Below are 72089 nucleotides of genomic sequence, written 5' to 3' on the forward strand. Positions count from 1 at the left end.
TTTTAGAAATTAGTTATTTATTTAGTGTGAAGTTATATGCAGGAAATGAAGTGTGCACACTGGTTTTAATTTTCTATCATTTGTTATTGTTAATTTCAATTGTTTAATCAATAAGTTTTTGCATGTTCTCTCTCTCTCTCCTTTTTAACATTTTAATTTCATTACTCACACATATCTTGACCTCATTAAGATTTCAGTAAATTGAATAATACTATAGAGCTAGGGGGTGAGCGGTCTGGAAAGCCTTTGTCTCCAAAACAGGCCCTGACCGCATGCTTAGCTAGCAAGGCAGAGCTAACTCTTTGTTCTGAAAAGGGGACATGTGGTAGCCCTTCCCCCCTCCTTTGTTCTTTACCAAGAGGTCCTTATCTCAACTTTAGATAATATCCTAAGTCCTGATTCAATTAAACCTTTATAGCAAATTCTCCTGTGCCTACATTTAAAGCCATATATATATATATATATATATATATATATATATATATATATATATATATATATATATATGCCACGGATGACCGTTTGAATGTATTTTAATTGTTAACTTTAATTTTATCACACACACACTAGGCCTGGAAAAGCACATGCTAGCCTAGCATTCCCTTTGTCCAGTTAGCCTACAAAGCTAAATCTGCTTACACACACACACACACACACACACACACACACACACATTCTGTTCATAGAAGATTTCATTCTGCTGCCATTCAATTATTTAAATTTCTTTTTTTTCTTTTTCTTTTTACTTTTTATCTTTGTTATAATAAACTCCATTATTATTGGAATTTTGTGTGGTGTCTGTCTGCTGTTTCGATACTTTTGAAGTTGCCCACATCGCAAAAGAACTATTAAGGTGTATATGAATATTGGATGCTGCTTGGTAAGTGATCAAAATTCTGAGTTATATCAAATACTGGAATGATTCACTAAATGATTCACTAGATGATTCACTGAATGATTCATTTGAATGATTCATTTGAATTATTCACTTCAAACGATTCAATGAGACTGATTCCATGGTATGATTCAGTTCAGATGAGTCAAATTAAACGATTAAATGGGATTGATTCAATTTAATTATTAAAGATTGATCACTTAACACCAACCTACATACACATAAGCATAATTACACCTACAAGTGCTACACATGTGCACCTTGGTGGGTGCATCAGAGAGACTCTCAGGCATGCTCCAGACAGTGCATGCGCTAAGCTGATTCTCATGCACGTGCCATAAGTGACTCACACCTGCACAGGATTAAGGCACAATCAGCTCACCTATATAAAAACTGTGAAAACACATTTACTTTGCGAAGTATTGAGTTGTGCTGCTGACACATTACCAAGCCTTATTTCCCTGTTGGGTTTCCTGATCCCCGATATCCTGTTTCTTGTCTTTGATTCTGCCTAGTCTACAATAGCCTGTTTGTGCCTCGCTTGACCTATTGCCTGTTTCACTGTTTTATGATTTTGACTGCCATTCTGGATTGTTTACCTGTCTTCACTTGTATTAATAAACACACCTTCTGCACTTACATCCATCTCCCAACCATCTCTGGCAGAATACTTCACCTATCTGACAAAGAGAATGCACATTCACCTGTTCATATGTCATGTTCAGGAATCAACTAATGTTAATGGTGCTAAAACAGCCACCGTCAAATGGTGCGGTTGGAGTCTTGTTCTCGGACTCAACTTAAGAAGAATGAAGAAACCTTTATTCGTCACATGCACACTTCAAGCACAGTGAAATTCATCCTCTGTATTTAACCCATCTGAAGCAGTGAACACACGCATACACTCAGAGCAGTGGGCAGCCACACCAGAGCGCCCAGGGAGCAGTCAGGGGTCAGGTACCTTGCTCAAGGGCATCTCAGCCCAAGGCCGCCCCACGTCAACCTAACTGCATGTCTTTGGATTGTGGGGGAAACCGGAGCACACGGAGGAGACCCACGCAGACAACATGCAAACTCCACACAGAAAGGCCCTCACCGGCCACTGGGTTTGAACCCGGAACCTTCTTGCTGTGAGGCGACTGTGCTAACCACTACACCATTGTGCCGCCAACTTGGATCAATAGTGGACTCAATTTGTACTTGACTCGAAATTTTTTTTTATGTCTTGGAGTTGACTCGGACTTGAACACTGGGGACTCAAGACTGGACTTGGACTCGAGGTTTAGTAACTCGACTACAATACTGGTTCATATCATGGTGTTGCTGATTTGCACCATCAACAATGAAAACTATTCCTGACTGGCTTTAACTCTAAGCAGAAGTTTACATTCAACAAAAAGGACACTAATAATGTTGCTTGCTGTTTGGATGTACCTGTACCTGAGCTTCGCGCTGACAGCCCCTGGAGCTGATCACTCGGTTCATATTGAAGCAGTTGGACTGGATTTTACTTTCCTTTGGATTACTTCCCGATGCTTAACCATGCAGACCTCAGAGTATGTACTATTTTCGCAATGGTTTACCGCCGGGCATCTTCTTGGGTTGCATGGGTGTGACGGCCTGTCTCATTCACCAACGCAGATATGGATGGAGGTGTTGTGCTCATCTCGTTTTGCTTCGCCAGCTGACAGCAACCGGCGGAGAATGGTGAAGGCCAGCTGCCAGCTGCCAGCAATCGGCGGAGAATGGTAAAGGGGTTGTGGATTACTCTCCTGCTACTGCTCTCAGGTAATGTCCACCCCAACCCAGGCCCCGAACTTCTCCAACTTGAAAATCCAGCCAATCTAAAAGGCAGCAGTGGATTGCGTTTTCTCCATCTAAATGTGCGCAGTCTTCTCAACAAAATAGACTTCGTCCGCCTCTGGGCAAAAAATACCGACTGCGATGTCCTCGCTATATCAGAGACGTGGCTTAAGCCATCAATTTCAAATGCTTTTATAAAAATTGATGGATATAATGTCTTCAGGACTGATCGCAAAACCAAAGGAGGGGGGGTTGCGGTCTATATAAAAACAACACTGAACTGTTCCTGCGTCGAATCGATTACTAAACCAAAATGCTTTGAACTATCTGCAATTAAATTGGATTTCCCTAATGGCGCTCATCTTACAGTTGTGGGATGTTATCGGCCGCCCTCTGCAATTCACGAAGCAGCCACTCAACTCACAGACATTTTGCGCAGACATTGAGACAGTGAACTTGTTTTGCTGGGGGATCTAATCTGGGACTGGTTATTGTCAACTTCTTCAAATGTACTTAAGGATATTTGAGACAGTCTACATTTATCACAACTGATAAACTCTCCAACTCGTTTAAACTCCAAGCTTATGGACAAGTCCACTTTGATTGACGTCGTTCTTACAAACAGTCCACATAAGTTTTCTGCGATTGGAGTTTTCTGCGATGATATAAGCGATCACTGCGCAATTGCCTGTGTCAGAACCTGTAAACCACCCAAGGCTCAACCTCGTTTTATTTTTAAAAGGAACTATAAATGTTTTTTTTTAACTTCTTTTATTATTATTTGCAGCCATACAGTGCATCCAGATTTTAACAAAAAAAAAAAACAATAAAAAGATGAATGTCAGATATGTCACTCTTAGCAGGTACAAACAAGTAAGTCTTAGTCCACAGTTTAAATACACACAACAGTCCTTAGGGTTGTATCCTTCCAACATCAATTTACATCGTTTCGGTACATACATTTAATTATCTTAATATATGGTATTATTCCTTAACCTCAGTCTTCATGTTTCAACAAGTAGTATACATACACATAAATAAAGCAAAATCAAGGAAAGAAAAGAGAAAAGGGAAAGAAAAAAAGAAAAGGAGGGAGATAAAATTGTTATAGTTAAATCAAGTGGAGATGCATAACAATATGTGTCCAGTTGTAAAGAAATTATTCTAATTTGAGCTGTAAGACTGCAGTGATCTGTTCTATGTGATACATGTCCTGAACTCTATCCCTCCATTGGGCTATTGTGGGGGGTTGTGGTTTTAGCCAGGAGGCCGTAATGACTTTGTTTGCAATTAACAGGAGTGTCCTTAACATTTTTGTCTGATTATTCTCCAGGAAATCTTCTGGTACTATGCCCAACAAAAAGTATATTGGTTCCAACGGTAGATCTATAGAAAAGCATTTATTTATTTATTTGTGTATATTTTTCCAATATTCTGTTAGTTTTGGACAATCCCAAAATATATGTGTGTGGTCCCCTATTGAGCCACACCCCCTCCAGCACTCAGGTGACATGTTATTCCACCTTGATGTTACAAGTGGTGTTCTAAAGTATCGCATCCTTAACTTCCAACCATATTCCCTCCAGCTTTGACTACTTGTTACCTTATGTCCCTTTTCACAAGAAATTTCCCATTGCTTATCTGTAATGATTGTATTCATCTCCAATTCCCATTTTTCTTTAATATCCAAGTTATTTTCACCCATATCTTCTTGTATAGCCTTATATAAGTATGATATTAAGTGTTGTGTCACTGTTCTCTTTATAAATGAAATGAAGATATGTTCTATTTTAGATGGCAGGGAACAGAGCTTATCCCATTCTTTATGTTTCTTTAGATAATCTCTTAATTGTAGGAATCTGAAAAAGTCTTCATTTCTTAAATCATACTTTTTCTTAAGTTGCTCAAATGACATTAATACTGTTCCATCAAATAACTGATCCAATACCTCTAAACCTTTATCCTTCCACCTTTCAAATCCTCTATCAAGTCTTGCTGGGGTAAATTCTACATTTTTAGCAATACTTATGGCTCTGGAAATTGTTGTAGGTAACTGTATTTTTTTCCTTACACTTAACCATACTCTTAAAGTATTTTTAACCCATATATTTGTGAGTTTTTTTTATTTTATCAGTTTGTAAGTTAAGGAATGTGAGTGAATTCAATGGAATTTTTAGGCATTCTGACTGTTCCATTCCTACCCAAATAGTATCTTCTTCGTGAGTTATCCAGCAGACTATGGGACGCAGTTGGGCTGCCCAGTAATACTGCCTTAAATTGGGTAGGTTAAGGCCTCCATTCTTTTTTGTACATAATAATCTTCTAAATTTAAGCCTAGGGGGTTTGCTTTGCCAAATGAATTTAGAGAACCATCTTTCTATAGTGATGAAAGTACTTGAGGGGACAAGAATAGGTAGAGATTGGAAGAGAAAAAGTAGTCTAGGAAGTATATTCATCCAGATAGTCTCCACTCTCCCCATCAAAGAGAGTGGCAAGATCTCCCATCTTATAAGATCTGCTTTAATGCTTTTTATTAACTTCCCATAATTAGCATTAAACAATTTTGATAAATCTGTAGTAAGAATTATTCCCAAGTATCTGAAAGTTTGTGACCATCGAAACTTTAGTTTTCCTGTTAGTTGCAGAGGCCAAAACCCTTTCAACATCATAGCTTCGGACTTTGATTCGTTAATCTGATATCCAGATAATTCGCCATATTCTTCCAAGGTGTTCATTAATGCTGGTATGGAGACAATAGGGTCACTTATATAAGTCAATATATCGTCAGCATATAGTGATATTTTATGTTCTTTATTACCCATATCCATTATCCCCTTTATTTTCTCATTTTGTCTTATAGATGCTGCCAGGGGTTCAATGTTAATGGCAAAGAGCAGGGGGCTAAGACAGTCCCCCTGCCTCACCCCTCGCTGCAACCCAAAGAACTCAGAACAACATCCATTTACTCTAACTCTTGCTTTGGGTTGCTCATATATAGTTGTTACCCATCTAATAAATTCTGAGTGGAAGCCCATTGCAGATAATGTCTGAAATAAAAACATCCAATTAACAGTATCAAATGCCTTCTGCGCATCAAAGCTGATAAGCATTGATGTTTGTTTATGTCTCTTTGCACAGGTAATCACATTTAAAGTTCTCCTAATGTTGTTAGCACCTTGTCTGTTTGGAATAAACCCTGTTTGGTCTGGCTTAATAATTGCCCCAATGTGTCTTTGAACTCTTTGCGCTAGGATGCTTGTGAGTAGTTTCTGGTCATTGCATAACAGACTAATGGGTCTATATGCTTCACATTGTGTTGGATCCTTCCCCTCCTTATGTATCACAGATATAATAGCCTGTGACCATGTCTCCGGGGGGTTACTCTTTGAGAGAACATATCTAAATACTTCTGTCAACCTTGGTACTAGGTCATTAATGAAGCACTTATAAAATTCTCCAGGGAGACCATCCACTCCTGGAGATTTACTGTTTTTTAATCTCATTATTGCATCTCTAATTTCTATATCTGTAATAGGGGATATCATGTGGGATGATATGTCCTCTGATAATGTGGGAAGTTGTAAATTTTTAAGGAAAGCATTAATGTTATCAGTTGTCATTTGTGATTTGGGTTCTTTGTATAAATTATGATAGAATGTAGCAAATGCCTCAGCCACCTCTTTAGGATGAGATATGGTTTTACCATTTGTCGGATGAACTACTCTAGCAACAGTGCGGTTAGCTTGAGCTTTACAAAGCTGAAATGCCAAGAGACGGGAAGCTCTATTTCCACTCTCATAATAACGCTGTTTAGTAAATCTTAAAGCACCTTCTGCATGTACAGATAGCAGTTTATCCAGAACCTTTCTTGCTTCTTTAAGTTCAGTAAAAATGGGGCCTGAGCCTCCCTTATGTTGCTGCTCTAACACCTTTATTCTATTTTCTAACCTTATCTGCTCCTCCAGTCGTTTTCTCTTTAGTTTAGATGAAATCTGTATGATTTTCCCTCTCATAACTGCTTTTGCCCCTTCCCAAAGTATTGTAGGGTTGACTTCTCCATTATCATTCGTTTCAAAATATTCCTTTAAGTGTTGCCTCAACTCCTCTACCACTTCCTTGTTATTCAGTATTGATACATTCATCCTCCAGTACTTGAAAGATGAATGCATTCCTAAGTTCAGTTTTAACATAACTGGAGCGTGGTCACTTAAGGTAATTGATTCAATATAACAATCAATGACTTTATACATATATTGTGGGGGAAGGCAAAAAAAGTCTATTCTAGAGTAGCTGTTATGTGCATTAGAAAAGAAGCTGAAGTCTTTTGCCTTGGGGTTTTTCACCCTCCATGGATCTACAAGACCCAATTCAGAGATAAAGTTGTTCAGCATATGAGTTTTAGGACTTGGAGGCCCCCTTACCATTGGCGTTCTATCCATCTTTCCATCTTGTACTGCATTAAAATCTCCTGCTATGATCAACATTCCTTTTGAATTATCTGTTATTGTATTTGCCAGTTCTTTGAAAAAATGTGGGTCATGTTCATTTGGGGCGTATACATTTAAAATTGATATTAGATGTTCACCAATACTTCCCACCACCATCACAAATCTTCCTAATTTGTCCTGTACTACCTTTTCAGTGCTGAAAGCCAAAGTTCTATTTATTAAGATGGCTACTCCTCTTTTCTTCCCATGTGAAGCACCATATACTAGGCTAACCCACTCCCTTCTGAGTTTTAAGTGTTCATTATTACTTAAATGAGTCTCCTGCAGCAGAGCAATAGAACAGTGTGTTTTTTTTTTAACTGACTTAGTATTTTTTTCCGTTTTATAGGATGGTTTAAACCATGGACATTATAACTAACTATGTTCAACTTATTCATTTACATATCTGTGTCTTTTCATAATTTTTAAAATAAACATTCTGGTTTCTTTGTAAACATGATGCACCTTATATGACTGCACGGGTATACTACTTATGTGTAGGGTACAACAATATAAAAGACAAGAACACACAAGTAACAAAAAGAACAAACCGACTTCCAATAACCCGACTGATGTAACCGCCATCAGTCTCAACAAGGACAGAGAGGTGTGACGGGCCTCTCCGGGGGTATGCACGACGTGCATGAGGTTACAAGCAAATCCAACTTCTTTGCTTTGACCTATGGGCTGCAAAGTTGCAGGGAAATAGTAAAAAGATCGAGAAGAGAAAAAGAAAAACAAACACAAAACAGAAACTCCTTCAGTGAGGAGAGTCTAATTTTCTGTTACATTAATAGCGTTCCAATACACTAGCCAAAACTTCTGCGCTTGACAGCTATGATGTCTATATGTTCTAATCATAAGCACTTACTGTATCGAGTGGTGATGATAGACGTTAGTCTTTGTAAAGTAAGCTCCTCAGATCAGCGTTGGTCATTACATTGTTCTGACTGCGTGTGGTGTCTGTCCAGTCTATCTGTAAAACTTCAGTGAGGAGAGTTTCCCGTTCATCACATTCTACATGGATTCCCAGGTCCTTGAGAGTGTCCTTTGCATCCGCGAGAGTTGCGAAGGTCTTCGTGCCAGTGTTCAAGTGGATTTTTAGCTTAGCTGGGAACGGTGATTGTGCTTTGATATTTTTCTCTTTCAGCTCCTTGATGACGTCTCTGACTTGTTTACGTTTCTTCTGTACATCAGCAGTGTAGTCTTGATTGAAGAAGATTTTTTGCTCTTTATAAGGCACTCCTCCACGACGCTTCCAAGCCTCTTGAATCACCATCTCCTTGACCCTGTAGTCCCAGAATCTAACGATGATGGACCGCGGTGGTTTCTTGGGGTTTGTTGGTTTTGCAATGAGAGAGCGGTGTGCTCTCTCTATGTTTAAATTTAAGTCCTCGGGCAAGTCCAATGACGTCCGTATAAGATGTCCTATGAAGTCTATCATGTTGCTGTTATTTTCTTCATCTTCTTTCACGCCATATATGCGTAGATTGTTCCTCCTCGCTCTTGACTCGAGATCCTCACACTTGGCAGTCAAACTAGCCTCTCGATGGAGCAGATAATGCAGTGTCCTGTCATTTCGTTGCATCTTTTCCTCCGTGTTCACCAGTCTCTCTTCAAACTCTTCCGTTCGTTGTTCCAGTTGTGTTGTCCTGTCAGTAACCTCTCTGAGAGTATTTTCTACCCTCAATAAGGATTCTTTGGTTTCCTTGGATGATTCAGCATGCTCTTTCCTTAGCGTGCGCAGCTCGGCTAGCACCGTGCTGTCCTTGCTTAACTCAGAATCCGTTTGCGGGTCTTTAGGTATCTTCGGCAGCTTACTTCGGAGGTTTGACATGGTGGCCACTCGGTATCAAAATTTTTCAAGTGAAATGAAAAAGTAATTATATTGGCATAATGTTTTGGCTAGTTTTTAAAAGACTCTCCTCGGGAGCTTCGGAATCAGGCTGTTTCCTTGGCCATGACGTCACCGGAAGTCTCGTGACCTACACTCGGAACTATAAATGTTTTAATGAACAGGCTTTCTTGCATGATGTGTACTATAGTGATTTAAACCGGGTTGATGAGATGGTTGATGTTGATCTTGTATGGAACTTTTTTAAATCAACTTTCATGGCTTTAATCAACAAGCATGCCCCTATAAGGTGACTTAGAGTCAAAGGTAGAGATAATCCTTGGTTTGATGAATCAATTGCAATCCTTATCAGACAAAGGCACAATGCATGGGCCAAGGCAAAGAGGGATAAAAATAAAAATCCTAGACTCTGGGATGTGTATAGGGCTTTAAGAAATAAGTGCACCAGGTTAATAAAAAATGCCAAAAGTGAATATTACCTCAACTTGTTAAACCAAAACCTAAACGATCCTAACAAATTCTGGAAGTTGGTTAAATCCACGTCAGGGTCTGTGTCACCTATCACATTTCCAGATTTGTTGAAGATTGATTATAAAGAAGTCACAGGCAAGCAAAGCATTGCTGATGCTTTCAATTTACACTTTATTAACGCTGGTCTGAATGCCAAAGTAGATCTCCAAGATGGTACAGACAGGACAGTTACTTCTACACCTCAAATTGCAAATAGGTTTAATTTCTCTACCATCACACCTCAAAAAGTCCATAAAGAACTGTCTACCCTGGTTTGTAAAAAATCTGCTGGTTCAGATGGAATCGAACCTTTTTTTCTTAAGGCTGCAGCATGTTTGATAGCTGGACCCATTGCCTCAATTTTTAATCTCAGTCTTAGCAGTGGGACTATACCTAGCTCATGGAAGACAGCACTGGTCCTTCCACTGTTAAAAGGTGGTGATCCCTCTATTTTAGACAACTACCGTCCCATTTTGAGGCTGTCTGTCACAGCTAAAGTTTTTGAATCTCTTGTAAATGAACAACTGAAGTGTTTTTTAACAGAAAATAATATTTTAAGTTCCTCACAATCAGGTTTTAGACAAGGCCACAGCACAATAACTGCAGTTACATCTGTTACAAATGATATCATCACTGCCTTGGATAACAAAAAATCATGTGCAGCACTTTTTGTTGACCTAACCAAAGCTTTTGACTCTGTAGATCATGGGCTTCTTTTACAGAGCCTGAAATGTATAGGTGGCAGTGATGGTGTATTGAACTGGTTCACTAATTATTTAACTGGGAGAACTCAGTGTGTTTCGGTCGAAAATTATAATTCTAAATATCTACAGGTGAAGATGGGTGTTCCTCAAGGATCCATTTTGGGGCCCATTTTGTTTTCTATTTTTATTAATAATCTCGGTGCAGGTTTAGAACCGGCTAAAGTTCACCTCTATGCAGAGGATACAATTATCTACACCACAGCATCATCTGTTCAAAGGGCAATAGATTCTTTACAGTCTTCTTTTAACACTCTGCAGGTCTCCCTTCTTAGGTTGAAATTGGTTTTGAATGCCAAAAAGACTAAATTTATGGTTTTAACACGCTCTCGATCAACTAACTCAAATTATGTTGTTTCAACACTAGATGGCAGCCATCTAGAGAGGGTTACCTGCTACAAATACCTAGGTATATGGCTTGACCATAAACTGTCCTTTGGCACCCACATAGATAGTCTCCTAAAAAAGAAGGCCAAAGTTAGGTTTTTATTTTCGTTTGAAAAATTTTTTTCCTTTTGCTACCAGAAAGAAACTAGTTCAAAGTACTTTCATGGCAGTTATAGACTATGGTGATATATATGCATGCGGGCACATCCCTTCTGAAAAAGTTGGATGTGGTGTACCATTCTGCCCTGTGCTTCATAACAGGGGCAAACGCAAGGACGCATCACTGTAACCTTTATCATATGGTTCAGTGGACATCTCTGTCTATAAGAAGGAAAAGTCATATTTTAATATTTGTTGCAAAAGCTATCTTAGGTAAGTTACTGTTCTATATATCTAGTCTGCTTGTATGGTGTACTTCCACTTACAGCACTCGTGCATCAGAGAAAATACTTCTTCAAACTCCAATGTCACGAACAGAACTTGGTAAAACAGCCTTCTGTGCATATGCACCGTGTGCTTGGAATGAGCTACAAAATACACTAAATCTTGTGACAATACCCTCTATTGCATTTTTAAAAAATTGTTTAAAGTCAGTACTCACAGAAGAGTGTCATTGTTTTTAATTAAGGCTACTGCGCCTTCATTTTATACTACTTATGTCTCATTTCTTTTTCACTCTGTGTTCTATGTGTGATTGTTGACTGTTTTGTCCTAGTGTTTTGGTTTATGTTAGTCTGTATTTCTTGTATGAAACTTTTAAGCCGCTATCTTGTCCAGGACTCCCTGGAAGACGAGATATTGTATCTCAATGGGACCTTCCTGGTAAAACATGAGATAAATAAAAAAAAAATGGTTATGGTCACGTTTCATGGACTTGATGTTAGTTAGCCTCACCTCTGGATACCACCCACACGGCCAAGCAGAATGAGCAAATCAAGAAGTGGGCTGGTTCCTCCACATATACTGCATGCAGAACCAGAAGGATTGGACACAATTCCTTCCATGGACAGAGTACGCACAGAATTCTCTCAGACATTCAGCCACTCAGCTAACCCCATTCCAGTGCGTACTCAGACACCAACCCCCATTTTTTTCATGGGATGATACTCCTCCTCAGATTCCAGCCATAGACTCCTAGTTCCAGAGGAGTCAGCAGATATGGGAGAAGGTACATCAAAGAATGGAAAATGTTAATATCAAGTACAAACACTATGCCAACAAGCACAGAAGCACCACTCCAGAGTATGCCCCAGGTGACAGAGTATGGGTTTCCACGAAGAACCTCAGAACTTCCAACTCCTGCAAGAAATTACAAACCAGATTCATCGGTCCATTCAAAGTTTTATGCAAAATCAAAGAAGTCTCTTACAGGCTCGAGCTTCCCCCTCAGAGCAAGATGGCTCCAACATTCCACATCTCATGCCTCAAACTTGCTATCCAAGGTCCTCTAGCCTCAGACACACCTACCCAAGAAACATCGAAAGTGAGTCCATCTATCAGGTCAAGAAGATCCTCAATTCCTGCCACAGACAGGGACAACTCGAGTACTTGGTTGGGTTACAGCCCAGAAGAATGTAGTTGGATCAGTTCCAGGAACATCTTAGACCCCCTCCTCACTCAAGGATTTTGCAACCAGCACCCTGAAAAATCTGCACCAAGAAAGAGACGTCAACCAAGGAAAGAGGTTGCTCCCAGAGGGAGTGTTTCTGTCAGTAACAGCACTGAAAACCTGAATTCAGAGCAGCCTCCAAACATGGCCGCTCCAGACTACACTTCCCATGATACACAGCACCCCCTGTCACCAGAGTTTTAACTACATCACCTGTCTTCAATTATCCCACAATCACCTTCCCTATATAAGCTCAGCAGTCATAAACACACCTCGCGAAGTATTGTTCTGTATCCTGTACCTGACTTGACTGAGCCGTTTGTTTTCTGACTGACTTTTTTTTAAAGACCACTGTTTATGTTTACTTCCTACTTAATTTTCTCATCTGCCCTTCACTGCTCTGTTTGCCAATCAGTAGACCTCCACCCATTTCCTGACTACAATTCCTGATTCACGATTTGGCTTTATGTGCAGTTTGCACCATACCCACTTGCCCCTTCATCTGCATCCATAAGTGCCTGCAATCTGACAATGTGTCTGAAACAAGAAGTCTCAAATATGTGAGAAATGTAGCTCAGGAGTGGTGCAGCTGAGAAGCATTTGTACTGTTGTCCAGAGATTGAAAGTATGAATCTGGTGATGCCACAGTGATTTGTGGCCAGGAATCCAACAGAGCAAAATTAGCTGTGTAAAAAAAAAAGTGGAAAAATTACCTTATGAATTAGAATCATATGAGAAAATCACATCAAAATGAATGAGTTAAGTGGAAAAATATAAAACATTTTAAACTATGTTTAAAAACCACATGTAAATTTCAAATGTGAACCATATGATTATTCACATGTAAAGCTCATGTGCCTTGTCTCTAAAATATTTGTTCCTATTTATGCAGGCCCATTTCAAGCTATTTGGGGGCCCTAGGCAAAGGGGGATCTGGGGCCCATAATTATCCCCCCCCCTCGACGAAAGGCCTTATGGCCGCCTACCCACTGAAGACTTAATAAATAAACATCACACATATTGTAATCATTCTTATGATTTTTACTTAATAAATGAACTCTTTACATTATTATAAATAATTATCAAACCCAATTAAACACAAGAATAGACAAAATATACACACACACACACACACACACGTGTGTGTGTGTGTGTGTGTGTATTTTTTGTATATATATATATATATATATATATATATATATATATATATATATAAATCAAATATGAAAATAAGACAAAGTAATATAAAATGTGCAAATAACACAACACTAAATATTTACAGTATATACACAAGTAGAAATAACTTCAAATGGTGATTAAATGATTACAAACATGAATAAGAATCTTAATAAGAACCAGCACACACAGAAAAGTTTAGGCATGATTTCTCATCCCTTTTCACTGAAAACATGATGATATACATAAAAGTAATGGACTGCAAATAATATTTGGCTCTACTACCTTACATTCTGGGGTAACAAAGACTGTGCAGATCCGGACAAAACTGAGTTTAAGTCCCATTGAAAGAAGTACCGTTTTCTCGCTTATCATGTCCAAAATCTGACTTGAACTGTGGCGATATTATACCAATATGCCCCATTCCCAACGTTATAGTCCCAAACTAACTCTGACTATGACATTTTGATAAACACAATAAGTTAATCTGGGAGAAGTTGACAGTCTTTCACCTATTTGTGTGGCACATATTAGAATTTTTAGCCAGTCCTTGCTAGTTTGTAAGCCTGTTGTGCATGACAATGTTTACATCACTGTTATAAACACTGTCTACAAGATAACTACCATTAACGTAAGCTAGCTACCAAATTTGCTTGTCGACCCGCTTGGTATTAATGAGTGTGTACATTCTCACTTACCAGTGTCTTGTTTTTTTCTGTCTTCCTCTTCCCTTTTCTTCTTTCTCTTCTGGCTCCCTGAGGGGTAATTTCGCTTCATATTTGATTTTGTTTTTTTGTTTTTTTTTGCCAGGGAGCTCTGCAACCACTTGACTGGACGGAGATGGGCATTGAGGGGTTGACAACAGACTGTCATTGCACTTTTCGGCCAAAGCATGTAGGGAGGCGCTGTTGTGCATTAGGGGGCCCCCCCTTAGAACTAGGGTATTTCAACAAGTGTCATTAGGCGCTGCGCTGCTGCGCTCAAAAAGTTGTCATTGCTATTGAATACATAACCAGTCGTTCGGCAGCGGGGGCCCTTCGAGGGCTGGGGCCCTAGGCAATTGCCAAGTCTGCCTACCTTGTTGCAACAGGTCTGTATTTATGATTATTGTATCCAATAGCTCTACAAATCTTGTGTTTCCTGTGTAACAGAAAGACCACCACCAGTACTGAGTGTATCTCCACAGAGCTGGCTGACTGAAGGAGACTCAGTGACTCTAAGCTGTGAGGTTACAGGCTCTTCTACAGACTGGACATTCAGCTGGTATACAACTGTTCCCTACAGATCTGGATTAACTCAAATAAAAAACAGTTATGGCTATATCACATATGTGAAGCCTCTCTCAGACAGCAGCAGAGGATCTGGAGGCAAATACACTCTCAGTCCTGCTGGTTTTAATCACACAGGAGTTTATATGTGCAGAGGAGAGCGAGGAGAACCAGCCATTCACACACAGTACAGCAATCCACAGCCTCTATGGATCACTGGTGAGGACCAGATTAATTTTATTACTTACATTTGCATTTTACTAAGATAGAGCTGTATTCAGTTATGTGCACACAATGAGAACTTAGACATGATGCACCTTTGGATTTAATTTGCCAATTGTGAATATGGGTCAAGGACAATTATTACTGTATGAGGAATGTTTAAAGCAGTTGAATAGCCCTGAGCACCGTAGAGGATTTTTCTCCTTTAAACAGCACTGTTTAATTAAAGGAGGTGTAAATGTGGTCAGTGTCAGTTATGACATGAAAACACAATCATAATAATACACCTAAATGAATTTTTCAGAAAACAATGTTCTCTGTTTAAGGTAAATCTCCTCCAGTCTTTCTGATCATCAATCCCAGTAGAACTCAACACTTTACGAAAGACTCTCTCTCATTGAGCTGTGAGGGCCAGAATAACTCTACTGGATGGACAGTGAAACGATACACACACAATAAGAGAGTGTCAGATTGTTCACAGTGGGGCTCAGTTACAGGATCTACATGTAAAATCAGTTCAATCTATACATTTTACACTGGAGTTTATTGGTGTGACTCTGAATCTGGAGGTAGCAGTAATCCTGTCAACATCACAGTGCATGGTGAGTCTCTGATTATTTATCTCAGTATCTGTACTGTACCTGTATTTTCTCTAATTCTGTAATTCCTCATGCTGGATTGTTGGAGCATTTATGAGTGTAAGTATCAAGTTGGAGCATTTCTGAATGCAAGTATGATCAAATGTGTATTGGACAGTGTAACAGTTCTAACGAAGGGGTGGAGCACAGAGGATGGCAGGACAGAGATGAGGTTTGTAAATATGGCCTTTATTGCTACACTTTTCAGTGAACAACTTCCAACTCAGACACACACCCACACACAACCGGCGTCTGGTCTGGAGATGAGCTCCCTCCGCTCTCACTCTCCCTCCTCATATAGGGCGCGGTCACTGGGAAGACACACAAACACAGGTTAATTGCTTTCAGGTGAAGTGATTCTGCCACTTACCTTCCCTGACTCCGCCCTCCTGTCACAGACCGGCGCTTGACCACGCCCCCGCTGCCCAGACAGATACCAAATACCAGATAAAATCCATCCATTATCTATATCGCTTAACTGTCAGGGTCATGGGGGCAGCTGGAGACAATTCCAGCCACCTTCAGGTGAAAGGCATAGCACATCCCCAGCAGATGACCAACCCACTGCAGTACCATATACCAATATCAGTATTGATGCATTTCAAATTCTAAAACTGCAGCAGTACTGCACAGTTCACAGTTCTCAGTGTATTATTCCATAGGTTTCGTTCTGCAGATTCCACAGGATTAGTGTGTACTAATCTATACACAGATAAATTGGAGAACTATCATTTATATTATATAAACATTTCATCATGTGTGGATTTCCCTATTGGAATTATGCTAAGCTGTGAATGTAATTTCTCTGTTCTAGACAGCGATGTGATCCTGGAGAGTCCTGTTCATCCTGTGACTGAGGGACGGCCACTGACTCTGCGCTGTTTATATCAATACACAAAACCATCAACCCTCCGAGCTGATTTCTATAAAGATGGATCAGTCCTCCAGACACAGACTACAGGAAAGATGATCATTCATAAGGTCTCAAAGTCAGATGAAGGTTTCTACCACTGTAAATATCCAGAGAGAGGAGAGTCACTGAAAAGCTGGGTCTCAGTCAGATGTGAGAAATGCATTCATTTTTATTTGGTTCTCTCTCTAACAATATAGGGTTTCAATGCAAATTATTTCCTTCCTTCCTTCCTTCCTTCCTTCCTTCCTTCCTTCCTTCCTTCCTTCCTTCCTTCCAGGTTCAAGATCCAGTGGTGGAACAACACGACGGGCTGTGGGACAGAGTTTGGCCTTTTTATTCTTCTCTTTATTGATCTTATTTATCCTACTGTGGTCCTACAAAAGAAAAAAAGGTTTGAAAACAGCTTTAGCTTAATTATGTACAAAATAATCAGGTCTTCTATAGAATAGACATAAGACTATTCCTGAAGGAAATACTAGTGCTTGGAAAGTAAACACTTCAAGATGGATGGATGGATGGATGGATGAACTGAAGCCATTGAGAAGAAAAGCTAGGTATGAAAAGAGGTGGAGTGTTTTATAATATTGTCCAGAACATGTCTCATAAAGTTGAAGGTATTATTTTGAAAAATATGAAAAACATTTGAAGAAGAAGAAAGAAGAAACCTTTATTTGTCATGTGCACACTTCAAGCACAGTGAGATTCATCCTGTGTTTAACCCATCTGAAACAGTGAACACATGCGTGCATGCACACACCCGGAGCAGTTTAAAAAAATTATTTCACAATAAGGGAGCAGTTTAAAAAAATTCCCATTCAAAAAGTCTAAGGGAAAAATAGACAGATAAAAAAGATAGATGCAGGGGAATATCAAAAAGAAAAATGCAGGCTAACTTCTCTTCAATGGTTTGAACATTTTACAGTTGGAATGAAGTTTCAAGCACAAAATCTCTAGGAGCAGTTAGGCCTCAAAAAGTGAATTGAAGCCAATGGGAGGAAATGTGTGGGATGAAACAAAGAAAATATGATCGAGGTATTAAAATAGGTATAGCACTTTTGTAGTATTACTCAGAACATATCTTTGGGTTGAATTTGGATAAAAGGTCAGGCACATCCTGGGCAGGTCGGCAATCCACCACAGTACCATAAACTAGATGTAAGTATCCGTATCAATTAATCTCAAATTCTAAGTCTTCTTCTTCTTTAGCGTTCTGTCTGATGGCAGGTCCAGCTTTGATGTCCAGAAGACGTGTGTGTGGTGGTTCTTGATGCACTAACACCAGCCTCAGTCCACTCTGTGTGAAGCTCTCCCAAGTTCTTGAATCAACTTTTTTTGACAGTTGTTTCAAAGCTGTGGCCATCCCTGTTGCTTGCACACCTTTTCCAGTCAGCATTTTCAGCAATGACCATTTGTTGCTTACCCTCCTTGTGGAGGGTGTGGATGGTCATCTTCTGTACAACTGTCAAGTCAGCAGTCTTCCCCATGATTGTGGTTGCATATACTGAATTACGCTACCATGTCAGGTTGGTTAGTTGTTACCAGTTTGTCCATCTGTATCTGGAAGTACCACAGGATCTTAGCTTGGTCATTCTCAACCACCTTCAGAGGTGTGTCCCACTTTGACTTTGGGACTTCCAGTCCATACTTGGCACAGATGTTTCTGTACACTATGCCAGCTACTTGGTTATGGTGTTTCATGTATGCTTTTCCTGCTAACATCTTACACCCTGCTGTTATGTGCTGGATTGTCTTGGGGGCATCTTTGCACTGTCTCCACCTGGGGTCCTACCTCGTGTGGTAGACCCTGGGCTCTATCGAGCTTGTGCTTAGGGCCTGTTTCTGTGCAGCTATGATAAGTGCCTCTCTGGCATCTTCCAGTCCAGCTTTATCCAGCCATTGGTAGGATTTTTCAATATCAGCCACTTCTATCTAAGGGTGGTACATCCCGTGCAGTAGTTTGTCTTTCCATGATGGTTCCTCTTGCACTTCCTTCTCAGGTTTCTGCTGCCTGAGGTATTCAATGAGCATTTCAACATTCAGGGCCATCTACGTACCTGATGTATTCATGGATCTTTGTTGTTTCATCCTGGATAGTGGCTCTGACACTCACTAGTCCTCAGCCTCCTTCATTCCTCTTATTGTACAGCCTCAGGATGCTGGACTTGGGGTGAAACCCTCCGTGCATTGTCAGGAGTTTTCCTGTCCTGATGTCAGTGGCATCTATCTCCTTCGGCCAGCTTCTTATGTCAGCAGGGTATCTGATAATTGGCAGGGCATAGGTGTTGATGGCCTGGACCTTGTTCTTCCCATTCAGCTGACTTCTCAGGACTTGCCTTACCCTCTGTAAGTATTTGGCTATTGCTGCTTTCCTAGCAACCTCTCCATGGTAGCCATTTGCCTGCAGGATTCCAAGATACTTGTAGCTGTCTTCCACACCTCCTGTTATGCTGTCTGGTAGCACCACCCCCTCCCTCAGTTCTAACTGCCTTATATATATATATATATATATATATATATATATATATATATATATATATATATATATGTTGTATATAAATTACACTGATCAGCCATAACATTAAAACCACTGACAGGTGAAGTGAATAACATTGATTATCTCTGTAACTATTCCCTGAAGTGGGACATTGAGGAACTGGGAACAGGCACGACAATTCATGGTGTGCTTTATTTTAATGCTCACTTTTCAGTGGGACTAACACTTTCACCATACTTCCACCCATCCAACTGCACACTTCTTCAGGTTTGCCTTGAGCTCAGTGTGCCTCAGTGACCTCAGGACAGCACTTACTGTAGATATTGTAAATGCACTGCCAGTCATTACTATAAATAATAAAGCCATCTAAATAGGCAGTGGCATATGCACTGTGGGGATGGATGATTCAGTCCATGGGATGCTGAAACGTCACCAGGGCCCCAAATAACCCAAAGGGAAGATGTGGAAAAGGCCATTTTTTCACATGATAATGGGGTCAAGGGGATCTGTGAATACCCCATTGTTAAATCCAGTGTCAAATAAAAGCGAGTCATGCCTAACTGATTGAGCAGTTCATCAATGCAAGGCATTGGATTTGCATCAAATTTAGACACTGCATTGACTTTTCTATAGTCCACACAGAACTGGATCAGTTCTTGAAAACCAACTTGGGCTGCTCCAGTTGTTGTATAACTCCTCCATTACTCCCATGTCAAGCATTGCCTTGAGTTCATCCCAAACCACATTTTTCTTATGGTTGGGGAGCCAATATGGGTAGCTGTACACCAGCACCCCTGGGGGAGTCTATATGTGGTGCTCTATGAGGTTCGTGCAACCAGGGAGGGGTGAAAACACATCACAGAATTCCTCCTATAACCTGATAACCTGTGCTTTCTGGGATGGTGGGAGGTGGTCTCCACAGGGAACCAGGGTGAATTGGGCCACACCTTTTGGACTTACCTCCAGTCCAAGCTCTGCCCTCTCAGGAACTACCATTGCCAGAGCCACAGGAACCTCCTCTGCCCATGGTTTCAGGAGACTGAGGTGGTAAATTTGACATGCATCGCCCCTATCTGTGCACCTGACCTCATAGTCAATTTCCCCAATTTGCCGTGTGACCTCAGTGGGCTCTTGCCAATTGGCGAGTAATTTTGAACTCAGTGTGGGCAGTAAAATGAGCACTTTATCTCCCAGTGCAAATTCCCTTAACCATGTTCCTCTGTTGTACAGGCAAGATTGACGTTCTTGGGCCTGTAGCAAATCCTCCTGGGTTACATGATTCAGTGTGTAGAGTTTTGCTCTCAGGTCAAGAATGTACTGAATTTCATTTTTGCTTTGAGAAGGTCCCTCTTCACAATTTTCTTTAATGACTTCTAAGACGCCACGAAGCTTGCGCTCATACAACAATTCAAATGTGGAAAACCCAGTAGAGGCTTGTGGGACCAGGTGCAGTGCAAACAACAGAGTGTCTAGCCACTTATCCCAGTTTTTAGCATTCCCGTGAGCAAACTTAGGAACCATGTTTTTAAGTGGTTGATTAAATTGTTCAACCAACCCATCCTTTTACGGATGGTAAACAGTGGTACGATTCAATTTAATCCTCAATAATTCATATAGTTCAGATAGTATATGTGACATAAAAGTAGTGCCTTGAACAGTCAGGATTTTTTTTGAAGTCCCGATTCAGGAGATAATGTGGAAGAATGCCTCTGAAACACTACATGCAGAGATATTGTGAAGAGGCATTGCTTCCAAGTATCATGTTGCATAATCCACGATGACGAACATAAAGTGATACCCATGTACAAATCAATCTAATGGTCCAACAAGATCCATGCCAATTCTTTCGACCTGAATTCATGGTAATGGGCACAATGACACTTTTGGGATGTCTGCTGGGTTTACTGTTGTGGAAGTCTGTACCTTAAAAGTAGTCAAAAAATCTACTTACATGAAAGAAGTTGCCTTAACTGCTTTTATCACACAGAAACAATGCAAGCGTGAGTGGATCTCAGGAGGACACTGAAGTCTGAACTCTTGTTAAGTTTTTAAGTCAGGTCCCTTTTTGGGAGACCCACCCTAGGGCTGCCCCCGGATCTCCCCAAAACAAAATGGCAGCTTCTATTAGAATCATTGTAAAAGGATTTTCTTTGTTTGTAACACAGACTTCTGATTGGCTAAAACATTTCCCGTTATTTTTCAAAAGAAAACACATTCTAGCATTTACCATATGGCATTCTAAGGGTGTTACTACTTAATGATGAGTCTGTGTTTGTCATGCAAAATGCCTTTACAATGATAAGTGGTGGAGAACACAAGATGATCACATAAACATGAGGTCCTCTCAACATTTAAACTGTGTACTTCAGCTCAGCTGAAAGAAGCTTGATGTTAAAATACCTCCCAAGTATATCAATCATAAATTTATGCTAAAGAATACAATTTCACCATGCTCTCAAGAAAAAAAAAATTGTCGCAAGCTAAAACAGTTTGTGTGTGTCTGTGTATATATGTGGGCTGGGGGGGTTTCCTGTGTGTGTGTCCCCAGTGTGTGACTGGAGATGTGAGGCCCATAAAATTTTGAAATGGGAGAGCAGTCTTTCTAACCTAGTCAGCAATGGATCAAAATGATAACTACAGAGAGATCTTCACACATTTTGGTGCCTCCAGAGACAGAACGTCTATGGGAATCCCAACACATTCTGAAGCTTAAAACCCAAGGCTAAAGACAAAATTCTCTCACATTACCAGCTGGCATTCGCGACAAGCCGCACACCACCTGCTCACATTGGCATGAATCCCTTGCCAGTAGAAATGGGTCATGAGACTATTTGGTGTTTTGTCCTGACCTAAATGCCCAGCCATAGGATTATGATGAGCCACATGGAATAAAGTTCCCTATGGCTCTTCAGGATCAACAACTGTCATCTCTTCCTTAGTTTGAGTGTCCTGCATCACTTTGATACAGCCTATCCTAAACAATGGAAAAATGCAGAAAGGAAAGTGCAAGGCTAGACTGGAGAGTTTGACCATCTATTACTCTCACTTGGTCAAAAGCATGCCTCAGAATATTGTCTCATGTCTGCTTTAGCTGGAAATCCACAAGATTCCCCAGAGATTAAAGAGGGGTAATGCCCTCCACCCTCAACACGTCATCATGATGCTGAGCTGATGCAGATGGCCCTGGGACCACCTCACCAGCCAACATTGTGGTGGAATTCCCCTGTGACTTGCTAAGGCAGGACCCATCCACGACTAACTGTTTTATCCACAGGCCAATCTGTCCCCAGGATAAGCAGATGGGTGAGTCTCAGGCTAACTGAGACTCATTTGGGGCTTCTTCCAACATGGTGCTGGTTGAAGCGACATGCAGCAGCAGAGAGAGCATGTGTGTGTGTGGGGTGGTGGTGTTTTATTTGTTTTTATCATCGTCTATCATTGTTTTAACTTATGCTGCAATGTTTTCATGGATCTGATCTCATAAAAATGACTTACCGAAGGCTGATAGCTCTCATCTTCTCCATGACACTTTGTTTTGGCCTTTTGAGTGGAAATGGTGTGTTCCCTGAGTCACGCCAGTATGGATGGGAGTTTCTCCTGTTACTCCAAGATGCTGTGGACACCGCGTCCTTCCCTGCGGAGATCATCTGTCACCATGATTACTCTCTGGAGAGCAGGAGCCCGGCTTTCCAGCCCACATACGGAGGGAGGAACAGGGGCAGATGTGGAGGAGTTTGGCAGCGGCTTAAAAGACAGGGCCACCGGAGGATCCCCCTTCCCTCAATTATCCTTGCTAATGCACAGTCTCTTCAAAACAAGGTGGATGACTTGCAAGCAAATGTCAAGTTCCTCTTGGAATATAAAAGTGCTTGTCTCATTGCCCTGACTGAGACATGGCTCAAGCAGCAGGATCTGCAATCCGATCTGGCAATAGACGGCTTCAGGGAACCGTTGCATCTTGACAGAGACCCTTCAGTGAAGGGGAAATCACTGGGAGGTGGACTCTGTTTATATATTAATAAAAAATGGTGCAACAGTTCTGTAGTCAGGGAAACATTGTGCACCCCTGATATAGAACTTCTTTCTGTCTCTTTGCATCCGTTTGACCTCCCGAGGTAGTTTCCACAAATATTTATAACTCTGGTGTATATTCACCTGAAGGCAAATGCTGTTAATGCTACACAGGTCATTGTGGATACAGTCCACAGGCTTCAGAGCATCGCACTGGACGCTCCCAGTTTCATTATGGGGGATTTTAATCATTGTAAACTTGGGAAGTCACTTACAAATTTTCAACAATATGTCACTTGCCCTACGAGGAATATGAGGTGTCTGGATCTTTGTTATGGCTCCATAAAAGGTGCTTATAAATCCTTCCAGAGAGCGCCTCTGGGCACGTCTGACCATAGTGTGGTTTATTTGTGTCCGATGTACAAACCTGTCCTGAAGGAAACAAAACCTGAGTGGCGTTTGGTTCTGGTCTGGTCAGCGGAATCTATTCAGCGCCTCCAGGACTGTTTCTTCTGCATGGACTGGGATTTATTTATGGATGCATGTTCAGATCTGGATGAACTGACTGAGACTGTCACCTCATATATTAATTTCTGCGAGGACCTAATAATTCCAAGGAAATTAATTTCCATCTTTCCCAATAACAAGCCATGGGTGTCTAAATATGTTAAAAACATCAATCAGAGGAACATCAGTTTTAATAAGGGATATCACCTGCAGTAGGGAGTTACAAAAGCAAGTTAAGCGTGAACTTAAACTTGCAAAAATTATATATAAAAACAAGGAACAAACCCTGTTAATTTCTGGTAATTCTCGGCCTGCATGGGAGAGTGTTAAATCCATTATGGGCATGCAATCTAGTAAGAGCCCTATTTCCCTTGCTGGTATGTCAGATTCTGAGCTTGCTGATGATCTAAACAGTTTTTACAATCCGTTTAACTCTTGTGATTTTTAGTAAGGAGCTGTCAGTATACAGAGATGCTGCCCCGGCACAGATTGACACACCGGTAGTTATCAACTGTGATATTTTTGTAAACTTTTTAAGGGTGTGAAGGAGAAGAAAAGTCCCGGACCAGACAACATTGGGGGTAGACTTCTGAAGAACTGTGCAGAGCAGTTGGCTGGCATCTTCACTTTTATTTTCAGAAAATCTCTCCAGGTCTGCAGGGTCCCTCATCTTTGGAAAGACTCCATTATTGTGCCGGTGCCCAAGATTAAAATCCCAAAATCCCAAAATGACTTTCAGCCTGTCGCACTCATTTCTCTTGTTATGAAGATTCTTAAGCGGATTATAAAGGGGGAGATCTTGGGCACAACTCAGAACAGTTTTGACCCACTGCAATTTGTCTACAGAGCGGGGAGGGGTGTTGATGATGCTGTTAACACCCTACTCAACCTGGTACTGGGCCATCTTGAGGGGGTACATACTTTTGCTTGTTTGCTTTTTATTGACTTTTCTTCTGCTTTTAACTGGATAAAATCACACATTTTAGCTGATCGTCTTAACAACACACACAATTTTGACCAGGGTATAGTAAGCTGGTTAGTTGACTTTTTAACTGACTGACCACAGAGGGTGAAAGTTAATGGCATTTTATCCAACGTATTTTTATCCTCCACCAGCTCCCCTCAGGACTGTGTCCTTTCACCACTTTTTTTATTTATTTTATATACAAATGAGTGTAAAAGTGAGGCGGCACGGTGGTGTAGTGGTTAGCGCTGTCGCCTCACAGCAAGAAGGTCCTGGGTTCGAACCCCGGGTCCGGCGAGGGCCTTTCTGTGTGGAGTTTGCATGTTCTCCCCGTGTCCGCGTGGGTTTCCTCCGGGTGCTCCGGTTTCCCCCACAGTCCAAAGACATGCAGGTTAGGTTAACTGGTGACTCTAAATTGACCGTAGGTGTGAATGTGAGTGTGAATGGTTGTCTGTGTCTATGTGTCAGCCCTGTGATGACCTGGCGACTTGTCCAGGGTGTACCCCGCCTTTCGCCCGTAGTCAGCTGGGATAGGCTCCAGCTTGCCTGCGACCCTGTAGAAGGATAAAGCGGCTAGAGATAATGTGATGTGTGTGATGTGAGTGTAAAAGTCAGCATTCTGATAGACACAGCATTAAATTTGCTGATGACTCTGTGATTGTGTTGCTTCTCAGCAATCAAGACACCAATCACGGTCCAGTGGTGAGTGATTTTATTGATTGGTGTGAGTGCTCATCTCTGAGCATCAATGTCTCAAAAACTAAGGAGATGATTATTGATTTTAGGAAGAAGCCTCCATCTAATTCCCCTGTTTTCATTCATGGCCAGGCAGTCGAAATTGTACAGCAGTACAAATACCTGGGTACCATCATCGACAGTAACTTCACATTTGAGGCAAACACTGATGCAGTTTGTGCAAAGGCCCACCAGCGCATGTACTTTTTATCAAAAGTTGAGAAGTTTTAGTGTGGATACCTCTTTTATGAAGATGTTTTATTGTTGTTTTATTGAGTCTGTTTTAACCTTTTATTTAATTTGCTGGTTTGGGTCCCTCACATTGAAAGACAGGGACAGGCTGAACAGCATTGTTAAAATGTGTAGTAAGATTGCTGGGATCAACTTTGAGGAGCTCTCTGTCTTGTACAGAGTTAGAGCCACCAGGAAAGCAGAAGCTATCCTGGCTGACCCCAGTCACCCAGTATTCTCTGAATATAGGCTGCTGCCTTCTGGTCGCCGGTACTTGGTACCAAAATGTAGGATGAACAGATTTAAAAGTTTGTCACTGTAGCTACTGGCCTCATAAACAACAGTCTGTCATGATCGGTCTCCCTGTAATATCTGTGCACCTTGTTTTCATTGTGATTGTATGCTGTATGTTTTGTGTTTTATTCTCTGCTGGCTGTACAACAAATTGCACTTCATGGGGATAATAAAGTTTACTATTATTAACTGGTGCCTTTCTCCTTGGAAATGCTTTTCTCCCAGAAATGAATAGCAATGGGCATTAGCGGATATTTGTGAACATCCCTGTGTACACACACCACCTTCCCAGTGATCCCGGTATGCAGTGGTTAGTACCTACCAAAAATAGTCTTTTGCAAAGCGCTTTTAATAACAGACATTTAAATAACAACAGACAGAGCTACTGTAGTACAAACTGCTAAAAAAGTTAATGGTGGCTGTGGCAGCGGGGGCGTGGTCAAGTGCCGGTCTGTGACAGGAGGGTGGAGCTGGGGAAGGTGAGTGGCAGAATCGCGACACCTGAGGATAATTAACCTGTTTGTGTGTGTGTTTTCCCAGTAACCGCTCCCTATTTAAGGAGGCAGAGAGAGAGGAGAGGGAGCGCAACCCGGGACCAGACAAGTGTGTGTGTGTATGGAAGGAAATATTTAGACTGAAAAGTTGTTAAAATAAATAATTTATCTGCCTCCAAGCTTTGTCCTGCCATCCTCTGTGCTCCACACACACTCGAAACTCGCTACAGTGGTGCCGAAACCCGGGAAAAAGGTGGAGCACCAACACAGCAGCCCCATGGAATCCTTCCCGTTCGCGGACTTGGTCCACGCCCTCGCCACGGCTCAGCAGAGCCAGCACCAGGCACTTGTCACGCTCCGAAAGGAGCAGGAGCGCCGCTTCGAAGCCCTGGTGCTGGCCCAGCAGGAAGATCGAGAGGCGTTCCGGTGTCTCCTCGCGGCGGCGGGGTCCACCAGCGCCCCGGCCGCGGGCCCATCTCCCCTCACCATGACCAAGATGGGCCCGCAGGACGACCCCGAGGCTTTCATCACATTGTTTGAGCAGGTCGCCGAAGCCTCGGGGTAGCCGATGGAGCAGCGCGCGGCGTGCCTCCTCCCCCTCCTGACGGGAGAGGCGCAGCTGGCCGCACTACAGCTCCCCGCCGACTGCAGGCTGGCCTACGCTGATCTTCGCTGGGCTGTCCTCCAGCGTGTGGGGCGCACGCTGGAGCAGCAGCGCCAGCGCTTCCACGTGCTGCGGATGGAGGAAGTCGGCAGCCCGTTCGCGTTCGGCCAGCAGCTCCGGGACGCCTACTGGCGGTGGCTGAGGGCCGAAGATCACGACGCTGAGGGAATCATCGACCAGGTGGCGCTGGAACAGTTCATCGCCCGCTTACCAGCCGGAACCGCGGAGTGGGTCCAGTGCCACCGCCCGGCGTCGCTGGATCAGGCCGTGGGACTGGCAGAGGATCATCTGGCGGCTGTTCCGGCGGCAGGACAGCTTATCTCAGCACGCAGTATTGCGGAGGCCCTCTTCCACGTCATCTCCCGGGTTGGAATCCCGAAAGAGATTCTGACTGACCAAGGCACCTCGTTTATGTCACGGACACTGAGCGAACTGTATGGGCTACTGGGTATTAAGCCGATCTGCACCAGTGTTTATCACCCACAGACGGACGGTTTAGTTGAACGGTTCAATCGCACCCTCAAGAACATTATCAAAAAATTCGTAAGTGAGGACGCACGTAACTGGGATAAGTGGCTCGAACCCTTGTTGTTCGCAGTGCGAGAGGTCCCCCAAGCCTCCACGGGGTTCTCCCCGTTTGAATTATTATATGGGCATAAGCCGCGCGGCATCTTAGATGTCCTGCGGGAAAATTGGGAGGAGGGACCTTCACAGAGCAAAAACGAAATTCAGTACGTTATGGATCTGCACGCAAAACTCCACACGCTCACCCACCTAACTCAGGAGAATTTGCGGCAGGCCCAGGAACGGCAAGCCCGCCTGTACAACAAGGGCACGCGCCTTAGAGAGTTCACTCCGGAAGATAAGGTACTCGTCCTGTTGCCCACGTCGAGCTCCAAATTAATCGCCAAGTGGCAAGGACCCTTTGAGGTCACACGGCGAGTCGGGGACGTCGACTATGAGGTTAGGCGAATGGACAGGGAGGGGGCGCTACAGATCTACCACCTCAATCTGCTGAAACTCTGGAACGAGGAGGTCCCCGTGGCGTTGGTGTCGGTAGTTCCGGAGAAGGCGGAGCTGGGGCCGGAGGTCCAAAAAGGGTCATTGGCAACACGTACCTCTCCGGTCCCCTGTGGAGACCACCTCTCCCCGACCCAACTCACGGAGGTCGCCTAGTTGCAGGCCGAGTTTTAGGATGTGTTCTCGCCCCTGCCCGGTCGCACTAACCTCATAGAACACCACATAGAGACGCCCCCAGGGGTGGTAGTGCGGAGCCGTCCTTATAGATTACCCGAACACAAAAAAAAGGTGGTTCGGGAAGAACTTCAGGCCATGCTCGAAATGGGCATCGTCGAGGAGTCCCACAGTGACTGGAGCAGCCCGGTGGTCTTGGTTCCCAAGGCCGACGGCTCGGTCCGGTTCTGTGTGGACTATAGAAAAGTCAATGCGGTGTCTAAATTCGACGCGTACCCAATGCCTCGTATTGATGAGCTGCTCGATCGACTAGGCACGGCTCGCTTTTACTCGACACTGGATTTAACGAAGGGATATTGGCAGATCCCCTTGATTCCATTATCCCGAGAGAAAACGGCCTTTTCCACACCGTTCGGCTTACACCAGTTCATCACACTTCCTTTTGGGCTGTTTGGGGCGCCTGCTACGTTTCAGCGGCTGATGGACGGGGTCCTCCGGCCGCATGCCACCTATGCGGCCGCTTACCTAGATGATATCATCATTTATAGTAATGATTGGCAGCGGCACCTACAACACCTGAGGGCCGTCCTTGGGTCGCTGAGGCGGGCGGGACTCACTGCCAACCCGAAGAAGTGTGCGATTGGGCGGGTGGAAGTACGGTATCTGGGCTTCCACTTGGGCAATGGGCAGGTGCGTCCCCAAATTAATAAGACGGCAGCGATTGCGGCCTGCCCGAGGCCCAAGACCAAAAAGGGGGTGAGGCAGTTCCTGGGGCTGGCTGGCTACTATCGTAGGTTTATACCTAATTATTCAGACGTCACCAGCCCGCTGACTGACCTCACTAAAAAGGGGGCGCCAGATCCGGTCCAGTGGACGGAGCAGTGCCAGCGGGCTTTCTCTGAGGTAAAGGCTGCACTGTGTGGGGGGCCACTTTTACACTCCCCTGACTTCTCTCTCCCTTTTGTGTTGCAGACCGATGCGTCGGACAGAGGGCTGGGGGCCGTTTTGTCCCAGCAGGTGGAGGGGGAGGACCGCCCGGTCCTGTACATCAGCCGGAAGCTGTCAGTGCGTGAGGGGCGCTACAGAACAATTGAAAAAGAGTGCCTGGCGATTAAGTGGGTGGTCCTCGCCCTCCGTTACTACCTGCTGGGGCACTCTTTCACTCTCTGTTCGGACCACGCGCCCCTCCAGTGGCTCCACCGCATGAAGGATGCCAACGCGTGGATCACCCGTTGGTATCTGGCACTCCAACCCTTCAACTTCAAGGTGGTCCACAGGCCGGGGGCGCAGATGGTCGTGGCGGACTTCCTCTCCCGTCAAGGGGGGGGGGGGGAGTCGGCTGCGGGCCGGACGGGCGCCCGGCCTGAGTCGGGCGGTGGGGGTATGTGGCAGCGGGGGCGTGGTCAAGCGCCGGTCTGTGACAGGAGGGTGGAGCCGGGGAAGGTGAGTGGCAGAATCGCGACACCTGAGGATAATTAACCTGTTTGTGTGTGTGTTTTCCCAGTAACCGCTCCCTATTTAAGGAGGCAGAGAGAGAGGAGAGGGAGCGCAACCCGGGACCAGACAAGTGTGCATGTGTGTGTGTATGGAAGGAAATATTTAGACTGAAAAGTTGTTAAAATAAATAATTTATCTGCCTCCAAGCTTTGTCCTGCCGTCCTCTGTGCTCCACCCACACTCGAAACTCGCTACAGTGGCAAAAACAGAAAAGTGTCAGCATTAACTTTTTCAGCAGTTTGTGCTACAGTACAGTGGTGCTTGAAAGTTTGTGAACCCTTTAGAATTTTCTATATTTCTGCATAAATATGACCTAAAACATCAGATTTTCACGCAAGTCCAAAAAGTAGATAAAGAGAACCCAGTTCAACAAATGAGACAAAAATATTATACCTGGTCATTTATTTATTGAGGAAAATGATCCAATATTACATATCTGTGAGTGGCAAAAGTTTGTGAACCTCTAGGATTACATTTAATTTGAAGGTGAAATTAGAGTCAGGTGTTTTCAATCAATGGGATGACAATCAGGTGTGAGTGGGCACTCTGTTTTATTTAAAGAACAGGGACCTATCAAAGTCTGATCTTCACAACACATGTTTGTGGAAGTGTATCATGGCACGAACAAAGGAGATTTCTGAGGACCTCAGAAAAAGCCCCACAAAGCTGCCTGATATGATTGAAGTGGTGGGCAAAGCTGTTGGCACTCAGACTGTGGCTATAGAACTTGAACCACAACATGGTTGTCATCTGGAGACGCTTTCGGCTTTGCAAGGAATAAGTATTTTGGAGACCAAATGGAATTGAATTGAACAGAAATGGACAGATATGGACGAAATGGACAGATATGGACGAGTGGTGTGGACGTGTAAAGACTGCGTCTGTTCAAAAGACCAAACAATCTCTATCTGATCGACATTCGGATCCCTGAACAGCACCGGCCTCGATCAAGGCCGTTGCTGGGAAAACATTTCCCCCAGAAGGTCACTGCTGGGAGACACTCTCGCATTCTTCACATTCCTTCCCCAATTTTCCACGGTCGCCGTTTTTCACCCCCAGTGTGACAAGCGGGTGCGTGACCAGCGCCGCTTGCATGGCTGCAGGAGCGGACGGCTGCTTGCTTGCACTCGGTTACCTCTACCTCCTCCCCTCCCCTCCTACCCCCTTACCGCTTCCCCCCCACCACTGATTGCCCCTCCTTCCCCCCCTCAAGTCCCATGTTTTAAGTGTACTTGCATTAGTGTGCTTGTGCAGAGGTTTTTTAATGCTCCCACACTGTACTCCTGATAGGAGCATAGTGGGGGGGGGGGGTGTTCTTTTTTTCCTCATCTTTCCTCATGTTACTACTGTGTTTCTTTTTCTTTTATCCCTGTCTTCCTGTCCTGTTCCCCCTCTGTAAGGACAGGTTGATGGTCAATTTCACTGGTAACAGTGACAATAAAGGGTTCATTCATTCATTCATTCAAAAAGCCTTGTTGATGCTCATCAGGCTGGAAAAGGTTACAAAACCATCTCTAAAGAGTTTGGACTCCACCAATCCACAGTCAGACAGATTGTGTACAAATGGAGGAAATTCAAGACCATTGTTACCCTCTCCAGGAGTGGTCAACCAACAAAAATCACTCCAAGAGCAAGGCGTGTAATAGTCATCGAGGTCACAAAGGAGCCCAGGGTAACTTCTAAGCAACTGAAGACCTCTCTCACATTGGCTAATGTTAATGTTCATGAGTCCACCATCGGGAGAACACTGAACAACAATGGTGTGCATGACAGGATTGCAAGGAGAAAGCCACTGCTCTCCAAAAAGAACATTGCTGCTCGTCTGCAGTTTGCTAAAGATCACATGGACAAGTCAGAAGGCTATTGAAAAAAATGTTTTGTGGATGGATGAGACCAAAATAGAACTTTTTGGTTTAAATGAGAAGTGTTTGGAGAAAAGAAAACACTGCATTCCAGCATAAGAACCTTATCCCATCTGTGAAACGTGGTGGTGGTAGTATCATGGTTTGGGCCTGTTTTGCTGCATCTGGGCCAGGATGGCTTGCCATCATTGATGGAACAATGAATTCTGAAATTATACCAGTGAATTCTAAAGGAAAATGTCAGGACATCTGTCCATGAACTGAATCTCAAGAGAAGGTGGGTCATGCAGCAAGACAATGACCCTAAGCACACAAGTCATTCTACCAAAGAATGGTAAGAATAAAGCTAATGTTTTGGAATGGCCAAGTCAAAGTCCTGGCCTTAATCCAATCGAAATGTTGTGGAAGGACCTGAAGCAAGCAGTTCATGTGAGGAAACCCACCAACATCCCAGAATTGAAGCTGTTCTGTACAGAGGAATGGGCTAAAATTCCTCCAAGCCGGTGTGCAGGACTGATCAACAGTTACTGGAAATGTTTAGTTGCAGTTATTGCTGCACAAGGGGGTCACACCAGATACTGAAAGCAAAGGTTCACATACTTTTGCCATTCACAAATTTGTAATATTGGATCATTTTCCTCAATAAATAAATGAGCAAGTAGAATATTTTTGTCTCATTTGTTTAACTGGGTTCTCTTTATCTATTTTTAGGACTTGTGTGAAAATCTAATGATGTTTTAGGTCCTGTTTATCCAGAAATATAGAAAATTCAAAAGGGTTCACCAACTTTCAAGCACCACTGGTAGCTCTTCTGTGGGATTGAACCATATGAATTAGCCTTTATGCCCCATGTGAATCGATATGACTGACACCCATGACCCTGTCGCTGGTTCACTGGTTGTCCTTCCTTGGACCACTTTTAGTAGATACTAACCACTGCATTCCGAGAACACCCCACAAGATGTATCGCCATTTTAGAGATACTCAAACCCTGTCAAGGGATGGGATATATTAGGCAGCAAGAGAACAGGCAGTTCTTGAAGTTGATGTGTTGGGAACAGGAAAAATGGGCAGGCATAAGGATCTGAGCGACTTTGACAAGGGCCAAATTGTGATGGCTAGATGACTGGTGCCACTGTAATGAGATAATCGATGTTATTCACTTCACCTGTCAGTGGTTAATCAATGTTATTCATTTCACTTGTCAGTGTAATGGCTGATCAGTGTGTGCATATTTAAGTTATTCCATGAAAATGAGTCGGATATGCGCCGATAGCCGATAAGGCATGTAGCACCGAGTTGGCGATAAGCCATATATGATGAAATTGAGTGGAATAACTTTTTTCTTCTATCCACATTCACTGGATTTTGAGAAACAGAGCATTTTTATTTTTTGCAAATTCAATAAATAAAAACTTTATACAAAACGTCAGACAAAATTATTCCCACTTAGAATGTAAACAACCCGGCAAAATGACAGTAGCAATTTGTGAAAATACTAGAAAATAATTGAAAAATTAAAAAAAAGTTATTTCCATCAAATACTTTTATTCCATATTTTGTTGCTTTTTTTGTATTTTTTGGGGTGTTTTCAGGTGTTTTATTTTGTCCTCGGTTGGTTCAGTAACACAGTCCACCATTTTCTTTTCTTATTTTTTTTTTGGCAGTTGGCAAACCAACTTAAAGGTGCATTATCACCACTGACTGGGCTGGAGTGTGGAACAGGAGATATTGAGGGGAAAAAATTATTTTATTTAGCTATTTCTGTTTCTTTTAAATACTTGATAACAAAGTGATATATATCTGACTTGATGCACTCTGCCATTTTGTTTTTCTCTATTCACAGTATATGAGCTGATATCCTAGTAATAGAGTAGCCAATCAGAGTGTGTGATTGCTCATATCCAGTGAATGTGGATAGAATGAAATATATATATAAATAAAATCCAGCCGGGGGGGTGCATAAGCATACTCTTGGCACCGGTCCCAAGCCTGGATAAATTGGAGAGGGTTGCGTCAGGAAGAAACTGTGCCAAATCTAACAACCTGTGTGTATGCCCCACAGGTTGGATGTGAGAATGAAGAGAAAGGGTCTTTCTGGGAAAAGACGGATGAAGTGGTAGAAAGTATACTGAGGGAGGAGCGGGTGCTGATAGGAGCAGATTTCACTGGACATGTTGGCGAGGGAAACAGAGGAGATGAGGACGTGATAGGCAGATATGGTGTAAGAGAGAGAAATGTGGAAGGGCAACTGGTGGTTGAGTTTTCAAAGAGGATGAATTTGGCAATAGTCAATACATACTTCAAGAAGAAAGAGCAGCAAAGGGTGACGTTTAAGAGTGGAGGAAGATCTACACAGATGGACTACATACTCTGCAGAAGGGGTAACCTGAAGGAGATTGAAGACTGTAAAGTGATGGCAGGGGAGAGTGTAACTAGACAACAAGTGGTCATGTGCAGGATGAGCCTGAAAGTGAAAAAGAGGAAGCGTGAAATAGTGGATCCAAAGATTAAGTGGTGGAAACTAAAAGAGGTTGAACATCAGAAGGAGTTTAGGGAAGAAATGAGACGAGCATTGAGTGGTCATGGAAGTCTGCCAGAAGATTGGAATACTACTGCTGTACTAGGAAGAGAGGCAGCAAGGAAGGTGCTAGGGTGGTCATTGGGAAGGAGGAAGGAAGACAAGGAGACATGGTGGTGGAACAAAGAAGTGCAGGAAATTATAAAAGAGAAGAGGCTAGCAAAGAAGAATTGGGACGATCAGAGAGATGAGGAAAGCAGGCGGTTATACAGAGAGACGAGACAGAAGGCAAAAAGAGTGGTGGCGAAAGCAGATGCATACCAGGAGTTGTACGAAAGACTGGAGACCAAAGAAGGAGAGAAAGACCTGTACAGACTAGCTAGGCAGAGAAACAGGGAAGCGAGGGATGTACAGTAGGTAAGAGTGATGAAAGATGTAAATGGAAATGTGCTGAGAAACAAAGAAGGTGGTGAAGAAGAAGAAGAAGAAGAAGAAGAAGGTGGAAAGAGTACTTTGAGGATTTATTAAATGAGGAGAATCCAAGAGAGAAAAGGTCAGATTCATTGGAGACAGCAAATCAGGAAGCAGAGTTGGTTAGTAAGGATGAGGTGAGGGCAGCCATGAAAAGAATGAAGACTGGGAAAGCAGTCAGACCAGATGGTATCCCGATTGAGGCTTGGAGATGTTTGGGTGAGATGGCTGTGGAGTTCCTAATGAGATTGTTTAATAAGATCCAAGAGAATGAGGAAATGCCAAATGAATGGAGAAAGAGTGTGCTAGTCCCAATATACAAGAATAAGGGAGATGTACAGAGCTGCAGTAATTATAGAGGAATAAAATTGATGAGCCACACCATGAAGCTATGGGAAAGGGTATTGGAGGCGAGATTGAGAAGAGAGGTAGCAATCTATGAACAGCAGTATGGGTTTATGCCAAGGTAGAGCACGTCAGATGCAATTTTTGCTTTAAGAATGTTAATGGAGAAGTACAGAGAAGGCCAGAGAAAGCTACATTGTGTGTTTGTAGACCTGGAGAAGGCATACAATAGAGTTCCAAGAGAGGAGTTACGGTATTGTATGAGAAAGAGTGGAGTGAATGAGAAGTATATTAGAGTGCTGCAAGACATGTATGAGAACAGTGAAACAGCAGTGAGGTGTGCAGTTGGAACAACTGAATGGTTCAAGGTGAAGATGGGACTCCATCAAGGATCTGCTTTGAGTCCTTTCTTGTTTGCCATAGTGATGGATAGCTTGACAGACGAAGTGAGGCAAGAGTCACCATGGAACATGATGTTTGCGGATGATATTGTGATATGTGGTGAAAGTAGAAAGGAGGTTGAGCTGGGTTTGGAGAGATGGAGGTATGCATGGGAACGAAGAGGAATGAAGGTGAGCCGTAACAAAACAGAATACATGTGCATCAATGAGAATGGGGATGAGAGTGTAGTGAAGATGCAAGGAGGAGACAAAAAGAAAGTTGGTTAATTCAAGTACCTGGGGCCAACTGTGCAGGAAAATGGGGGCTGCGAGAGTGAGGTGAGAAAGAGAGTACAGGCAGGGTGGAGCAGTTGGAGAAGGATTTCAGGAGTCATTTGTGATAGGAAAGTCCCAGCAAAAGTGAAAGGTAAGATGTATAAGACGGTAGTGAGACCAGCTGTGATGTATGGATTGGAAACTGTATCCTTAAAGGCATCACTCAGTGGCGATAAAAGTCACATTATTCTGCACCAGAATGCTTTCGAGATTCGAAATAAATTGACCGTCGATTTTTCAAAAGCTTCCCGCGGTTGTAATCGGTCCTTATTTGATCATGCCCATCACTTGAAATTTTCCGCGTTCGCAGCACCCCCTCTCGGTCAATGGAACAGCTGCGTGACGTCATACCAGTAACCACTCGGTGCAGTTGCAATGACGGACACACCAGAAAATAGGAGCGATGCTGAGGAAATTAGCTTTGATTTTACCGATACAGAAGAAGAAAATGGCCCACAAGTCGAGATTTTGACAGCTGAATGTCCTGGTGGTATCCAGCCTTACAGATTTGAACCTGAGCGCTCATCTTCAGAAGAAAATGAGGACAGTTCTGACGATGACAGAAACGAAGACGAGAATGAAGACCGGCGACTTGAAGACTTGTTTTGGTTGGTTTCTCTGACTAAATCACTACTTGTGTGTATTTTTAAAGACCATTTTCACTTGAATTAGAATGCTGTGTGATTAATCTATGATTATGTGTAATACTGATAGCTGTAGGGGGTGAAAGTATAGCTAGAAAGATTGAATTCTAGCAACTTGACAGCTTGCGATCTCGCGAAATGCAGTGGGCCTTCTGATACAGTAGACCCCTTGATATTCCAGTTTTCATCATTTTCCTTTTATTGCGGTTGATTTTAACTTGATATTCAGTATGTTATAGGCTGGGAGTATTGAGCTTTGTATTGTATTGTTTAGTAAACGTACAATCATCAGTAATAAGTGATAATTATTAGTTAAAGGCAGCTCTGTGGCATAAATCTTTCAATTAATCTTCTGTCATCCATTTGCTAAAATTATGTGCCACATATGTTATCAAGACAACACTTCATGTGACAAAAAAAGATATGACAAATAAATGTATGAAAATCATTTTGTACAATTAATGATTGATACATAGAAACACTTAAAACGTGTGTGGCAGCGGGGGCGTGGTCAAGCGCCGGTCTGTGACAGGAGGGCGGAGCCAGGGAAGGTGAGTGGCAGAACCACTACACCTGACGGTAATTAACCTGTGTTTTGTGTGTTTTCCCAGTAACCGCGCCCTATTTAAGGAGGCAGAGCTCATCCCGGGACAAGAACACAGTGTGTGTGTTTCGCTATCAGATTAAAACTGGCAGTTATACTGAAATGTCTGGCAATAAAAAGCCTATTTGCATCTGAAGCGTTGTCCTGCCGTCCTCTGTGCTCCACCCACACTTCAGAGAGCTCTACAGTGGTGCCAAAACCCGGGACAAGGTGGAGCACCAACCTCGCAGCCCCATGGAATCCTCCCCATTCGCGGACCTGGTCCACGCCCTCGCCACGGCTCAGCAAAGCCAGCACCAGGCGCTCGTCACGCTCCGAAAGGAGCAAGAGCGGCGCTTCGAAGCCCTGGTGCGGGCCCAGCAGGAAGATTGCGAGGTGTTCCGGCATCTCCTCGCGTCGCCGGGGTCCACCAGCGCCCCGGACGCGGGCCCGTCTCCCCTCACCGTGACCAAGATGGGCCCGCAGGACGACCCCGAGGCGTTTCTCACATTGTTCGAGCAGGTCGCCGAAGCCTCGGGGTGGCGGATGGAGCAGCGCGCGGCGCGCCTCCTTCCCCTCCTGACAGGAGAGGCGCAGCTGGCCGCGCTATAACTCCCCGCCGACCGCCGGCTGGCCTACGCGGACCTTCGCTGGGCCGTCCTCCAGTGCGTGGGGCGCACGCCAGAACAACAGCGCCAGCGCTTCCGCGCGCTGGAGGACGGCCCGGCGAAGGTCCGTGTAGGCCAGCCGGCGGTCGGCGGGGAGTTATAGCGCAGCCAGCTGCGCCTCTCCCGTCAGGAGGGGGAGGAGGCGCGCCGCGCGCTGCTACATCGGCCACCCCGAGGCTTCGGCGACCTGCTCGAACAATGTGAGAAACGCCTCGGGGTCGTCCTGCGGGCCCATCTTGGTCACGGTGAGGGGAGACGGGCCCACGGCCGGGGCGCTGGTGGACCCCGCCGATGCGAGGAGATGCCGGAATGCCTCGCAATCTTCCTGCTGGGCCAGCACCAGGGCTTCGAAGCACCGCTCTTGCTCCTTTAGGAGCGTGACGAGCGCCTGGTGCTGGCTTTGCTGAGCCGTGGCGAGGGCGTGGACCAGGTCCGCGAACGGGGAGGATTCCATGGGGCTGCGAGGTTGGTGCTCCACCTTGTCCCAGGTTTTGGCACCACTGTAGAGCTCTCTGAAGTGTGGGTGGAGCACAGAGGACGGCAGGACAATGCTTCAGATGCAAATAGGCTTTTTATTGCCAGACTTTTCAGTATAACCGCCAGTTTTAATCTGATAGCGAAACACACACACTGTGTTCTTGTCCCGGGATGAGCTCTCCCTCTGCCTCCTTAAATAGGGCGCGGTTACTGGGAAAACACACAAAACACAGGTTAATTACCGTCAGGTGTAGTGGTTCTGCCACTCACCTTCCCTGGCTCCGCCCTCCTGTCACAGACCGGCGCTTGACCACGCCCCCGCTGCCACAATGTGTTTTTAAAAAATAATTTTTTTCTATCAATACCTAGCCATGACCTTGAAATCAGATCCATTGATAACAACAGTCACAAATAGTGTTCAGTGTTCGTTGTTACAGCCAAACACAATACACCGATTAGGCATTTTGTATCACAGAATATTAATACATCATTTCATAGTGTTTTGAGTGTTCAAAACTATCCACAAACTGAATAAATCCACAAAATCCGCAATGTAAACAACTCTGGTAAACGCACGCTATAGAGAAAACATGGCGACAGGCCAGCATCACCCAAGGGAGGTTACTGGTATGACGTCACACATAAGTTGACCTAGTTAACGGCTGGCTGCCTAAATTTGGCTGTGCGCGTCAACTTTAAATGCTTGTAGCGGGCGCATCGTGACCCACCAAACCCGACATTTTGACACATGATATAGCCTGATTGCTGAAATTACCGCACGACGCCTTTAACAAAGAGACTGGAGGCAAAGTTGGAGGTGGTGGAGTTGAGGATGTTATGTTTTGCGATGGGAGTGACAAGGTTGGACAGGATAAGGAACAAGCACATCAGAGTGGAGAGCTTGGGAATTAAGCTAAGAGAGATGAGACTGAGATGGTATGGGCACATCCTGAGAAGAGATGCAGAGCATGTTGGAAGGAGAATGGTGAGGATGGAGCTGCCAGGCAAACGAAAATGAGGAAGGCCAAAGAGGAGATACATGGATGTGGTGAGAGAGGAGATGAAAGTGGCAGGTATCGTAGAAAAGGATGCGGAAGACAGGGAGCAATGGAGACGAAAGAGCCGCTGTGGCGACCCCTAATCGGGAGCAGCCAAAAGAAGATATATATACATATATATATGGGCGGCACGGTGGTGTCGTGGTTAGCGCTGTCGCCTCACAGCAAGAAGGTCCTGGGTTCGAGCCCCGGGGCCGGCAAGGGCCTTTCTGTGTGGAGTTTGCATGTTCTCCCCGTGTCCGCGTGGGTTTCCTCCGGGTGCTCCGGTTTCCCCCACAGTCCAAAGACATGCAGGTTAGGTTAACTGGTGACTCTAAATTGACCGTAGGTGTGAATGTGAGTGTGAATGGTTGTCTGTGTCTATGTGTCAGCCCTGTGATGACCTGGCGACTTGTCCAGGGTGTACCCCGCCTTTCGCCCGTAGTCAGCTGGGATAGGCTCCAGCTTGCCTGCGACCCTGTAGAAGGATAAAGCGGCTAGAGATAATGAGAATGAGAATATATATATATATATATATATATATACACACAGTGCCTTGCAAAACTATTCATACCCCTTGAACTTTTTCACATTTTTCCACCTTACAACCACAAACTTAAAAAGTTTTTTTTTTGAGATTTTATGTGATAGACCAACACAGAGCACATAATTGTGAACTGAAACGAAAATGATAAATGGTCTTCAAAATTTTAAACAAATAAAAATCTGAAAAATGTGGTGTGGATTAGTATTCAGACCCCTGTCCTCTGATACCTCTAAATACAATCCAGTGCAATTCAATTGCCTTCAGAAGTCATCTAATTAGTTAATAGAGTCCTCATCTCATCTCATTATCTCTAGCCGCTTTATCCTTCTACAGGGTCGCAGGCAAGCTGGAGCCTATCCCAGCTGACTACGGGCGAAAGGCGGGGTACACCCTGGACAAGTCGCCAGGTCATCACAGGGCTGACACATAGACACAGACAACCATTCACACTCACATTCACACCTACGGTCAATTTAGAGTCACCAGTTAACCTAACCTGCATGTCTTTGGACTGTGGGGGAAACCGGAGCACCCGGAGGAAACCCACGCGGACACGGGGAGAACATGCAAACTCCACACAGAAAGGCCCTCGCCGGACCCGGGGTTCGAACCCAGGACCTTCTTGCTGTGAGGCAACAGCGCTAACCACTACACCACCGTGCCGCCTAATAGAGTCCTACTGTGTGTAATTTACTCTCAGCATAAATACACTTTTTCTGTGAAGGCCTCAGTGGTTTGTTAGAGAACACTGAAGAACAAACAGCATCATGAAGACCAAAGAACTCACCAGACAGGTCAGGGATAAAGTTCTGGAGAAGTTTAAAGCAGGGTTAGGTTATAAAAAAATATCCCAAGCTCTGAACATCTCAAGAAGCACTGTTCAAGCCATCATTCAAAAATGGAAAAAGTATGGCACAACTGCAAACCTACCAAGACATGGCCGTCCACCTAAATTGACAGAGCGAGCAAGGAGAGCACTGGTCAGAGAAGCAGCCAAGAGGCCCATGATCACTCTGGAGGAGCTGCAGAAATCCACAGTTCAGGTGGGAGAATCTGTACACAGGACAACTATAAGTCATACACTCCACAAATCTGGCTTTTTTGGAAGAGTAGCAAGAAGAAATCCATTGTTGAAAGACAGGCATAAGAAGCCATGTAGGGGACGCAGCAAACATGTGGAAGAAGGTGCTTTGGTCAGATGAGACCAAAGTTGAACTTTTTGGCCTAAATGCAAAGCGCTATGTGTGGCAGAAAACTAACACTGCTCATCACCCTGCACACACCATCCCCACTGTGAAACATGGTGGTGGCAGCATCATGCTATGGGGATGCTTTTCTTCAGCAGGGACAGGGAAGCTGGTCAGAGTTGATGGGAAGATGGATGGAGCTAAATACAGGGCAATCCTGGAAGAAAACCTGTTGGAGGCTGCAAAAGACTTGAGACTGGGAAGGAGATTCACCTTCCAGCAAGACAATGACCCTAAACATACAGCCAGAGCTACAATGGAATGGTTTAGATCAAAGAATATTCATGTTTTAGAATGACCCGGTCAAAGTCCAGACCTAAATCCCATTGAGCATCTGTGGTAAGACTTGAAAATTGCTGTTCACGGATGCTCTCCATCCAATCTGGCTGAGCTTGAGCTATTTTGCAAAGAAGAATGGGCAAAAATTTCAGTGTCTAGATGTGCAAAGCTGGTAGAGACATACCACAAAAGACTTGCAGCTATAATTGTAGCAAAAGGTGGATCTACAAAGTATTGACACAGGGGGGCTGAATACTAAATGCACACCACATTTTTCAGATTTTTATTTGTTTAAAATTTTGAAGACCATTTATCATTTTTGTTTCACTTCACAATTATGTGCTACTCTGTGTTGGTCTATCACATAAAATCTCAATAAAAAACTTTTAAAGTTCATGGTTGTAAGGTGGAAAAATGTGAAAAAGTTCAAGGGGTATATATATATATATATATATATATATATATATATATATATATATATATATATATATATATATATATAATTTTTTCATTCAATGTCTTATTTAGGGGTGCATTTCAACATATGTTTTTTTTAAGTTCACATGGGCTGAATAAAAATAGTATCTTAAGGCGAGTGATGGGGGGGGGGGGGGTAATTGGACAGGGGGTATAGGTGGGTTACGGCATAGCCCAACCCAGCACCCCACAAATCTGGCCTTGGACAGACTAATGTCAGTATTCACAAGACAAACTTAGTTTTATCCTTAGAATATTTAATTATTATGGTCAGAGCTCTGATTCTAGTTTAAGAAATAAAGTATATACAATATAGTACAGTGCAGTACAGTGTAGTTCTCCTTGAGAGACAATAGTCACCCTGGAGGCAGGCCAAAATATGTGTTAATGAGCCTGCTAAACTCAAATTTGGACTGTATGGTCCTCTTTGCCTGTTCAGCCGTGATTCCCAACAGGTTGCCAATCTTTAACCAGGGGTCTCTGTAGAATTTTCTTGTTGGCAATGCAAATAAGACCTTTTTCGTGAGTCTTACATTTTCTCTACATACGTGAGCAATCCATTTCAGATATTGCATGGTGATAATATCTCTGATGGCCACAGTCTTTGTTATTTTCAAGATGTCTTCATTTGAGTCAACGAAGTGAAACGCTTCATCCTTCTCATCAGAAGTCCAGTGCCACCCACCCTTCACCATACTACGTAGACATTGTGCCCAGCAAACTGCAAGCTTGGCCATTTGACGCTCACTTGGAAGCCATGCTTGCGTGCTGTAGATAAGTCGCGAATGAATGCACGCTTCCACAATCTTTTTTCTAGTGGCCATGGACACCCTAAAGTCTGTTAATACAATTCTCAACTCATTAAACTTCACTGTCGCACTAGCCACACAGTGTTTGGTAAAACACCCATCTTCTGTACTGCTTACAACTTGCCCAAGATACCTAAATTCTCTCACATTCTCAATGGTCTGGCCATCCATACTAAGCAATGTTTGCTCCTGCGCAAGAGATTGGTCATTGAACACCTACGTTTTTGTTTTGTTGAAGGATATCATCAGCCCAAAATGCTTACTGGTCTCACTGATTATTCTCAACACTTTTTCATCATACACGGATTTTGAGAAAAGAACATCTGCATACAAAATCCACTTGACAGCTTCCATTCCACACATTTGGCCTTGGCCTCTCTGTTAGTACAGAGGTGTGGTATGTTGAATTCAAGATCTATTCCCCAGCCAACAGAGAAGGCCTTCTCAATTTTCCTGGCTGCAACTTTCAGCACGAAGTCAAAATAGTAGTTGAACAAGCACGGGGATTCTTGGCCTCTCTGTCAACATCCCGAGCGAACATCAAACTTGGTCTTCATTCCACTGATCGATGCTGTCGTGTCCACATTCAGTGCTTGTAATATCATTACAAGCTGCTTTGCACTAGTTCACATCCTCAGCACTTGGAACAAGACTGCATAATAAAATGTAGTTGCACATATTAAATATGGAAATATTAATTGTCACGTTAAATGCTACATATTAATATTATTATAAACCCACAAGCTGTTGTAAAGTCATATTTACAGCTAAATAAAACCACTCCATTTTTTAAACTTTCACTTAACTTTGGCAAATCCTTTAAAAGAATTGTGGCTGTGAGATCAGTTCAGACCTGTCAATGTCATCTGTCAATTCAATATGTTTATATAATGAAGGTGTTTTTGTTAAATCTTTTTATTTAGTATTAAATATGACTTTACTACAGATTGTGCATTTGAGATGTGTAGTTTCTTGCATCTAACTACACACATTAGTATTATGTTCATATTTTTTATTTGTAGCTATTACTTGCTGTTTCGATGTTAGTGTTTTTTTTTATTATTATTGTGTTTGTAGTGCTGTACAGAGAGCTCAGTAAGTGTTACCTTAACTATTTATCCCCTGTTCAGATGTAGAATCTGTCTCCCTCTATAGAAAATCAGCAGAAAACCAATCAGACATCAGAGCAGAATCAAACGTGGTCAGGAGCTGAAGACTCTCAGTCAGGATACACACCACTTCAGGCTGGTCAGACACTGTCTTAATGACTGTTTGTTTCTGATGCAACATGCTGAATAATAAAGACAGCTAAAAGAAGTAGACACTAGAGTTTAAAGAGCTACTGGAGAGTGATAATGCCTTATTTACATTTACAATTATGGCATTTAGCAGATGCCCTTTTCCAGAGCAACTTACATTTTTATCTTATTTATACAATTAAGCAGTTGAGGGTTAACGGCCTTGCTCAAGGGTCAAGGTAGCAGCAGCTTGGCAGTGATGGGATTTAAAACAATATTTTGATCAGTAGTCCAACATCTTAATGACCGAGTTACTACTGCCCACAAGCCTTAGAGTATGTTTAAGTTATAAGTGATATATTACATGGCTACAGATCATTGTGATGGTTTTATTCTCTGCTACTACAGGTGCTGATGCTAAACCCAATGTTAATTTTATGTCTTATGCTGAGCTTGAGCTAAAACCGATGAAAAAAGAAGAGAGAATACAAGGTAGTGGAAAATGAATACACCTAATTTTGTATCACCTGTATTTTGCCTAATATCTAATCTTGCTTTATGTAATGAATAAAACACTGTCTTGCCATTATCAGAAAATAAACAACAACAGTGTGGTATGATGTAGTGGAGTTCTTGTTACCACCTTGAAGTTGATTATTTTTCTATAACATCATGTCCTGCAGCCTTTTATTCCTCTTAAACCACAACAATTTGCCAACACATTTTAAACCCTGTTCTAACTTGCATTATAACAGCTATACACAACTAATCTCTCTTTCTTTTGAAGCTCTTACAGAAAAGACCACATTAAGAATAATGTTTTTCTTTTTTTTTAAATAGCAACATTATCTCTTAATCTGTTTTAGATTATGTTGAGCATCCATTGTAAAAGCCCCTGTGATTGAGCAGTTATCAACATTAAAAACATTAGAACAATCATATTAATATATGTAAACCTATGATTTTCAACTGGACAACAGTCAGAACTGCTACTAAATAAAATTAAATCAACACTTTCTGCCCAGTCATAACCCAGAATTGAACAGGGCTGTGGTGTAATGTATTTTAATTGTGTATGATTTAATATCCAAATTATTTTCTGTTCTATAAATTCGAACGGTTGTATATTTCAAGAGATTAATTCAGGATTTCTTGCTCCCTACTCCCCAGAGAAAGCCAGTGTGGGTGATCATACAGTATACTCAAAGGTGAAGCACAACATGGAGGTAAGACTCATGACATTTACAATTTAAATCTTAAAAATCAAAAGTGCACTGTCTGGAATTTGGCCACTAGCACTTACAGTTTCCATGTACGCAAAACCCTGTGCCACAGAATGTGTTTTGGCCATGCATGTTAGTTTGATAGTTGTCTAGATAACTTTCCATCATTTCATTCTACTTATCCCAGTTATGACATACGGTAGTTAGCTGTGAACATGCAAAATACTAACACATCAATTAACTAACTGATTTGCTGCTGCAGTCACTGATTCAAATATTTAGTAACATTGAGTTTTTAACATCAATGATCACAATGATAAAGAAAAATGAATTTCTAAATGCATTTATGTAATTTATCTTTCTTTCCGCAGTGAATCATGTACGCTGATGGAGCCACAGTTATGAGATGAATAGCTAGAAAACTGAAATTTCTGCTTTTCTTAAAATGCTCAACTGTTAGACCACTATATCCTAAACTTGGCTGATAATATACCCTGGTACCCTGGTGCCCAAAACCTAGAATTGGCATGGAGAATTTGGCCAGATCATCCACTGACTGATGAACCTGCAGGTGCAAAAACATCAGCCTTTCCCAGGAGATACACTGGTTGTGAAAATGATGGAAGTGTTTCACTTATACCGGTCCCATTCTCTGGAAAATTGTTTCAGACAGCACCAGGAACACAATACCTATATGTGTTTTTAAATCCAGATTTATAAAAGATTACTTGCTTAAATTGGCCTAATCATAGTCAGTCATTACTGGGAAATATACAGTGTCTTGCAAAAGTATTCACCCCCTTGGCATTTTTCGGGTTTTGTTGCCTCACAACCTGGAATTAAAATGGATTGTTTGAGGGTTTGTATCATTCCATTTACAGAACATGCCTACAACTTTGAAGATATGATTTTTTTTTTATTGTGAAGCAAACAACAAATAGGACAAAATAACAGAAAACTTCAATATGCATAACTATTCACCCCCCCTAATGTCAGTACTTTGTAGAGCTACCTTTTGCAGCAATTATAGCTGCAAGTTGCTTTGGATAAGTCTCTGTGAGCTTGCCACATCTAGCCACTGGGATTTTTGCTCATTCAACAAGGCAAGACTGCTCCAGCTCCTTCAAGTTGGATGGGTTCCGCTGGTGAACAGCAATCTTCAAGTCTGACCACAGATTCTCAATTGGATTGAGGTCTGGGCTTTGACTAGGCCATTCCAACACATTTAAATGTTTCCCTTTAAACCACTCCAGTGTAGCTTTAGCAGTATGTTTAGGGTCAGTGTTCTGCCGGAGCATGAACCTTCATCCCAGTCTCAAACCTCTGGCCAACTCAAACAGGTTTTCCTTCAGAATTGCCCTGTATTTAGTGCCATTCATCTTTCCTTCAGTCCTGACCAGCTTTCCTGTCCCTGCAAATGAAAAATATCCCCACAGCATGATGCTGCCACCACCATGCTTCACTGTAGGAATGTGTTCTCAGGGTGTTGGGTTTGTGCCACACATGGCATTTCCCAGTGCTTAATTTGTGAAGTGGGAGGTCCCGGAACGCAGGAGGTGGGTGGGTCCGGCGACTCAAAAAAAAAAAGGCGGGGGGCGGTTTACTATAACTTTACGCACACACGCCTATTGCATGACATGTATTGCAACAGCACCAATTATCAAATCCTGGACAACAATGGACAACGCTCAGAATGTTCTCCAAACAGGCACTCGAGTTCACTCTCGCTCTCCACACATACGTTAAGGCAAGAGTCAGGAACCTTTTTGGCTGAGAGAGCCATGAAAGCCACATGTTTTCAAATACATTTTCGTGAGAGCCATATATAAAAAGTGATGCTGAATACAACTAAAATGCATTTTTACATATGACCAACAATTTGAGTGTAATATATTCTTTTTCATAATGAAGAGGCTCTTAACATGCCTTCTTCCTCCTGTCCCCTGCTGAATATTTTGACGCAAACATAGCTTGGTGTGTTTTGAAGTGCCGCTTTATTTCATTGTTTCATCGATGCAATCTTGTCATTGTATAGGCCTATTGGACACAAAGCAGAACCCTCTCACCCCAAAAAATGTGAATTCCTCTAGCCTGGGCCCGCCCATCCTAAGCGTGACACAACACGAGGGCCTGTTGCAAGCTTAGTCTGGCCAGGCAAGCTATCTACAGCTCTTCCAAGCTCCGGAAAAATCAGGAGCCAATCAACTTTGAGCATCTCCAATGGCCCTGGGTAGAGGCATGTTCAAGGCAGTGACGTAGTAGAACTGCAACTGGAAGCCATAGATTGTTTACAGAATCATGCTGTATTGAAAGCATTCACCGAGAAGTTCTCATTGAAAACGGAGCAAAGAGCAGCCCTGGAGGTATTTATTAAAAGGAAGGACATTTTCGCCTTGCTCCCGACTGGCTTCGGTAAGAGTTTAATCTACCAGTTAGCCCCGCTAGTAGCCAAATCAATGGGGCTCAGCGAGAATCCTATCGTCGCGTCACGTACATACATCAGAGGAAAGAGTGATGTGATTGGTTTAAGCTTCGTCACAGCCTTTTCTGGCTTCGACCAGTAGCAAACTGAGGCATTTCAGGGAGGCGGGTCAACCACGGGCTCTGGGAAACGGTTGGGCTTAATATCTTGGCCAGACCAATAGCTCGTAGAGCTTTGAAGTCGCGTTAGCCAGACTAGAATTCCTCTGTCCATTCCTGTTGAAATGTACAGTAGCCTAGCAGTCACCTTTTTTCCCCTTTTCGCCATGTTCTTTGTCAAAAGGCTTTGCTTTGCGGACAGCTAACTGACTTTTTCATTAAATGGAGGTGTACTTCTTGATCTAAATGTGAGCTGATTAATCTGCGAGCCAGATGCAGTCACCAAAAGAGCCACATCTGGCTCCTGAGCCATTGCAGACCCCTGCGTTAAGGCAACAACTGGATCAACAATTAACAAATCAAACACAGGTTACAATATATTGATGACCATAATAAAACACAGCAGAGTAAAGATTTAATCTTGCTTGTGTATCTGACTGAGATTATAAAGAAAGTAAATAAATAAAACGGTCCTGGCACTTGCACCCACAACGCAGCCCCATAGACCGTAGAATGCATTTGAACAATAGACCTACCACGTGTCGACCGACCCGGCAGTGGCCCCGCTTGGCAAAAAAATAAATAAATAAAATAATATCAGGCATTATGATCTTAGAAAACGCTTTAGTGACGAACAGTTACAGACAGTAATATGTCGTGATATTATGCTATAAAATATTTTTTATTAGGCTACATATTAAATTATATATTAAATTTATCTTCTAAAATAACAGACTGTACTCATATCACAACCGGTTTATTTCACCATTGGAGGTCAGATCACACAAGACATGAGTTAAATGACCCATTTTAAGGATTTAAGTAGGGTTTTTAAAAGCATAGCCTAGGATTTCAAGCATATTTCAAGTTTAAAAGCAGTGCCAGCAAACATAAGTGCAATCAATTCAAGTAACAGTTAAGAAATAAAGGGTTTACAAAACAAGTTGGAGAATTCATTTTAAGGATTCAAGTTTTACTATATTCCAAGGATTCAAGTAGCAGCCATAAGTGCAATCGATTCAAGTAATGGGTAAGTAATAACGGGTTTTTAAAAAGTGACGTGAACCATTTTTTTTCTTTTTCAAGTAACACGGTTAATTCTTTTCTTAAGTAATAACGAGTTGACAGCAGGTGCTGGTGCAGTGTCACTGTGTCCAACGTTGTCCATTTTAGGTCATTTAGGATCCGGCTGTCCTGGGACTTTGAAAAATTTTAGTAAGCTTTCTTGTTTTTTTGCCATTTTTTCCACAGCACAAGCTAACGGCTACAAAAAAACCCGGTGTTCTATTGAGCGGAAGTATACACCCCATGCCCCCCCTTCCCTTTTCGCATAGATTTTGTGGATGTCATAGGAGAGAAATCAACAACAGATATCAAAATCAAAACCGAACACGAAACAAATTTTTATTTACTTATTTAATTTATTGTTTGATTTTTTTTTCCCTTTGTGATGGTCACGGAGGTGATCTGATCCATTTAAATAGCTGCCGGAATACCGAATGAAATGAAAATAGCTGCCAGATCCGACGACGGAAGTTCCAGATCTTGTTCCGTCATGTTCCGGCTCAAATTAAGCCCTGGCATTTCCCATGATGGCCAAAAAGTTAAATTTTTGTCTCATTTGACCAGAGAATCTTCTTCCATGTGTTTGGGGAGTCTGCCACATGCTGTTGGGCAAACTCCAAACATGTTTTCTTAAGCAATGACTTTTTTCTGGCCACTTTTCCATAAAGCCCAGCTCTGTGGAGCGTACGGCTTAGGCTGGGCAGACACTGTGCGATTTTTGGCCCGATTTTGACACGATTTTCACTCGTGCGACTATTTTGGAGATTGGGCCGATTTTTGGCTCAATCGTGCATCTCGGATCGTGTAGTATACATGGGGTAACGACAAGCGATTAACACCTCACGACCTCCTCCCGATCGATCGGATGAAAATCAAACATGTTTGAAATCCTGGTCGCCCCTCATGAGGCTATCGCACTGTTGAAGCAGTGTCACGAGCCGATTTACCTCAACCTGTCACACTGCACATGCGCGAACACAGATACGGAAGAGAAAACAAACACTGAGCAGCACTTCCGGTCTCCTTCTTCACATAGATGGGATTTATGGCTCTTTGATGGGATCCGCATCTTTGTGATCTGTTCAAAAGACTGGCTCATTTGGCTCTTTTTTTAAATATTCAGTTTTAAGAAGACAGCGTCTAAAGAAGCCAGATCCCTCTGCTTAGACAGTGACATCAATATTTCTGGACATACCTTTTATATAAAGCAACCTAGACTTACATTATTGTAACCCCTAAACGCTCATAAATAACCATTAAAAAACAATGAGGGCTTCAATGAATGTCCATGCAGAACGGCTTTTCTGTAAAAAAAAAAAACAAACCACTCAAGAACATAGTTATCAAGAACGCAAGAATATTTTATAGAAAAACACTTGTTTTACAAAAATATTTAAGTCTGAGATACAAAACAGATACAACTAGACAAACAGATAAATAAATAAAATACACAAAAATAGAACAAACAAAATGACGATAGAATAAATTAAATGAACGTCCGTGCAAAGTAGTTTTCCCACAATATTATCATTAATATCACACAACAACATTATAAACTATCTGAAACACAGTACAGAAAAAGAACGACAGAAAGAATGGCTCCCCCAGCTCGAGACTCGGTTCTCATCGTTCATGCCTAGGAGCCGTTCAAAAGAATCGGTTCGTTCGCGAACGTCATAACACTATTCACGTTGCAGTTCTGGATACAAGAATCTGGAAGTATGGAAGTACAGTGTGAGCAGTCAGATCGCATCCGAGCATCGGATCGTATAGTGTGAGAACAGGAATCGTAAGCTGCATGCTGTTTACCCCTGCGATTCACTCGTACAGTGTGAGCAGCAGCTGAATACCGCGATTGAAAAAAATCGCACAGTGACTACGTTTACATGCACATCCAAATCGAGCTGCTATCGGTAATCGAGCTGAAGGTCCCAGCAGGGTGCCAGAGAAATCCAATCCTACATGCACACAATGAAATCGGGCTATTGTGTGAGGTGCATTGTGCACCCGAGCCACAGGTGGCGCAACACGCCCCATCGTGTTGGTACACTTCCGGTTGTCATCATGAAGAAGAGATATTCAAGAGTGTAAACAAAGTTATCAGTTCCACGTTCTCCATTGCGCGTTTTTCTCCTGTCCATGAATTTTAATATATTCAACTCCTTAAGCTGAATGAGCATGAACTCTGTCTCCTCATTGCTCCAGAAGTGCACATTTCTGCTTGCCTGTGGCAGTGGGGGCGTGGTCAAGCGCCGGTCTGTGACAGGAGGGCGGAGCCAGGGAAGGTGAGTGGCAGAATCACTTCACCTGACGGTAATTAACCTGTGTTTGTGTGTCTTCCCAGTAACTGCGCCCTATTTAAGGAGGCAGAGGGAGAGCAGAGGGGACAGCTCATCCCGGGACTAGAACACAGCGTGCGTGTGTGTGTGTGCGCGCGCATGCGCGCGCTTCTCTCAAGAATAAAAGTAGGCTGTTAAACTGAAAAGTCTGACAATAAAAAGCCTATTAGTACCAGAAGCTTTGTCCTGCCGTCCTCTGTGCTCCACCCACACTTCAGAGAGCTCTACATCGCCATTTTCTCTTCTTCGTTTGTTCCTCCTGACCTCTTCTGCTGCTCGCTACTACTGTTGTCATGCCGACCGAGGCTGTTGTGTTTCCTGCTTGCGGTCTCGTCACTCGTCACTTCCAGAAGTAGCTCGACAACTAGCTCGATAGGGTATACATGCACAAAGTAGCTCGGCAGAAATCGCATAAACTAGGTCGTGTAGCTCGATTCCGAGAAATCAAGTTCGGTTCAATTTCAGCCGAATTAAGGCGTATACATGGCATTTTGAACTTCGATTTCAGTCGAGCAACGGCAGAAATTTGATTCTGTCTATGTGCATGTAAACGTAGTGAGTGTCTGCCCAGCCTTATTGTGGTCCTATGGACAGATACTCCAGTCTCTGCTGTGGAACTCTGCAGCTCCTTCAGGGTTACCTTTGGTCTCTGTGCTGCCTCTTTGATTAATGCCCTCCTTGCCCAGTCTGTGAGTTGTGATGGATGGCCCTTTCTTGGCAGGTTTGTTGTGGTACCATGTTCTTTCCATTTGATGATGATGGATTTGATCGTGCTCTGGGGGATCATCAAAGATTTGGATTTTTTTTTTTTTTTTATAACCCAACCCTGACTTGTACTTCTCACCAACTTTGTCCCTGACTTGTTTGGAGAGCTCCTTAATCTTCATGTTGTTGTTTGGTTCGTGGTGCCTATTGCAGCCTCTGGGGCCTTTCAGAAAAGGTGTATATATACTGACAGATCATGTGACGCTTATATTGCACACAGGTGGACTTTATTTGACTAATTATGTGACTTCTGAAGGTAATTGATCGCACCAGAACTTTTTAGGGGCTTCATAGCAAAAGGGGTGAATACATATGCACATGCCAATTTTCAGTTTTTTATTTTTAATTTTTTTCCCTCATTTCACTTCACCAACTTTGAATTTTATGTAATGGATCTGCACAAAATAGTCTTGTCTCGTCTTCTTCCGCTTATCCGGGGCCGGGTCGCGGAGGCAGCAGTCTGAGCATGGAAGCCCAAACTTCCCTTTCCCCAGACACTTCGGCCAGCTCCTCGGGAAGAACACCGAGATGTTCCCAGGCCAGCCGAGAGACATAGTCCCTCCAGCGTGTCCTGGGTCTTCCCCGGGGCCTCCTCCCGGGGGGACATGCCTGGAACACCTCCCCAGGGAGGCGTCCAGGAGGCATCCAAAAGAGATGCCCGAGCCACCTCAGCTGATTCCTCTCGATATGGAGGAGCAGCGGCTCTACTCCGAGCTCCTTCCGAGTGACTGTGCTTCTCACCCTAAGGGAGCGCCCAGCCACCCTGCAAAGGAAACTCATTTCAGCCACTTGTATCCGTGATCTTGTTCTTTCGGTCATTACCCAAAGCTCATGACCATAGGTGAGAGTTGGAACGTAGATCAACCGGTAAATTGAGAGCTTCGCCTTTTGGCTCAGCTCTTCCTTCACCACAATGGACCGGTAAAGCGACCGTATCACTGCGGAGGCTGTACCGATCCGCCTGTCGACCTCATGCTCTATCCTTCCCTCACTCGTGAACAAGATCCCAAGATACTTAAACTCCTCCATTTGAGGCAGGACTTCTCCACCAACCTGGAGAGGGCAAGCCACCCTTTTCCAGTCGAGAACCATGGCCTCTGACTTGGAGGTGCTGATTCTCATCCCAGCCGCTTCACACTCGGCTGCAAACTGCCCCAGTGCATGCTAAAACGTCTTGGTTTGAAGAAGCCAACAGGACAACATCATCCGCAGAAATAAGAGATGAAATCCTGTGGTTCCCTAACAGGATTCCTTCCAGCCCCTGGCCGCGCCTAGAAATTCTGTCCACAAAAATTATGAACAGAACTGGTGACAAAGGGCAGCCCTTCTGGAGTCCAACATGCACTGGGAACAGGTCTGACCTACTGCCGGCAATGCGAACCAGACTCCTGCTCCGTTCGTACAGGGACTGGACAGCCCTTAGCAAAGAGCCCCGAACCCCATACTCCCGAAGCACCCCCCACAGAATACCACAAGGGACACAGTCAAATGCCTTCTCCAGATCCACAAAGCACATGTGGACTGGTTGGGCAAACTCCCATGAACCCTCGAGCACCCTATGAAGGGTATAGAGCTGGTCCAGTGTTCCACGACCAGGACAAAAACCGCATTGTTCCTCCTGGATCCCAGGTTCAACTATTGGCTGAATTCTCCTCTCCAATACCCTGGAGTAAACCTTCCCTGGGAGGCTGAGTAGTGTGATTCCCCTATAATTGGAGCACACTCTCCGGTCCCCTTTCTTGAAAAGAGGGACCACCACCCCAGTCTGCCACACCAGAGGCACTGTCCCCGACCGCCACGCGATATTGCAGAGGTGTGTCAGCCAAGACAGCCCCACAACATCCAGAGACTTGAGATATTCAGGGCGGATCTCATCCACCCCCGGTGCCTTGCCACCGAGGAGCTTGCAAACCACCTCAGTGACTTCGGCTTGGGTAATGGATGAGTCCACCTCTGAGTCATCAGCCTCCGCCTCCTCAATGGAAGACATGACGGTGGGATTGAGGAGATCCTCAAAGTATTCCTTCCACCGCCCAACAATGTCCCCAGTCGAGGTCAACAGCTCCCCACCCGCACTGTAAACAGTGTTGGCAGAGTACTGCTTCCCTCTCCTGAGGTGCCGGATGGTTTTTCAGAATTTCTTCGAGGCCGACCGATAGTCCTTCTCCATGGCTTCCCCGAACTCCTCCCAGTTCTGAGTTTTTGCCTCCGCAACTGCCTGAGCTGCAGCACGCCTGGCCTGCTGATACCCGTCAGCTGCCTCAGGAGTCCTGGAGGTCAACATGGCCTGATAGGACTCCTCCTTCAGCTTGACGGCATCCCTTACTTCCGGCGTCCACCACCGGGTTCGGGGATTGCCGCCACGACAGGCACCGGAGACCTTGCAGCCACAGCTCCAAACAGCTGCATCTACAATGGAGGTAGAGAACATGGTCCACTCAGACTCAATGTCCCCCACCTCCCTCGGAAGCTGGGAGAAGCTCTCCCGGAGGTGGGAGTTAAAGACCTCCCCGACAGAGTGCTCAGCCAGACGTTCCCAGCAGACCCTCACCATACGTTTGGGCCTGCCAGGTCTGTCCGGCTTCCTCCTCCGCCAGCGGATCCAACTCACCACCAGGTGGTGATCAGTTGACAGCTCAGCCCCTCTCTTTACCCGAGTGTCAGCACAAAGTAGTCTGATAAAAAAAATTACAGGTTGTAATGAAACAAAATAGGTTAAAAGCCAGGGGGCGGGGGTGAATACTTTTGCAACGCACTGTAGGTCATGATTTGTTGTAAGTACTAGCTGTCATATGTTTTTACATTTTTCACAGTTACTGAGAATCACTCTTTTGTTTCCAGTTTTTTCAACTTGTCATGCAGTGAGAACAACACTGTTCTATGTGGACCAGTCAAGCTGCACTAAGCTGCTTTTCTGGATGTAAACAATTACCACCACTGGAGATCTCAAGAGAGATTTCAGGGAGGATTTCCTTGCTACTGTCATATCTGGTTTGCTTAGTAGGGATCTAAAACTATATCTGGATTTCTTGAAAGCTCGCTTTGTAACAGTATCTATTGTTAAATGCACTGTAACTAATAAAAATTGAACTGAAGGCACTCTTGTGAGATCTCAGTATTAGGGTGACCAGATTTGAGTTTGTGAAAAAGAAGACACCTCAGCATGGGGGGTAGGGGGGTGTAGTGTATCACATGTTCAAATACAAATTTGTCCACAGACATGGTGACTAGATATGAAAATGAGCTTTATTGGCCCTTAACAACACTAACATAGAAAAAAAACATTGCCTCAAAATGTGCAAACACTGCTTGAAATGTGCAAAAACAAAATTAAACATTTCTGTGGCATTCAGTGCTGTGATAAAGTAATATATAAAATATAAAGTAAAGGTTTTCACTGTTTGTCCCTATAAAACAATAATGGTAACCTAAAAAAATAAATTATGTTTTATTTTGTAACATAAACATAATTATTTGTATGGGCACAAAATAAAACATTTCAAAAAAAAGTAATAGGCTATGCTGGCCTATGGCTTTTCAGTCCTCCTCATGTCAGGCATATTTCTCAGATGACTGAATCTTTCCCAACAGTTGTCTATTGCTGATTAAATAGGAATGGAAATCTTTGCAGGTCATGTTCTTGAAATTGTACTGTGTGCACAGCATGGGCGATTGCTCTAAGACAACGAGGGAGGCTCAGCCTCCTCTAAAAATGACAAACATCGTGTAGGATGAATTGCACTAGGCTTATGTTATAGCCGACCTTATAACATTGCTATTTCAGATCCAGAATCATATAAATATATGTGCTCAACCCAACTACAGTGCGAAATCATTCCATTATAACTTCCCCCAGTTCGCCTAATGTGTGCATGAGTTTTTCCCCCTTGTGACAACGCGATGCAGCCCAGCCTCAGTGGACTTCAATGGCATTTGGGAGCTATGCGCTTTTCAATCTCAAAATGCAAGACAATTATTGGACAAATACTGCGAAAACGCCCGCCCACGGACTCCCAGCCTCACAGTGGGAGGGACATGGCAAAGCTTTCCGCGAGGAGACTGGTGATTGGTGAAAGCGGCCGGATATTTTCTTTGATTGACAGCTCATTTCAAATATAGACAGGCAGCGGTGAATTTCAGTTCAGTCCCATGCGGATTCACAAGTGCTGTGGTGTATTGTAAGAGATCAGCTTACATTTTGATTTCATTCATTACATACGGTTTTTACCAGCTTTTTTAGTTTGTATATATTTTCATTGTAAATAAAGTGTAAATATAGTGTTGTCAAGTTTGCTATCTTAGTTCCAGAAATTTCGTTTATTTGAGTGACTGAACTTGAACTTGAGGGGGCTAGTCAGCTAGCAAGAAAGCTGTGCACGGATGCCAAGCATTGTTGATTTAATTTTGGCGAAGCCATTTGCCAGTCTTCCTTTCGAGGAAAAAATTAAAATTAAAGAGCAGGGTAGACCAACACCTCAAATTGACTTGGTGAAAAAGGTAGGGAATAATACTTGTTCCTTTCAGCTCTCCTGGTACGAGAAAGTGAATTGTCTAACAGCAAGTGACCCACATCAACAACAGTAAATAGGCTACTTTAGTAACATGTCATGGATGGACCAAAAATATAGAATCTATTTAAAATGTTTATGCCGAGTATATTATATTGTAATATATATTTCTCTGGATATGAATTAAACACAGCTACAATTTGGAAAACATTTTTAAACAAAAACACAGCCGAGAACATTTCACACTACAGACCTGGTTTAAAAGTGAAGGTTATCAAAATTGTCAATAAAACATTTCTCAGTCAAAATAAGTATAGGGAAAGTGTCATTGAATTAAATGTGTGGCACCCAGCTCTATGTTTGGCTCCCCAAGGTCAGTGCTTGTGCCTATTCCAGAACACTCTGCTGTTACTGCTGAGGTTCCTGACAAAGAGCTGCTTTCAATAATGATCAATTTTTAAACATGCCACATGCCACAATTTTAAAATATAAAATGTTAAAATATACCCCCCCAACACCACCATCATGTATATTGAACAGTAGGCTAATGGGTCAAAAGAACCTGTTATTTCACAGTTTGTGACCCTGCCAACAATCAGCCAGATCAGAGGCAAGAGTATGGGCAAAATTGATGTGTTTTTTCTTTTTTCTTTTAAAATCTGGAAATATCGTAACCGACCAGCCTCCCCTGTTTGAAAGACTACCAGCCGCCACTGGTGCACAGAATCCCCTTCAGTGAATCAACAGACAAGCGATTCCTCTCCTTGGTCCATTGGACTTGCATCAGTGAAAAATTGACACTTTTGGATCTTTCAAAGAATTTGGTCCACCTCTGGTGTGCTCAGTGGCGATCCTAGAGTGATTTACTCCCCGGGCGAAACCCCCTGCTGGCGCCCCCCATCTTTTTTTTTTCGGGGTTTTTTTTTGGGGGGACCTTTTTTTTTGGGACCGTTTTTTTTTTTTTTCGCGCCCGCGCTCGTGCCTCCCCCCGCGTTGGGCTCTGTATTAGCCAACAGAATGTTAACAGCTTTACATGGTCGTTTAAACATTTCTCGTCATGTGTTGTACGTCACAGACACGGCCCGTTATAAATTTACTGTTACCAGAACGGCAATGATCAAGTCGTAATGTATTACTTAAGACTCTGTGTAATGTCATAGTAGTGTAGTACTATGGTAGTAAAGTCTTTTTGATGACTAGTACAACATTCCGCTGGCGGGATTGTGCATATTATGGGGCTACGACAAGTTAGGCGCACACACACACTGATGACGTCACCTGCACAACTTTGGTATAGAGGGCTACCGCATGACGTCACCGCGCCACGAGATTTTGTTAAGCGCCAAAGACCAAGTACACATCTGAGATTGATATTGATAATTCATAAAAAAGTACACGCTTGGAAGACCAAGTACACATCTATGCAAGTACATACATACATAAAACAAACTACACCTGAAATGTAGCCAGGGCCGGTTCTGCCCTAATCTGGACCCGGGTGCAACATCACGCAAACCCCCCCCCAAAAAAAAAAAAAAACACCAGTCTAAATCAGGACAACCATCACATAACTATAAACATTTTATATCAACTATTTTAACTAAATGGGCTATAATAAATACGCCTGCAGGCAGCCACGGCGGGCTGCCTCAGAAAAGTAACCATTCAGTGACACAACTGAAAGCCTGCAGCCATGGTGGGCTGCCTCAGAAAAGTAACCATTTGTCCTACCTTAACTCGTTTTGCATTTTCTGCCTCCTTTTTTGTATTTTCGACCCTCCGTTTATTTTCTTTCCTTTTCTGAAAACCCGATTTGTGTTCAGACATTTTGTTCTGCTACCAACGAACTAACTCGTCAGGTCTTGTCTCTCGAGCCCGCGATGATTCCCGTAGGAAGGGCAACAATTGATACATTTTTACAAACAGCCAATAGGGAGGTTGCAATGTTCAGGCTCTCCTTTGCTCAGAGACACTCAGTAAGGCACTTATTCTCTGTCTCCTGGCAGAAAGCTCCTTGGTTTGCTTGTGTCTCAATCACAGCTGGTATTCTGTAGAAAGACTTCTTTTCACCTTTCCCATCAGCTTTGTTGGAACACCCTAACACAGCACAAAAGTTTACCATTGTAGGTTTATGATGAATCAAGTGCCTCGTGGGTTTAAATTCCGTGCGCTGCCATTATTTCCCCCTAATCACGAGTTTGTTGGTCTTCCAATATGGCACAGGGTTTGTTTACTTCCGGTTTCCGGTGACGTCAGTGAAAAGGGTCTATTGGGCTTCCCCATCCAAAATGTTCACACACACACACGCCCGTCTTGTTTTTTCTTTTTTTTGGGGGGGTTGGGGGGACCTTTTTTTTGGGGGGGGGGACCGTTTTTTTTTCGCGCCCGCGCTCGTGCTGCCCCCCCCACGATGCCGCCCCGGGTGGCTGCCTGGTCGGCCCGTTCCCAGGACCGCCCCTGGGTGTGCTAGAAGATCACTGAAGTCTGCATCACTGTTACTTCTCTCAATTAATTTCTTTAGATTGGTGACCTGATCAAAGCACTTTGAATCATCAATTTCCACCCCTTTCCCAGCTAGGTGCCTGATGCAGCCCTCTACGTCATTCCAGTCAGGAATTTCACTCAGATCCATCCACATAAAAGTGGAAAACTCCTCCACGGGTGCCATCCATGTCTCTAGATAGTCAGAACATGAACTGTACAGGTCCTGTACTTGAGCACTGAAATGGTCACACCTTTGTCCATATCCATCCTTCTACTTTTGTGCCAGCATACTCTTGACTTTAAGAGGCATGAAGTTGTTCATCTTGCGTTCATGAAGCATGCTCTGGACCCTGTTCAGAATCCTCTTTACTTCCATAACTGAATTGCTCTCCCTCTCCATCTCTTGGATATGCGACTGAAATACACACACGAGTGAATGCATTTGCCAGAGGTAAATCTCACTGAATTCGTCTTCAAAAAACTTCCTGATCTGCACTGGTGACTTTTCCTGTGACAAAAAGAATGCTTTCAAAGCTGGATACATCTGTAGCAATCTCTCAATCCTTGGGAATAATGACAGCCATCGTGTCTTGCTGTGAGATTGGAGAGTTCTAAATTCAACTTCAGCAAACTCACAGTACTCCTTCAGACTCTCTGTGCGCACAGTGTAGATGTGGAAATGTTGATAAATTTTGAAAATGATGTGCTCAATGTCAACATCCAGTGTGTCTGCTCCATGGTGAACACAGTTGTTCAGAATATGTGCTGGACAGCCTACACCAATAAGAGCCGTGTTCTGCAAGGACTTTTTTAAATTGGCAAACATATTCTTCCCATCCTCATTACGCCGGATTCCTCTAAACAATGTATTGCAGTTGTCACCAGTAAACCAGTCCCCCCAGGATTTTGCGGGCCTTTTTTGTGATTGTTGTGGGCTAAAATGTCTGATGTTGCGGGGGTTTTTCCAAAAAATTGCGATGAAAGTTGTGGTGTTTTTTAGGATTTTGTTGCAATTACATTGCGGGAGGAAGTGAAAGTTGCGAGAAATTATTGCGATTTTCTCTTTTTGTGATTAAAATTGAGTGATATGTTAAATATTAAGTTATTACGGATAGATACCCCCAAGGATCCCCGAGAGAGGGGGGCAGAATGAGGATCCTATTTGGACAGACCAAAGAATAACTGACCTTGGAAATGGAAGCACGACTATGAGTGCAGTTTGCACTTGTGGCAAAGTGTGCAAGAACCCACGTGGCCTGAGGATCCACCAGGCCAAGATGAGATGTGTGCAGATGGGGCAGGTGCCACAGTGCTCAGGGAATAACCCTGGTGAGACGCAGGAGGAGCATGGCCCAGAGTCAACCCACAGTGCCAAGAACCTCCAGGTGACACGAGCACCAAAGCCACACAGACCATCAGAACACTGTTGGGTCAAGTGGCCACAAGCCAACAAGGAGAAGGAGTGGCTCCAGTTTGATGAAGATGCCAATAACATCTTGGATGGCATGGCTAAGGGTGATGTTGACCGGTGCCTCCAGTCCATGACCACCATCATCATGAGCCTAGCAGCCGAGAGGTTTGGATTGGAAGAGAAGAAAACAGAGAAACTTCCCTACACCAAGAACAATCGGGCGAAGAAGATTCACCAGCTTAGGCAAGAACTGAAGAGCCTGAGGCAGCAGTTCAAGGAGGCAAGTGAGGAGGAGAGGGGACCTCTGTCAGAGCTACACAGCATCCTACGCAGGAAGCTCATGACCTTGAGGAGGGCTGAATGGCACAGGAGGAGGAGAAAAGAGAGAGCCAGGAAGCGAACTGCCTTTCTAGCAAATCCATTTGGATTTACAAAACAGCTGCTGGGGCAGAAGTGCAGTGGCAAGCTGAACTGTTCTAAAGGTGACATTGACGAATACCTCTCCACCACCTTAAGTGATGCACTCAGGGAGCAAGATCTGGGTAACTGCAAGCTCCTAATTGACCCTTCTGTACCAGTACTGGACTTTGATGGAAAGGAGCCCAGTTGGAAGGAGATCCAGGAGGTGGTCAAGAAGGCAAGAACAAGCTCAGCTCCAGGACCTAGCGGGGTGCCTTATAGGGTTTATAAGAACTGCCCAAGGTTACTCCACAGGCTCTGGAGGAGCCTGAAGGTGATATGGAGGAGGGGAAGGGTCGCTGAACGGTGGAGGTTTGCTGAAGGAGTGTGGATTCCGAAGGAGGAAGAGTCAAAGAACATCGACCAGTTTAGAACCATCTCCCTGCTCAGTGTTGAAGGAAAGATATTCTTCAGCATTGTTGCAAGGCGCCTAATGGACTACCTCCTAAAGAACGACTATATCGACACCTCAGTTCAAAAAGGAGGGATCCCCAAGGTATCAGGGTGCCTGGAGCATACAGGTGTGGTTACCCAGCTGATCAGAGAAGCAAGAGAGAACAGAGGTGATCTAGTTGTGCTGTGGCTGGACCTCACAAACGCCTACGGATCCATACCACACAAGCTGGTGGAAGAGGCACTGCGGCGGCACTATATTCCAGATAAGTTCAAGAACCTCATTCTTGACTACTACAATGGCTTCAGTACAGGGGCATCAGAAGCATATGTGGGGGGGACACACTGGCGGGGGGTCCTCCACCAGAAAATTTTTAATTAATTAGATGCCATTTCCTGCATTCTGGTGTATTTTTAACAGGTTGTTAAACACCTAATTTTACCTACAAAAGTCACTTAATTCAATGACTATTTTAGAGACTCAACAATAAGTCCTCATTCAACTAGTCCATATATTCATCAGCCTGTTTTTAAACCCACCGCTACGCCTAAGATAATGAGATGAATGTGACACAATTTATCACCAACAATGACTTTATGGGTGCATTTTACTTTTTATTTTGTGTTTTCTATTTAGTTTTAGATGTAACACAACATGCCACTGGGCCAAGCAATAGTGACACTCAACTGTATGTTTAAAAATAAGAATATTCATAATCTCACACAATGACAGGCATGACATGGTATCATGCAAACTTCATAACACAAAATCACACTGGGTCAAGCAACGGTGACGCATAAAAAATAACTTCACACAATGAACAGGTGCAATTTTGTTCACCACCAACAGTGACTTTAGTGGGTGCATTTTACTTTTTTCCGATTTAGCGATACTCATAACAAAAATGGCATGGCATCATGCAGTCTTCATAACATAAAATTACACTGGGTCAAGCAATGACACATAAAAGAGAACTTCACACAATGAACAAGTGCAGTTTTGTCAACCTACATGCAATGGTGGTACTACAGTAGCATTTACAGATTAGTATAACAAATAGATTTATAGATATAACTCCTTATATTGGTGCCACCACAATTTCTACCACTTCATAACTTTTATCCCCATTTCCTTCACAATCCACCTGGAATAACATCCATCTCTCTCCATCGCTTTCCTCTCTACTATTCCTTCCCCATACACTGATTTCCCATGTTACTTTCCAGAAAACTGGCAAAGACCAGACAAAACAAGGAATCAATAAATATCATCAGAGCAGACTTGACATAATTCTTGGCATTATAGTAAGGCAGGCCTACTGGGTTTGAATTAAATGATAGCTAACGTTAAGCTAGCTGATACATCTAACATTGACTAGCCAGCTAACTGCACTAACATTTCCATTGGGACAAAAAAACCTGTCCTGTGGGGAAATTTTGACTGACTTTCTGCTTCTTTGTAAAGAATGTCCTTATGTCCATTGTGTCTGGGGAGGAGCAAATACTGCAAACAATTCATCATCAACCAAGAATACCCCATTAGGCTAAGCTTATTTCACTGTTTAGTTGAATATTAATTTAACGTGTCCTAGGGTTAATTTTGAGGGCATATAACAAAAGAATAAGGTTTTAGCAAAAGCTAGACATTGTGAGGTTGCAATGGGGCTGACGTCACCTCCTCCACTTTCCAGCAGCTGCACCAACATTTCTCTGCTCGCGCTGAGATTCACTTCACTCGCGCGCGGTGAGCTGTTGTAGGGAACGCCCGGAAAACCCGGAGTGGATTTTCAGTGGTCTGTGTATTCTCTTATCGATCAAGTGGAATGGATTCTTTCACGAAGCAACAGAAACAGCGTTGGGTGAACTAATATTTTATGTTAAATGTGGGGGGGTCCAAACGAAGAATTATGAAATGTGAGGGGGACATGTCCCCTTCACATTCAATGGTGGCGACGCCCATGCTTCAGTATGAGGGTTTCTTCAGGGGCCATAACATCAGACTGGCATAAGATCGAGAAGGGAATCATTACAGGGTGTACTATCTCAGTGATTCTTTTTGCACTAGCCATGAATATGCTGGTAAAGTCAGCCGAGTTTCAGTGCAGAAGGCCCTTCTCCAGTCAGGCATCAGACAGCCACCAATCAGGGCCTTCATGGATGACCTGACTGTAACTACACCACACGTGACAGGGAGCAGGTGGATCTTGAAGGGTTTGGAGGAAGTGTTCACCTGGGCCCATATGACCTTTAAGCCACAAAAATCCAGATGCCTTGTGCTGAAGAAGGGGAAGGTCATGGACAAGTTCCAGTTCATGCTGGGCAGTGCCCAGATTCCACCCATCACAGAGAAACCTGTGAAGAGCCTGGGGAAGGTTTTCGACTGCAGCCTGAGAGACACTGCAGCCATTCAATCAACCAACCAAGAGTTGGAAGCATGGTTGACCGCAGTGGACAAATCGGGCCTACCAGGCAAGTTTAAGGCTTGGATTTACCAACATGGCATCCTTCCAAGGATTATGTGGCCCCTCATGATCTATGTGGTTCAATTTCTACGATCAAGAGCTTTGAGAGGAGAGTCAGCAGGTTCCTGCGGAAGTGGTTGGGCCTTCCTCGGAGTCTGAGCAGCATCGCCCTGTATGGCCATAACAACGTGCTGAAACTCCCAACTAGCAGCCTGTTGGAAGAGTTTAAAGTGAGCCATACAAGGGAGGTGTTGCAGTACCGAGAGTCAAAGGACCCAAAGGTCTCTCAGGCCGCCATTGAAGTTAGGACGGGGCAGAAGTGGAGAGCTTCAGATGCTGTGGAGGTGGCTGAATCATGGCTACGATACAGGACACTGGTCGGGACAGTGGCTCGAGGTAGAGAAGGCCTCGGCAGCAATGTAACACCTCGCTTCGACCAGGTAAAGGGAGAGGACAAGAGAGCACTGGTTCAGAAAGAGGTGCGGGCATTCATCGAAGAGGAACGAGCCAGCAAGATGGTGGGGATGCGGCAGCAGGGAGCCTGGACTCGATGGGAGCATGCACTAGACCTTAAAGTCTCCTGGAATGAGCTGTGGAGAGCAGAGCCCCAGTGCATTCGGTTCCTAATCCAGGGTGTCTATGATGTGTTACCAAGCCCATCAAACCTGTTCAGCTGGGGGAAGGTAGAGTCACCAGCCTGCGCCCTGTGCCAGAAAAGGGGGACACTGGAGCACATCCTTAGCAGCTGCCCAAGAGCTTTGGGTGAGGGACGCTACTGCTGGCGCCATGACCAAGTGCTAAGGGTGATTGCGAATACCATCTGCAACGGAATCAACCAGTGCAAGTGCCTCCGCCCTGCAAAGCAGACCATCGCTTTTGTGAGAGCCGGGGAGAAACCACTAGCTGTGGCCAGGACCAAGTATTCTGGTTTGTTGGCAACAGCTCAAGACTGGGAGTTGAGAGCTGACTTGGGAAGGCAACTTAAGTTCCCGGAAAAGGTAGTCACAACAACGATAAGACCAGATTTAGTCCTCACCTCAGAAACCATCAAACAGGTGGTCTTCTTGGAGCTTACTGTCCCGTGGGAGGAGCGCATTGAGGAAGCTAATTAGAGGAAGAGAGCTAAGTATGCTCAGCTAGTGGAGGAGTGCCACCACAATGGGTGGGGGACAAGATGTGAACCCATTGAGGTTGGATGTAGAGGGTTTGCAGGCCAGTCCCTCTGTAGGACTTATAACATGCTGGGCATCACAGGGGCAAAGAGGCAAAGGGCCATAAAGGAAGCCACTGAGGCATCTGAAGTTGCCTCACGGTGGCTGTGGATCAAAAGAGGAGATCCGTGGGCAGGGTAGCGCTACCTGGACACAAGCTGGGGCTTGATCACCCCTGGCTGGGTCACTTGGGTGAGGGTGCATGATGTTTGAAAGACCCAAAACACTCAAAGACCCCAGTTAACATCACTGAAGATGTGTCCAGGTTGTATCACTTGCTGATGTATGTTATAAGGTAAGCAAGTTACTGAAAAAGTATCAATTAAAAAAACAAAGACACTGAGAAATGGTCCTATAAACAACTTTACCAATATAAAAGATTACCAGGACTACAAAAATGCAGAAAAATAGGCTTTACTTATCCAAATGCACCTGTTGGTTCAAAAGTTAAAGTGCAGAGAACCTCACAGCACAACATGAAGTTACCTTAAAATATAATATAAATGCCTCAGCTTTCATGTAAGAAAAAAAAAACTACTAATACTAGTACTGTGTGCAGGCAGTCTCTCCTGAAGACTAAATTAAACAATTATAAACTAATAAAATAAATGGCTCAGGCTTCATAGAAGAAAAAAAACCAAACAATTTGAACAGAATCTCACAGTATGATGCTGAAGCTGCCTAAACAATGGAAAATAAAATACCATTTTGGCAAAAATGTTGGCATCCATTAATTTCTTGTATTAAGTAAAAAAATAAAGTGCACACAGTCCTTCACTGTAAACATAACACACTTTCAGTAACAGAATTTAAGCCTATATAAAACACTGACTCGCACATGCTGCTTCTCTTGAACGGAAACACAGAAGTTAGGTGGAAGGTAGTTTGTCGACGTCACCTCAAGACGACGCCAACGATTGGTCAAATTTACGGGAAAGTTGCGGTGATTGGATATAGTAGCAACACCGCCCTGAATTCGCGGGAATTGGTTGAATTTGCAAATTGCAACATGGTGAAATCCTGGAAGGTCTTTTCCGTGTGTCTTATGTACTGTGCAATAGTGTCAGCTGATTCATTTGGGGTGCTTTTAATTTCAAGTAATTTACTTTGCACACCACCGTTCTTCCAATCAAAATACTGAAGGAGCAGAGGGAATATTTTCATTGCTAAAGACACCCAGGGCCGCGTTAACCCTTGCCGAGGCTCTGGGCAGACACACCCCCGCCTGTTGTCAACTGCGCTCAGCAAATTCACCCCCTCAGATGTGCCTGTCTAACTAGACGCAGAAACTTAAATAATGACAGTGGCACAATTAGAAATACTAGTGAACGATAAAACTTTATATCCATCAACATCTATTTAATCAAGAAAAAGCAATGGTGAAATAGGCAATTGCATGGTGAAAAAATCCATCAGACATCACGGTTAACAAGTCTGGTTAACTAAAGTTTAGCCTCAAGAAGCCTTTGAATGAGTGAGTCAATGAACAACATGTCAAGAACATAACCTAGGCCTACAACAGTTTCTTTAGTATTCAGAACAAGAACATTCATTTGGTATATAACTGTTCATTTTCATTTTGGAATCCAGGCGACTTTTAACTTGTGAAAACAAAGAGCGATAACAAAGAAAGAAAAATATCTTGCTTCTCAGAAATAAATCTCAAAATGTTAGGCTATGTGAAACATTTCATCCTTTCACACATGTAATGTCCCAAACAGCAGTGGCACACAGCTTTGCGCATTCAGTATGACAGCCATGGGTCAACTTACAAGGGCACTTTCCTACTTTTCTGGAAAGCGAAGTCATTAATTAAATCATTGAACTAAAGCTGGCGTAGCGTGTAAAGCACTGGCGGCTCGTTAATAGGGGCGATTTGGGCGACGCACTCCCAAACAGGGAGGGAGATTTTTTTTTTTTATCTACTCCTACTACCAGCAGTAATGTCATTGTCCAATCAGGCTAAGGTCGCGCCTGGTGTAGCCACGCCCTTTTGGGGCGATTTCTGTCAGGTTCAGATTTGCCCCAAAATCTCCCATTGACACTAATGGTACGTACGTTTTTTTCGAAAATCCTGCTCCCAATGCATTTTCTATTGGGTTTTATGTGCGCGCACAAGCAGCGTGCTTACGTCATACGCCTGTTGCGCCGCACAAGTGTTGCCAGATTGGTTTTAAGTGCATTTTGGCGGGTTTTGAACATAATTTTGGGCTGGAAAACGCAACTTGCGTGGGAAGATGGCGGCGAGTGTTGAGTGCAACAATACGATAGCATCTCTGAAAGAAGTTCCCTTTAGTCATCGTACAAATGAGGAGAAAAAGGCAATCAAACAGCTAGGACCTCCTAGACCGAATTTAAACATCAAGCAAGTGTCTACGAAGGGGGAGAAGACCTACTCAAGAGGTTTTAACAAGAACTGGTGCCACCGGAAAACTTGGCTAGCTGGCTGTGATGTAGTCAATGCTCGTTTTTGCTACCCTTGCGCTCTCTTCCACCCTGGAAGTAGCACAGCAGACGGTACAGTGATATCTGATATTTGAATTTACTAGGCAAAAGTTGTTTTTGTGTGTGTGTTACCAATGGCAGTTTAACATTGCCATGCTTGGAATATTTCAGTAGCCTCAAGTTCTCTCTGACTTGGTGTAAATTAAGCATATTTTCAGTTTTTATATATTGTACAGTATGTGTTCATTGGAGCCAGCAGCACCTTTTTTCCAACTTGTTAAGCCAAGTTGCACTGACTACAAAACCTTGTGTAACCTTGTGTGTATATAGCTAAATAACTAAAGCCTTTTGTGTTCATTGACATGCTTGTAATACTTTAAATTTCCTTTTAACCCTTGTAACGTGTTCGGGTCTGTGGGACCCGTTTTCAGTTTTCATCTTTAAAAAAAATACATAAAGAATTGTTTTTTCACACTGAGATTCACTGGCTTTGGCTCATTTTGTGCAAGGAACATGAATCAGACAAAAAAAATCATTGACCCCCCCCCCCCCCCCCCCCCCCCCTTGCTTCCACCCCCTTCACATTTGTATTACATAGAGGGTGTTCGGGTCTACTGGACCCGGGCTATTGAAAGTATGGAAATCATAGCTCTTGTGCCCCTCTCATTTCCCTATTCTCGTCTTTGGCCCTCTCTCTCTCTCTCTCTCTCTCTCTCTCTGTGAGTGTGCATATGTGTGTGTTTGTGAGTGACTGACTGTGAGAGAGAGAGAGACAAAGAGAGATGGGCCCTTGGTGGGAACCACCAGTGCAGTGCTGTTCCCACACAGGTTTGCAAGATTGTGACTGTCAACAAAAGGAAGCGCTGTGCAGTGTGTGGACCCCAGATGGATAGAAAAACCCAATATATATGCACCAAGTGTCAGAAGTATATCTGCAATACACATACAGTGAAAATCTGCCCCTCATGTGTGTCCTAATCTGTTCTGGATCTGTTTGCATTCAAGTGCTGTTCAGAGAGATGTTGTGTAAACTGACATGCATAGGTTAAATTTCTGTTGAATCTCAAATAAATAACTGTTGGAAGAACTTGTTTGATTTATACATTTTGGATCATTACCCAGTTATGGTTGTTATATGATGCATTTCCTTATTTTCTTCCATTTTAATAAAAAAAAAAAAAAAAAAACGAGTGGCATTTTCTTTTAAAAATGTAAATTAATAAAGGTAAAGGGGAATAAATAAGACATATGTTCTTAATACTACTTGCAAATTGCATGAATGAAACAGTTGCTGAGTATTTTAACAAAAAAGGTTTGAATATATGGTGATGTTAAAGTCCTAAAGTGCAATGGGTCCACCAGACCCGGGAGCACTCCCTGTGTAACAAAAACACAAACACATTACAAGGGTTAAGGCATGGCTTTCTGGAGGAATTCTTGGGGAAAAAAACCTGCAGAATTTATTTAGAATTATTTGTTGTTAAAATGGTGCAATTCCATATAAAAAAAACCACATAATTAAGCTGCACATATTTGTTTGATGGTTATGCTTTTCTTCATCTTTTTCAAAACTTAAATAAACACTTGTTTTGGATTTATATCCTGCCACTTTAATTGCATTCTTTAGAATTGAAGAAATTAGAATATGTTTATAATTAAGAATTTGTGTCTACTTATTATAGAATACTGGAATAATATGAGAAAATAAATGAGTAATGTAATATTAATTGATTGTGATGCCAAATGTTTTGCTTTGAAGGCTTCACAATGAATCTTCCTTAGTTTTAGCCTGGCAAGCCAGACTAAGGCCCAATCCCAATTCTAATTTCTACCCCTACCCCTCCGCCTTCCCCTTGGCCCTTCCCCTTGAAACTGAGCTACAAGGGATAGGGCTTGAAATTCAACCCTTACGTATTGGGATAGCCCTTCAACGATCGCATACGTCATCGCGTACCTCCGTCAGCGTTTACGTTAGCAAAACGCGACCAAATGCGTCATTGGCTGCGACCAGCCACTACAGTCAGAGCCAGAGGCAGAAATCTCTGCTGGCAGGGTGTGATTTGTTAACTAACACCACTGAATGGGATATCTTTGGCGCTTCGTGCACCACATCCGACAGAATGAGGTGTCAGAACACTCATGTAAACAATAAAAGCGAGAATAACAGAACAAAACATACGCAGTAAAGCAACCGAAAACAATACTCACTCCCAAAGCTTTATAGCAGCAGCTTGGATTTCAGAAATCGCTGCTCATTCTCGGCTCGAAAGCGAATCAAGCGGCGTGTTTCCTCTGGATAACAACTTAAAACACGTAAATAATGGAGAAAATACATTTATGACAATCTTTCGCCGCGGGAACCGCCATCTTTCTGAAATCCGCATGAAATCTCGCTGAAATCCGCATGGCATTGTGGGAAATCACTCAAACCCCTTCGTTCGGAGTCAGCTCCAGGAAAATCTCCGTTTGGAGGGGTACAGAAGCCCTCCCCCTCCCCCTACCCCTCCGCGTTAACTGGGATTGGGATACCCCTACCCCTTCACGTGAACGCGCAAAATGGAGGGGAAGGGCTAAGGGGTTGGTCCAAGGGGTGAAATGGGATTCGGCCTAAATGTGAATATCTGCCACTCGTAGGCAAAAATATTTTTGGCCACTAGGCGGGTGGGTCTAGTTTACTAGGCTACCTTAGTTTGCCACCTTTAACTTGTTTAGTGTTGCCACCTAGTGGAGAGAAGAGATATTGTCTATATTGATATCTGAATTTACCAGGCAAAAACAAGTTCGGCCAATTGATTTGCTACCTAGGTCAATTTACTTCAGTCCTGTGGACATTTACGGTCCGTGTAGACATAACGGGGGAAAATTGCCCCCCCTGAAAAAAAATTCAGGAGCCGCCACTGGTGTGAAGACATGGTGGACAGTGATCATATTGACAATGACGGGTGATTTATGCAATGGGACAAGGTGGGCTTCCTTAAGCCTAGATCACAACTGGATGTACGATTTTTTGGCCATGTGATTTTTGGCGTTTCCCAAATCGCTGAGTTTTTTTTTTGTTCGTGGAGAAAGACGCACGTTGGCCGTAAGTTTGTCTTGCAACCTGAAAAAAAACACAAGCGCCCGTAGAGTTTGTTTGACATGACAAAGAACCTCTGCGGCCGGTCTGCGGCCAGTCTACGGCTCGAAAATCAGCACGTCACACGCGCGCCCTCCATGCGTTTCTTGCGTTTTTTGCACATAGACCGGCCATAGAAGCACGTATGGCTGGTTGTGACTGAGGCTTTACGGGTGGCGAAATGCATCAAAAATGTTATCGATATGATAAAAACTTCTGAAAATATCGTTTCATATTTTCCGATCTCGCTACCACCGAGGCCCCCTAGTGGCCGAGGCCCTGGGCAGCTGCCCATGAAGCCCATTAGGATAACGCGTCCTTGAAGACACGCAAGTGCCTGCTTTACACGTCAGACACTCAGCTTCATATGGATCGCTACTGAGGTGTACACTGACCAATTAAATGATTCGCCCACAGAAAAGGCTATCGACCAATGACGGTAGCTCGACAGCCAGACCATACGCCCCGCCCCCTACTCACTTCCACTCAAAGCAAAGCAAACAGAGCTAAGTAGGCGGAGGGCGTGGCTAGTTTGTGAGCAACACAGAGAAACGCAATGGAAATTCCGGTGTTAACCCTTTGATGCAAAACATATGCACACCCCTTCTAATGCACAACCCGCATTCATTTTCCAGGTTATTTCATGCTGACTGAGTTTTTCTTTGCTCTGTCTTTTGAAATCAATTTATTTTATGATTGAATATTCCAAGTATTCTTTAAATATCTTGTTTTTAATGACCACAAATCATTAATTTAATTTTTTCTTTCCTACTTTATGAACAAAAATACTTTTAATATTACTACACATGGGTCATCCAAGTGTGATTTAAAATTAAATGTCTTAATACTACAATAATAATTTGTTTCAAGTAATTACTTTAGCAGTGAATGGGGCCAGTTATTTATTTATTAACTATGGGTTGTTTTACAATCATGGTACGCAAGCTAAAAATCACATTTAACACTTATTATCTTCAATATCAAAAGGCTTGACTAAATAAACTTGGTTGTTTATTGTAGCCCTGTGATAGCTCTATTTACCATGCAAAAAAAAAAAATTGGTGATAAGGTTATTTTTGGTGAATGTATGGCAATATATGTCATCTCATCTCATTATCTCTAGCCGCTTTATCCTTTTCTACAGGGTCGCAGGCAAGCTGGAGCCCATCCCAGCTGACTACGGGCGAAAGGCGGGGTACACCCCGGACAAGTCGCCAGGTCATCACAGGGCCGACACATAGACACAGACAACCATTCACACTCACATTCACACCTACGGTCAATTTAGAGTCACCAGTTAACCTAACTTGCATGTCTTTGGACTGTGGGGGAAACCAGAGCACCCGGAGGAAACCCACGCGGACACGGGGAGAACATGCAAACTCCGCACAGAAAGGCCCTCGCCGGCCACGGGGCTCGAACCCGGACCTTCTTGCTGTGAGGCGACAGCGCTAACCACTACACCACTGTGCCACCCCAATATATGTCATATTTAGCAAAATTACTCATGTCATTTAGAAAAAGTGTTTTTTTGACCACAGGTAGCTCCAAAAAGGATGCACTTAAATCATTCTTTATACCATAAAACAAATATTTGGTTCCATATCATTGGAAACATAGTTAAGTTTTAATGTTGAATGCCAGTAAGTTTTCAGACTATTTTGATCAAATTGGTATGTAATTGTGTCAAAAAAATGCCCTCTCCGACACAGCTAATTTTTCAGTATAAAATAACATATCTAAAATGATTATTTTCATCCTAAAATGTGGTCAAGATATTGGGACATAAATATTAGAGACAACTAACACAAAGCTTACAGCCTTATATTTAAAAGCACTATGGAAGTAGTGGATTCTGAATTGTCAAAAAAAATGTCCTCTCCGAGAATCACTTCATTTGTTTCTCCCAGCCCTGCTTAAAAGTTACACTTAATCTTACTATAATACAAACTATTACACATGCCTCTGTTCTTTAACTTGTCCTTCACTTAAAAACTGGTACAAGAACCAGTTTGAATCAATTTGAATTTTGGACCCCTGTGACACAAACTTTGTACCCTGATTGTAAAACAACCCCTATGTAGTTAGCTAAGCCGACT

The 72089-nt window shown here is 43.4% G+C and overlaps 1 protein-coding gene and 1 pseudogene across 1 annotated transcript; both read left to right on the plus strand.

Moving 5' to 3' along the window:
- Nucleotides 1-11878: 11878 nt before the first annotated feature.
- On the plus strand, nt 11879-25466 carry LOC132886051 (B-cell receptor CD22-like). The gene is made up of 6 exons (XM_060920597.1): nt 11879-11951; nt 14635-14970; nt 15300-15575; nt 16426-16674; nt 25175-25202; nt 25286-25466. The coding sequence occupies exons 1-6, from the start codon at nt 11879-11881 to the stop codon at nt 25464-25466; spliced, it is 1143 nt and encodes a 380-aa protein (XP_060776580.1).
- Nucleotides 25467-60035: 34569 nt separating this feature from the next.
- On the plus strand, nt 60036-64571 carry LOC132886060 (uncharacterized; annotated as a pseudogene).
- The last annotated feature ends 7518 nt before the right edge of the window (nt 64572-72089 follow it).

The sequence above is a fragment of the Neoarius graeffei genome, chromosome 1 (genome assembly GCF_027579695.1).
Source record: "Neoarius graeffei isolate fNeoGra1 chromosome 1, fNeoGra1.pri, whole genome shotgun sequence".
Taxonomy (NCBI): domain Eukaryota; kingdom Metazoa; phylum Chordata; class Actinopteri; order Siluriformes; family Ariidae; genus Neoarius; species Neoarius graeffei.

Excerpts from the sequence above, each read along its gene's own strand:
- LOC132886051 (XM_060920597.1), top strand. The coding sequence starts at position 11,879 with ATGGAAAATGTTAATATCAAGTACAAACACTATGCCAACAAGCACAGA. Across the intron at positions 11,952-14,634 it reads CACTCCAGAGTATGCCCCAG|AAAGACCACCACCAGTACTG; the intron begins GTGACAGAGTAT and ends CCTGTGTAACAG. Across the intron at positions 15,576-16,425 it reads TGTCAACATCACAGTGCATG|ACAGCGATGTGATCCTGGAG; the intron begins GTGAGTCTCTGA and ends TCTCTGTTCTAG.